Below are 72,089 nucleotides of genomic sequence, written 5' to 3' on the forward strand. Positions count from 1 at the left end.
AGGGGAACTGCCAGAGGATTGGAAAAGAGCTGATGTAGTTCCCATCTTCAAAAAAAGAAAAAAAAATAGATCCAGGAAACTACAGACCTATCAGCCTGACCTCAATACCAGGGAAGATTCTGGAAAAGATAATCAAACAACAAATCACTGAACACCTAGAAGCAAACCAAGTAATAACCAAAAGCCAACATAGGCTTGTCAAAAACAGATCATGCCAGACTAGTCTTATTGCATTCTTTGACAAAGTGACAAAATTAGTGGACCAGAGGAATGCTGTCGATATAATTTACTTGGACTTTAGTAAAGCATTCGATAAAGTAGACCTACTACTAGATAAAGTAGAAAAATGTGGGTTAGACAGCATCACCACCAGATGGATTCGTAACTGGCTGATCAACCACACTCAACGTGTAGTCCTCAATGGAACTGCATCTACATGGAGGGAAGTATGCAGTGGAGTACCCCAGGGCTCTGTTTTAGGCCCAGTACTCTTCAACATCTTCATCAATGACTTGGACAAGGGGATAGATGGGGAACTCATCAAATCTGCAGATGACACCAAGCTGTCAGGAATAGCCAACACTCCAGAAGATAGGTTCAAGATACAGAAGGATCTTGACAGACTTGAACATTGGGCACTATCTAACAAAATGAAATTCAACAGTGAAAAAAGCAAGGTTCTACATTTAGGGAAGATAAACAAAACACATAGGTACTGTATATGTGGTACCTTGCTCAATAGTAGTAACTGTGAGAGGGATCTTGGAGTCCTAGTGAACAGCCATTTAGATATGAGCCAGCAGTGTGCAGCAGCTGCCAAAAAAGCCAACACAGTTCTGGGCTGCATAAACAGAGGAATAGAATCAAGATCACGTGAAGTGTTAATACCACTTTATAATGCCCTGGTAAGGCCACACTTGGAATATTGCATTCAGTTTTGGTCGCCACGTTGTAAAAAAGATGTGGAGACTCTAGAAAGAGTGCAGAGAAAAGCAACAAAGATGATTAGGGGACTGGAGGCTAAAACATATGAAGAACGGTTGCAGGAACTGGGTATGTCTAGTTTGATGAAGAGAAGGACTAGGGGAGACATGATATCAGTGTTCCAATATCTCAGGGGTTGCCACAAAGAAGAAGGAGTCAAACTATTCTTCAAAGTACCTGAGGGTAGAACAAGAAGCAATGGGTGGAAACTAATCAAGGAGAGAAGCAATTTAGAACTAAGGAGAAATTTCCTGACAGTTAGAACAATTAATAAGTGGAACAACTTGCCTGCAGAAGTTGTGAATGCCCCAACACTGGAAATTTTTAAGAAGATGTTGGATAACCATTTGTCTGAAGTGGTGTAGGGTTTCCTGCCTGGGCAGGGGGTTGGACTAGAAGATCTCCAAGGTCCCTTCCAACTCTGTTATTCTATTCTATTCTATTCTATTCTATTCTATTCTATTCTATTCTATTCTATTCTATTCTATTCTATTCTATTCTATTCTCTGTCAGCTGTTTGTCTTCCCCTTTGGATTCAGACTCCAAAAGGGGAATGACACTATGTATGTATATATCCTGGGAGAACATACTTGAAAGGTCACTAACTGGAAAACCAGGAAGGAGACAATAGCAACCACTTCTAAACTATAAATGTGTCCACCCAGTCATCAGAACCTGAACTGAAAGTCTCAACATTTCAGCATAAAAGCATAGAAATGCCTCTAGTACAAGCTCATTCCCTAAAAAGAAGAAATGCATCAATAGCAACAAAAGTCACAAAAGGTAATTGACAAAAGACAAAAAGCTGTATGCATAAAAAATTAGAAAAATTATTGCAATTTAAAAATAAATATACCATATTTTTCATACTATAAGATGCACTTCCCACCCCAAAGTGGGTGGAAATGTTTGTGCGTCTTATAGAGCGAATATTGCGGTGAGGGGAGGGGTTGGTTCCCCGCTACCGGGGAACGCTGGAGCCTTTGCTGCCAAGCAGCTGATTGGTGGTTGGATCGGCCTCCCGGAAGATCGCCAATCAGCTGTTCTAGCCATTCGCTGCCATTCGCCATTTGCCACTGATTGCCACTGCCACATGGTGATCGGCGGAGGCAGCGAATGGCAGTGGCAGCGATCGGTGGCGATAGGAGGCGGTGATCCCTGCCGCCTAGAACAGCTGATCAGCGGTATTCCAGGGGGCCAATCCAACTGCCAATCAGCTGCTCAGCAGCGAAGGCTCCAGTGTTCCCACCGGCGGCAGCACCTCAGCTCAGTTGACAAGTGGTGGGTGCAATGGAGTGGAGCCCTGACGAGCCACGTGCTGGGACTGCGATAATGTGCTGAAATTGACCAGGCTGTTTGCTGTTTGCTGAAAGGACACTAGCCAGATGAATACCAGGTGAATGGTGGGAGGCAGAGGCAGATTTTTTTTTTCTTGTTTTCCTCCTCTAAAATGTCTTATAGTCCAGAGCATCTTAAAGTGTGAAAAATATGGTAATCTCTCTTACACTGTAAGGAGTCTGTGATCAATGCTTGCTCTGTCCGCTGACCAAACATGAACTGCTACTAAGCAACCTCAGGGCCTATGTACTTCTTTCTCAGGATTTCATATGAGGATGCTACAAAACAAAAGATGTAGCCAAACTAAGCAAGCATGGTTGGTATTGTTGCTGCTACTTAAGAGTCTCACTACCATCCTCACCCACCCAATACTTTGAACTTTGAGGTGGAGGAATGAACCCCATGAATATAAAACAACTAGTGTACCAGAAGTTGACCTCTCTATTGTTTCCCTCACTTTTTCATCATGAATTCTGCGAGATTCTACTCCAGAGAGGAATAAATGCATTTACTGTAGCTTATTGGTGTTATAACAAAGCTCCTTAGTGATGATGCAATGTCAGAAAAAAAGCTTTTTCGGTTATTTATTTATCTTTTTTATTATTTGTTTGTTTGTTTATTTATTTATTTTTACTTGTCTAATTTATATAGCCAACTATCTCACCAAAAGCAACTCTAGGCAGCATACAGAAAACTAAAAACAATGAATAAATATGTAAAACCATTGTCCCACTAGTTATGGAAACTAGTTGAGTGCTCCAAGTACTCACTTTGCTTTGGTGGTACAAATATGAGGGCAGAGGGCAGATAGGGAAAAATACTCCTTAAAAATCTGTAGTTCTCATGCATGATATTAATGTCTTTAGCCATTTAAAATTCTATCATGACCCTTCCATCTGATGAAATAAAATCTAGAACTGTTCCTGTAAATCACCAGAGAAGAATCACTTATATCTGTATTGTTATGATAATGAAATCCAGCTTTTGAGTCCTTGTTATTGTAATTCATTGATGAGGGAATCAGAGCAAGCAATAGAAAGAGGGGAATAACTCATTTCAGCTGATCTATCTCTATTGACAGATTTGGATAGTTTGTTTATTTTTGTTCTCTATACAGAGAACATCATTTGTTGCTGTTGCATTTATTTATTTATCTGATGAAAAGATGTTATCAATCATTCTTCCTCCCTAAGGAATGTTGCAGGAGCAGCCCAACATGTTAGGGTTATGCTCCGAACAGAAGCCATTTATCATTCAGTGACAAGCTAACTGCCTGAAAGATACTCTGTCGTGGAAAAGGGGAGAGCCCACTCTCATTTGGGGTGAGCCCATTCTCATTTGTCGAATCATCTGGAATAACTCTGTATAGAAGAGATCTGACTGTAAAACTACTGGTGGCTTATTGGTGGCCAAGGTTGACACTCTCATGGCAATACAGGAAAAGAATCCAGATTGGAATGTTATTCTTTTCTAAATGTTGCGGAGCAACCCAAATGGCCTGTGGCTTCATGAAGTTCTTGCCAATAGACCTTATATTAACATATATGAAGAGAACAATCTTGCTAAAAGGACAGAATTTACAATGCAGCAGCAATCCATGGCACATGGGCAGAAAAGATCTGAGGCAATTTGGAAGGGACTGTAGGAAGTAGCTGCTAAATGATTAGCAACATCAGGCAGAACTCTAGTTTAGCTTCAGCAATGCTCTCTCTAGCTGTTTGCCTATTTCTGGCCTAGCTAGCCACTGTGAAAGGTTTTGGGAAATCTATAAACTCTGCCATAAACAAACACAGAAAATGAGCAATTTGAAAAACAAATACAATTTCCAAAATGAAATTTACTTCCCTCGACCTGCTGAACTTTGAGAAACAGACTATATGGCCAGACTGGAATAAATTTGTCTATTTATAATATGTTGCTATTTTTATTTATTTATTGGGGAAAAATTTAAGCCTGAACTATGAAGAGATTTTTGTTTACAATTGTACATTGCTGAATCACTGCTGCCTTTACCATATATTATTTTTAACTGCTAATTTTAAGCAGGTTTTCCTTACCTGCTGTTCTCCTGATGAATTAGATGGCAAATACTATTTTTCCACATAATTTGGATTGTAACAGAAGTTACTCTTGAGAAACCTATGTGCTGGTCAAGAAGCAACAGTGAGAACTGGACATGGAACCATAGTTTGGTTCAAAATTGGAAAAGGAGTCCGGCAAGTCTGTATACTGTCGCCCTACCTATTTAACTTATATGCAGAACACATCATGAGAAAGGCGGGGCTAGATGAATCAAAAATTGGAATTAAGGTTGCCGGGAGAAATATCAACAACCTCAGATATGCAGATGATACCACTCTAATGGCAGAAAGTGAAGAGGAACTAAAGAGTCTCTTGATGAGGGTGAAGGAGAGTGCAAAAGTTGGCTTGAAACTCAACATTAAGAAAATTAAGATCATGGCATCTGGACCTCTCAATTCCTGGCAAATAGATAGAGAAGAAATGGAGGTAGTGACAGATTTTATTTTCCTGGGCTCCATGATCACCACAGATGGGGACTGCAGCCAAGAAATTAAAAGACGCTTGCTCCTGGGGAGGAAAGCTATGGCAAATCTAGATAGCTTACTAAAAAGCAGAGACATCACTCTGCCAACAAAAGTGTGTATAGTCAAGGCTATGGTTTTCCCAGTTGCAATGTATGGCTCTGAAAGCTGGACCATAAGAAAGGCTGAGCGCCAAAGAATTGAGGCCTTTGAACATGGTGCTGGAGAAGACTCCTGCGAGAAGACACCTTGGACTGCAAGGTGAACAAACCAGTCAGTCCTAGAGGAGATCAGCCCTGACTGCTCTTTAGAAGGCCAGATCCTGAAGATGAAACTCAAATACTTTGGCCACCTAATGATAAGGAAGGACTCACTGGAGAAGAGCCTAATGCTGGGAAAGATTGAGGCCAAAAGAAGAAGGGGATGACAGAGAACAAGATGGCTGGAGGGAGTCACTGAAGCAGTAGGCGTGAGCTTAAATGGACTCTAAAGGATGGTAGAGGACAGGAAGGCCTGGAGGAACGTTGTCCATGGGGTCGCAATGAGTTGGACACAACTTCGCAAGTAACAATAACAAGCAGAAGTTAAGGCCCAGTATACAGTATCTGGAGGATACAAAATTGAAAAGCTATTTTTGGATAGGACAGAGATTACTAATAAAACTACCATATCTATAGCTGAAATAAGCTCTGTGGATACTGAGGTTAGATATATTAGAATTGATTCAAAGACTATATCAAGGGAGAAAATCATGAAAACTGGTTTATCAAAGCTATTGCCACTGAGCTAGGGGAAAAATCTCAATCATAGCTAAGAAGTCATGCCTTCCTTGATTGATTAGCTGGCCAGTGCTGAAAATAAGAATCTGGACTGAATACATATGATCTGTTTATTTCAGAACGAATACTTACTTCTGTTTGCTAATGATTTTCTCTCATTAACATTCCACTAATCAGAATATAATGTCAGTTTAGTATGTTTATTTATTTATTTATTAATCAAATTTCTATACCGCCCTACTCCTGAAGGACTCAGGGCGGTGAACAGCCAAGATAAAATACAGATAATACAAATATTAAAAATCCCTTAAAATTATTAAATATTTTGGCCGAAACACAGATTAAAACACCCAATTTATAAAATCACGAATTAAAAAAATTTAAAAGAGGGGAGTTAGGCCAGGCCAGCTTGCTGAAATAGAAAAGTTTTGAGAGCACGGCGAAACGTGCGCAGGTCCGGGATCCTCCGTATCTCTGGGGGGAGCTCGTTCCAGATGGTAGGTGCCCCCACAGAGAAGGCTCTCCCCCTGGGGGCCGCCAGTCGACACTGTTTGGCCGACGACACCCTGAGGAGCCCCTCTCTATGGGAGCGTACTGGTCGGTGAGAGGCTATTGGTATCAGAAGGCGGTCTCGTAAATACCCCGGTCCGATGCCATGGAGCGCACCTAAGGTGGTAACCAAAACCTTGAAGAGCACCCGGAAGACCAACGGGAGCCAGTGCAGCTCGCGCAGGAGGGGGGTCACATGGGAGCGCCACGTCGCTCCCATAACCACCCACGTGGCCGCATTCTGGACCAGCTGGAGCCTCCGGGTGCTCCTCAAGGGGAGCCCCATGTAGAGAGCATTGCAGTAGTCCAAGCGGGAAGTAACGAGAGCATGAGTGACCGTATTTAACGAGTCCCGATCCAGAAAGAGACGCAACTGGTGAATCAGGAGGACCTGATAAAAAGTCCCCCTGGCCACGGCCGTCATGTGCTCTTCTAAAGACAGCCGTGAGTCCAGGAGGACACCCAAGTTGCGAACCCTCTCCATGGGGGCCAATGACTCGCCCCCCCAATAGTCAGTGATGGCACCAACTGACTATATCAGGATGTCGGAAACCACAGCCACTCGGTCTTGGATGGGTTGAGCCTGAGTCTGTTTCTCCCCATCCAGATCCGCACGGCCTCCAGGCACCGGGACATCACTCCAAGGGCATCATTGGGGTGGTCCGGGGTGGAGATGTACAGCTGAGTATCATCAGCGTACTGATGGTACTTCACCCCGAAACCACGGATGATCTCACCCAGCGGCTTCACATAAATGTTGAACAGAAGGGGCGAGAGGACCCATCCTTGTGGCACCCCACATACAAGGGGCCTCGGGGTCGACCTCTGCCCCCCTGTCAACACAGACTGCGACCGGTCAGAGAGAAAGGAGGAGAACCACCGTAGGACGGTGCCCCCCACCCCTAACTCCTCTAGCCGGTGCAGTATGATACCATGGTCGATGGTATCAAAAGCTGCTGAGAGGTCTAATAGGACCAGGACAGAGGAACAACCCCTGTCCCGAGCCCTCCAGAGATCATCAACCAATGCGACCAATGCCGTTTCCGTGCTGTACCCAGGCTTGAAACCCGACTGGAATGGATCCAGATACGACGATTCATCCAGGTACTGGGGGAGCTGTCGCGCTACCACACTCTCAACAACCTTCGCAACGAAGCGAAGGTTGGAGACTGGACAATAATTTGCCAACACTGCCGGGTCCAGGGAAGGCTTCTTGAGGAGAGGCCTCACCACCGCCTCTTTCAAGGTGGCAGGAAAGACACCCTCACTCAAGGAAGCATTTATAATCCCCTGGAGCCAGCCTCGTGTAACCTCCCGAGAGGCCAGCACCAACCAGGAGGGACACGGGTCCAGTAAACATGTGGCTGCGCTCAGTCTGCCCAGTATCCTGTCCACGTCTTCGGGTGTCACAGAATCAAACTCTTCCCAGATAATACTACAAGACCTGCTTCTGTCCTCCCCACTGAGTCTACCCAGTCAGAATCCAGGTGTTCCCAAATCTGAGCGATGTTGTCATACAGTTACTGTACAAAATCCTTGGCTCTACTCTCCAAGGGGTCCTCCCGCGCTTCCTGGTGGAGCAGGGAGCGGGTCACCCTAAACAGGGCGACCAGGCGATTATCTGATGACGCAATAAGAGTGGCAAAATAGTTATACTTCGCCACTTTTATCACCACCAGGTAGGTCTTAATATGAGACCTTACCAGTGTTCGGTCAGATTCAGAATGGCTGGCCCTCCAACCACTCTCCAGGTGTCTTTTCTGGTGCTTCATCTCCCTCAGCTCCTCGGTGAACCAAGGAGCCAGGCGAGATCGACGCCGGGTCAGAGGCCGCAAAGGCACGACCCGACCCAAAGCTCCAGCGGCCGCTCTATCCCATGTGGCCACCAGCTCCTCAGTCGAGCCGTGTGCCAGAGCCTCAGGAAATGGCCCAAGCTCCGTCTGGAACCTATCAGGATCCATCAGGCGCCTGGGGCAGTACCACATCAATGGTTCTGCCTCCCTGCGGCGGGGTGCGGCGGTTCGAAGGTCAAAGTGAAGGAGGGAGTGATCTGACCATGACAAGGGCTCGATCACTATATCCCCTATCTCAAGATCACTCAACCACTGAGCAGAGACAAAAACCAGGTCTAGCGTGTTTCCCCCCGTGTGAGTAGGGCCATGAACTAACTGGGTCAGGTCCATGGCCGTCATGGAAGCCATGAACTCCCGAGCCACCTCAGACATCTCACCGACGGATGGCAGGTTAAAATCCCCCATGACCATAAGCCTGGGGGTGTCAACCGCCACCGCGGCTATAACGTTGAGCAGCTCGGGCAGGGCTGCCGTCATGTGGCAGGGAGCCAGGTACGTAACCAGCACGCCCATCTGCACCCCATGACCCCACTTCACAAGGAGGGACTCACAACCAGCCGTCTGAGGAACAGTGACCTCCCTTGGACCAAGACCTTCTCTAATAACAACCGCCACCCCCCCCCCCGCCCCTCCCCTGTGTCTTTGGCTGATGGAATGCACGGAAACTGGGTGGGCACATCTCAATGAGGGGGACCCCCCCTCCTGGCCCAACCAGGTCTCCGTAATACCCGCCAGGTCCGCTCCCCCCTCCTGAACAAAATCATAAATGAGGGGGGCTTTATTTACCACGGACCAGCTGTTGCACAGCATCAGCCGAAGGCCCAGGGCCTGAGGGTCTGTGCAACCTGGGCAACGAGGGGAGCATTGGAGGCCGGAGCGCGCCACCGCTTGGAGCCAGCGGGCGCGCGCTCCCACAACCTGATGTGGCCCCCTGCTCCCGCCATATCTGCCCCTCCCACCCACAGTACTGATGTAATGTCCATCCATAACACAAGCTCTAACCCCCTCCTTGACCCCAGTTCCAGCATCTCTAGTGCCGTGCTCTTCAGCCGGCTCCGGCTTCTTCCCCAACAGGTTCTCCTCCAAACCCACCGAACCCACCCCCCTCCCAGAAACCTTTAAAACCTTATCTAAAAATTTCCCCAAAAAAACCCACAACCCCTTCCTCGCTGCATGCCACCTCTCGGGATTCCAAAATCCGTCATCAAGGTAGGCCCTCGATAGTGAGGAGTGCCAAACCTGCGAGAGGGGGGAGTCTCGCAGCGCAAGCAGGTCAGCAGCCGTAAACATCGCACAAAACAGAGATGGAGAGTCAACTGGTCAGGGCTTCACCAGATTGTCCAATAATACTGGGTCAAAGTAGATCTTCATATCAGAAGCTGGTTCACTGCCCTCTCACGACAGTGAAAGGGGCCAGTGACATCCCCCCACGTCTGGAGGATAATTATCCCAGTCACCCTCTCACAGTGACTGGGGCAGATGACACCGACAATAAAGTCACAATAGTCCATCCTTTCATCTGGCGGATGACAAACAGCCCCCTCAGCACCTGCCCACCGTTTTGCCCAGTTCTCCTCCAGTTTGGGGTCACATAAGAAGCCAGCAATTTGTAAAGTTATTAAAGACAATGATGATAATCCCACAGGCACAAGTTCTTCCCTGGGGCGAGAGAAGGGATAGCAGACAAAAAACCCAGTCCAAGTCCAAGGGTGGGTGGCCATCAAAGGCCAACACCCACCCATACCTGGGGGAAGAAGTGGGGGAGGAGAAGCCACCCGAGGTGACCAATAGAGCCCTGGTCAGCCTCCCGCCTCTCCTGCCCCAAATCTCCCCAAATCCCCAGTCTCAGCTCTGATGACAAAACAAACCCCGGATAACAGGGGTCAAGGCTCAAAAAAGAGCAGATGGTAATCCTGAGGGCAAGGCTGTCCATATTCCCCCATCCACCTGCTGCAAGCTCTTTCCTCAGCCGGATGATCCGTGGCTGCCATTGCCTTCCGCCGCCGCCGCCGCCACCACCGCCGTCGCCGGCTCGCAACCGGCACCCTGGGCTCCCCATGGCACCTCCAGGACCCCCGAAAAACATCCGGAGAGCGTCCCAGAGATCCCTGAGTGGTGAGGGGGTTGAAGGGCACCTCCAAGCCGCCGCTGCTGCACAGCAATGCCGACTGCTGCCAAACGCTCCGGCCTCCACTCCTCCTGGCGCTGACAAGCCAGAAACAGCTGTTTTTAGCAGGCCGCCGCCCCATCTCCCACGGCGGCTTCAAACAGCGAGTCCCGCCCTGCCCTGATATTCCGGAGGGCGAAAAAGCCCTCAGCAGGCAGGGCGGGCATTCCCCTCATTGGGACTGGAGCCGGAGATAGTTAAAGCGGCTCCCGAAGACCCCTGACACCAGCGACCTCTCCATCTCCTCAGTGGAGCTCAGCCGACCGCCGCCATCTTGGGACATGCCGGAAGTTGAAGCCAGATTATTGCAATACTGTTTCTTATTGTATGGTCCCAATTGTTCTCAAAATACATTGTGAAAAATGCAGCAGCATGTTGAATTGAACATACTACATCAGTTTTGAATCAGTATCACAAGATCAATTTGCTGGTTTTAACATACAACAGTTGTATACATCCTCATATCTGAAGAATCACCCTATACCTAGTTGGCCATCAGAATAATCCTTAAAGATTATACTTGAACTCACAATGTGGAATCAAGATGATTGATTACTGGCATTATCAGATGTTTTGCTCTCCATTCATACTTGATGTAGTATCTTACATTTATCTGGACCAGAAAGAGACAAAGTCTCTTAGACTATGTCTCTTAGACTTAGACTTAGTCCATAGTCTCCAGACTATGTGGATTATCATTCCCACAATTTGCTTCTGATTAGACTGAAGGGAGTTGTCCAAACAATCTGGAGAGCACCAACTGCCTTGTCTAGCTTTCACATTCCCTACAAACCGTAGCAACCAAAGTAGGTTTCTGGAACTGCTAGGAACAAAAGGAAATGTTTTTTATTGTTCACATATCATCTACTACTACAAATATATGTACATATTCATCACACTGTTCCTCTTTGTAGTAAGCAAAATAGTTGAAAGCACAAAAAATGTAAGATGACAACATTAAAAGCTTGAGATATAAAAATGAAAAGAAACAAAGTTAATCTAGTTTACACTAACGCCATCCACTTAACTTGCTCATACCTTTCTATTCATAGAAATCCTTATTTTCACTTCGCTCATATAGTTTCATACATTGTCTTTTCTTCTGACTGATTTTTCTATGAAGACATTTTTTTCCTTAGTTCTAGGTTGGTTCACTCCTTGATAAATTTCCATCCAATGCTTCTTGTCCTTCTTCAGGTGTTTTGGTGAATAGGTTGACCCCTCTTTTTTGTGGCAGCCCTTTAGATATTGGAAGACTACTATTGTTGTGGCCCGCCAGCAGCCAACGGAGCTGGCAGCAGATTCAGACAGTGAGGAGGTTGGGGAGGAACATGGGCCAGTCCTGGAGTCTGGGGAAGTCCTGGAGTCTGGGGAAGGAGGACCAGGGCTGTATGCCAGTTACCAGTTGCCTTTGGAGTCAGACATCAGTGAGGCAGACGAACAGCTGGAGCCTGGTCCCAGTGTGCGCATGCACAGAGTTGCCAGACAAAGGGAACAGCTAAAGAACATGGTTCAACTTTGGAGTAAGGCCACAGGTGGACGATGAATGGCCCCTCCCAGAGGGAATAAAAGAGGAGTGAAAGGGGAGTGGAATTTGTAGGAGACAATTAGTTCACTTAATTGGTTCGTGACTCTCAAAGATTTCTTGCCAAGTTTTGAAGATATCGGCCTGGCAGCTCTCCAAGCCAGATAAGGTCTGTGACTGTAAATTCTCCCTTGAAAGACTTTGCTGGATGTGAATGAGAGGAAATCACAGTAAAGTAATAAAAAGGGATTTTTCTCAGGACAAGGAGCTGCTTCATGCTCTTGGGAAGCCTAGGTCAGAACAGCTATCATGTCACCCCTAGTCCTTCTTTTCATTAGACTAGAGTAGATATACCCAATTCCTGCAACCATTCTTCACATGTTTGTCCCTAATCATGTTTGTTGATTTTCTCTGCATTCTTTCTAGAGTGTCAACACCTTTTTTATATCATGATGATCAGAGGTAGTATTCAGCCGGTTCGGACCGATTTGGGCGAACCAGTAGCAGAAATTTTGAGTAGTTTGGAGAACCGGCAAATACCACCTCTCGCTGGCCCTTCCCCCACCCGCCTGGTCATCCGGTTGCCACTCGCCTCCACCCGTTCACTGCTCGCCCCACCTGCCCACTCACCCTGCCCGCTTGTCCCTCCCCACCCAGTCACTCACCTCCTCAGCATAGCACACTGTGTGACTCCTTGTGTTGACCACACAGTCTCTGCTTGGTGGCTTGCCTGCCTTCTGATGTGGTGCCTGTGGCCCAACTGAGTGACCCTGATCTGCCTGCCTGGGTAAGTAAGCCTGTGAGTTGTGCTAGCCCCCCCCCCCCATGGTCCCCAGCCTCCAGCTTGCCTGGCTTGCTTTGCTGCTGTGGGTTCATGCAGGCCATGGCACTTGTGGCCTAGCAAACTTCCCCCCACCCACCCACGGTCCCCAGCCTCCAGCTTACTTGCTTTGTCACCACGGCTCCACATGGGCCTGGACGCTCGCAGCCCAGCAAGCTGTCCCCCACCATCCCCAGAGCTTGCCTGGCTGGCTTCGCCACCACAGCTCCATCCCATGCAGTGCTGTGGCCTAGCTAACTGCCCCCCCCCCCACACTAATTCATATATTCCTGTTTTTTGAACTGAGGAATAAATTTCAGAAAAATAATTCAGTATTGCTCTGTGAATGTACCTATGAAATTCATTCTTCTTGATCTAACTTCTTAGAAGATTTTGTACTATATCTTTTTTGTTTGTCCCCAATCACCTGCTCTCTTAAAAATTTACCACACTAGTGAGGTCATTCTAGTTGCAAAGCAAATGCTAAAGCATGCATTCATAAAGAAAAAAATGATGTGAATCCTAGGGCTGCTTCAAGCAGCTGCTGAAATAAAATCCCACCTGGCTAGAATGCTGAAAAAAACTTCAGTACATTTTTAAGATGAAAAGTCTAAAAAGCTTAGGTGACTAAACATGGCTTCCCCTGGCTTCTCTCTCTCTGCTATAGAGAAAGCATTCCATTAGGGACTATTGGTCCAGGTAAGACCTGGGCTAATGTAAGGTAGTGTTAGTTAGGAACTATTTTTGTGGCAATACTGGTACAAAGTAACAAACTCCCTTGGTTTGGTAATTGTAGTTCCATTTTAAGTGTTTATTTTTCAATTATTAATTAATTGTACTTATGAAAATATCAGCCAGACTTCCGGCGGTGACGTAGGGTCGTGGTGGCATGGGAAAAGAAGTGCTCTGTTCCCAGTGCCGAATCTCTAAGTTTTTGGTGCCCTTTTGGGCGAAGATCGGTCCTGGAGGGATTGGCAGTAAGGAGGGGAATCTTCGGAGGAGGTGAAGAGAGGTGCGATCTCCCACCACACCAAGAAGGACCCTCATTCCGAGCTTAGAAGAAGCCAGCCGGTGTGGCTGACTCAGAGGCCCGATGCCCTGAGAGAGACCAACGGGAAGCAGAAGAGTGAGTACGGTGCAAAGATCGGTGGTGTGAGCAGATTGAGAACAATTTAAACTATCTTTATTTCAGTGGAAACCGAAGGGGAGAAGGTGATTTTCGGAGGGGCAGCGGGCAAGAGAAAAACTCAGAACTTAAATGGGCGGCAAACGACGAGGAGAGTAAAATTGAAGAGGACGAACTTTAGACCAGACGTAAAAATTAAAGAACTGAAACGCTAATATATTAAAAAATAGAACGTCAAGAGAGGTTTATTTGAATAGCTGGATCGAGAAAGGAATTGGACACTATATTCATCCGCTTTTTAGCTGCCCCAACGGAAAGAAAGAGGTGGTTTGGCAAAGTAAGAAAGGCTTACGTGCGACTGTGCAGATTGCAGATCGCCATATTGAATCACTCAACGGGAGGGAAAAAAAGACTATAGTGAAGATATATCAGAAACTTCTATAAAAATATAAAATAATTTGGACATATAGAACTCTTGATAATATATTATTATTCCTTTTTTCCCTCTTCTTTTGGACATAATCATACACCTATTGGAACTTGTTAGTTTTTTTATATTTATACCCATTCATTTTGTAGTAAATTATTAATTGAAACATTATAGAAATATCAACAATACATATTCTATATAGAACTTATAAATAACCTATAAATATCCTTTAGAATATCCTTTAGAATTATTTATAATTGCTAAATTTCATATATATAATTAATTATTGCAATTATTACTAACTGTTTTATAATTGAGTATTGGCTATTTAAGTGCTTATTTTGTCATTTTAAGTTTAGTATTTATATAGTAGTAATTAAGTATTTAAGGTTAATGGACTATTTAATTGATTGACTGAATAATAGATAGATTGACTGATTAATTGATTAATAGGTAGGAGTGTTGATTTTGGAGAAACTGTAAAGGTACTAATGAATTGAATTTATGAAAGGGAAAATTGGAAATTAAGTTAGGAGCCCAATATAGTTGGAGGATAAAAAAAAAAAAAGGAAGGAAAGTAGAGAAAGAAAAAAGCTATATAGAATTTGGATGGTGATTTGGGAGAAGGTAGATAAGATATTGGTGGAACAATACAAAATACTTAAGGAGATGACTAGTACCACCACAACGACGCTGAAATCAGGGAAGAAAACCGCATCAATACTAGCTGGACCATCGGCCTCCCCAGTGACACAGAGGACCTTAGAGGGAATGTTTTCATTAGAGAAGCAGCCAACTGTATTAAGTATGCCAACAATGCAGGCCACACTCATGACAATACAAGAGACCATGGTTAAAATGCAGGAGTGCATGACCAGGAACCATGAAGAAACCAGGAAGGACATGGACGAGGTCAAGAGAGAGGTAAAAAGTGATATCCAGAAGATAGATGAAAAGATGGATTCGATACAGGAAATTATAACAAAAAACGACCAAAGGATAATAGCCATAGAAAAGAAAACAGAACTGACTGAAGAAAAATTGGAATCTTTAGATTTAAAAATGATGGGACTAAATAAAGAATTAGAAAACACTGTGGTGCAATTAGAGATGGATATTGATATCGTCAATATATAAAAATCAAAAGGCAAGCATATTAGTAAATGGAGACCCAACAAAAATTTTTGGAATAAATAAAGGAGTAAGGCAGGGCTGCCCATTGTCGCCCTTACTTTTTATTATGACTCTAGAAAACTTGCTAATTAGAATTAGGTCAAATAAAGAAATAAAAGGATTAAAAGTAAAAAAAGAAGAATACAAGATCCAAGTCTTTGCGGACAACCTTGTCTTCTTCATAGAAGACCCAATAAAAATAACACCCAAATTAATAAAAGAAATTGAGAAATTTGGAAATGTAGCGGGTCTAAAAATTAATAAGGAAAAGACCAAAATGATAACGAAAAATATAATAGCAAAACATGTAGAGAAATTAGCAAAAGACTCAGGATTACAGGTAGTCAAAAAAGTGAAATACCTAGGGATAAATTTGACAGCCAGAAGTACAATGATAAAAGAGAATAACTATGGACCTTTGGTCCAAAAAATAAAAGAAGATTTGGAAAAATGGGGGAAATTAAAATTGTCATTGTTGGGGAGAATCGCAGCAATAAAATCAAATATACTGCCAAGACTCCTTTATTTATTCCAAACAATCCCAATAAAATTAGATAATAAATTCTTTAGCAATTTGGACAAAATAATTATAAAATTTGTGTGGGAGGGGAAAAAATCAAGAATTAAATTAAGTATATTACAAGATGACAAAACTAGAGGCGGATTTGGACTCCCGGCATGGGAAAAATATTATAAACCCTCAAGCTTAACATGGATCAGAGAATGGGTAACCCTGGAAAATCAAAGATTATTAAATTTAGAAGGTCACGATTTAATGAAGGGATGGCATGCCTTTTTATGGAGTCCTAGAAATAAAACATACGAACATTTTAATAACCATATTATTAGGAAATCATTAATTGACATATGGCAAGAGATAAAAAGCAAACATTATATGAAAGTTCCCAGCTGGTTATCAATGATAGAAGCAATAACACACCCCAATATATTAGCAAAACAAAAACTGTTAAGATACAGAGAAATATTAGATTCACAAGGAGTATTGAAAACAAGGGAAGAACTCAATGAACAAGGAATATTAATAGACTGGTGGCCCTATTCACAAATAAAAATAAGATACAGAAAAGATCAAGAGGAGGGAGGAAAAGATCCAAAACCAAACAGATTAGACAAATCATTAGAATACAAAGAAGGAAAACTAATTTCAAAAATCTACAAATATTTACTAGAATTCGACTTGGCAGAAGAACTGGTTAAAGGACAGATGATAGCATGGGCAAAGAACATCGGGCACAACATACAGTTAGAAGAATGGGAAAGGGTATGGGAAAACATTTACAGTATGACAAAATCGGTAGCATATAAGGAGAATCATTATAAGATGTGGTACAGATGGTATCTGGCTCCTTCGAGATTAGCGAAAATGTACCTGAATGTAAATCCTATTTGTTGGAAATGTAAACAAGCCCAGGGTACTTTTTTCCATGCTTGGCAGCTTTGCCCAGAAATAAAGAAATATTGGAAAAAAATAAAAACATGGATAGTAGAAATAATAGACCAAGAAATTGAATTAGAACCAGAAGTTTTCTTATTAAGCATGATAAAAGGGAACATTAGAAAAGACATAAAATATTTAACACTACATATAATTATGGCGGCCAGACTGGCATTAGCCAGTCTGTTTGTGGAAAACAGATTGTTTGCCAACAGATCAGGAAGTAATTCAAAAAATTTATACATGCACAGAAATGGATAAATTAACTCTAGAATTAAAAGACAAGGAAGACTCAAAATATTTTATAGTATGGAATAGATGGTATAAGTGGATAAACCAAAGGAAAAAAGGGTAAAGATAAGATTAGGGGAAATTAAACTAATAAAGAATGCACCGTCAGATAGAATAGGTAAATAAGTCACTGTTTGTATATATGTGTATATATAATCACATGTATTTAGTTTGTTTGTGTAATTGTATATTGATTATGTAATTTTATGATTGAGAAAATTTGTATATTTTCTCTTTTTTAATATTTTTAAATTTAATAAAGTTTGTTTTTTAAAATTAAAAAAAAATCACCCATTCTTTACATCTTTTGCATGTCATTCTTACAGGCTGTTATTCTTAAATCCACTTTCAGATCAGTCTCAGTCTTGTCTGGTGAAACTTGTTCCTCTTCCATAACATCTTTTAAACACTAACTATCTATAGCCGTGATGGCGAACCTAAGGCACGCGTGCCACAGGTAACACGCGGAGCCATATCTTCAGGCATGCAAGCTGTTGCCCTAGCTCAACTCCAGCATGCATGTGCGCATCAGCCAACTGATTTTCGGCTGGCCCCACTCATGCCTCCCCTCCCAAGAGTCCCCACGCGGCCCGTTTTGGATGCCAGGTAAGTACAGAATTCATGCGGAGGCTCTGGGAGGACATTTTTGGCCTCTGGAGGGCCTCCGGGAGGGTGAGGGAAGCTGTTTTCACCCTCCCTAGCCTCCAGGAAACCTTCTGGAACCTGGGGAGGGTGAAAAATGGAAGTTGGGAAACAGGCCGTTTCCAGCCTCTGGAGTGCCTTTTGGGGTTGGGGAAGACCGTTTTCACCCTCCGGAGGCTTCAGGTAGGCCTGCTAGGCCCAAAATGGGGCATGGGGGGGTCATGCGTGCATGCATGGGGAGCACTGGGGGGGTCATAGGCGCATATGTGGGGGCAGGGCAGGCATTGAATTATGGGTGTGGGCACCTGCATGCACAACCCCCCATGCGACCCCCCCCCACTTTTGGCACATGATAGCAAAAAGGTTAGCCATCAATGATCTATAGTGTCAGACATTAAGAGTGACTAAATATTACTGATCTCTGCTCCTTGCCAGCTTTCCTTGCTTGCCAGGCTTCACCACTCACTTAATTTTTGGCAAGTTGATCTGTCCAGGGACTGTGTGACCCCTCTCCTCCCACCCATGCTCTGACAGCGAGAGCAGATGGAACAGAAGTTGCCTTCAGAAGTTGTGGGAGGTTCATCACTGGAGGCTTTCAAGAAGAGACTGGACTACCCTTTGTCAGAAATGGTGCAGGGTCTCCTGCTTAGGCAGGGTGGGAATTGGACTACATGACCTACAAAACAGACCTGTTAATCTGGTAAAATAAGGAAAGGGAGGAATGAGCCCAGTAGTAGACCGAGAGTTGGAAGGGATCCTGGAGGTGTTTCAGTTCAACCTCCTGCTCAGGCAGGAAACCCTATACCATTTCAGACAATTTATATTTGTACATTACAAATTGTTCACAGCAATGTATGAAAAAACTGTACATTATTGGGTGAAACCTGTAGTCCTCAACTTTCAATCACAATTGAGTCCAACACACAATAATGTTTTATTTCTTTTGCAGTACTAGCAGCCTTTAACAGGATGAAAAGGCAACAGAGTTTAACTGCTTTTTTCAGCAAGAAAACAAGATCGGAACCAGATACAACAGAATTGGCTATCCAAGTTCCAAAACCACCACAAGCACCACTACAAGCACCACCACTTGAACTTGGAGAAAGCAGCAAGTCAATTATTGGTGACTCCGAAATTGAAAGTAATCTTCCTGACTGATGGACATTGCAACAGTTAAATTTTAAAGAGAAATATGAGGGACTAGTAATTTTCAACAAAAAGTTAGGTTGCAAGTACTGTGCAAAACATGACTTCGCAAAAGAGAAAGGTGTTCATGTGTTCAAAGAATGGAAACATTTCCAGATTGAGGCAGCAGGAAAAAATAAAGAAGTACAACAAGCATCTCTAAGAAAAAAATGAAAGAACATTTTTCATCAAAATCTCATATCATTTGCACAGAGAACTTAAAACAAGGGGGGCAGGATGCTATAACAAAAGGAATAGATAAGATGTCTGAAAAATATTTAGGTACCACTTGTAGAATATTCAATACAGTTTATAGCTTGTCAAAAGGATGTAAACCATTTTCAGATATAGAATATGCGATAGAAATTGCAAACTAAAAATGGACTAGATATGGGAATAGAATTGCATTCATGGTCAACTGCAGTGAAAATAGTTGATTTCATTGCAAAAGAAATTAAAACCAAATTGTTTACTAAAATTATTGAAAATAATCTGAAAATATGTTTGATTATTGACGAAGCCTCAATCCTATCATGCAAACCAGTTGTGATACTTTTCTTAAAAGTTGAGGATTCAGTTAACTCACCAACAATTTTTGTTGAGCTTATTGAATTGGAAAAACAAGATGCAGAGACATATGTTCTTCAGTTTAAATAATGCTGGGTTTGCTAAGAACTACCTAGAACAAAAATTTAATAGCATTTTGCTCTGATGGTGCCAACGTTATGCTTGGGAGAAAATTTGGAGTGAGCACTAGAATAGCAAAAGAGTTTCCAAATATCATAATATGGCACTGCTTAAACCATCACCTCCAACTTGTTTTAGATGACTCCATAAAGGAAATTAAGTAACTAAATCATTTAAAAACATTTATTGACAAGATATACACTATTTTTCATAAATCCAGTAAGAGCCAAATGGAATTTACCAAAATATCCAAACAACTTGAAATTGAAATCATAAAGATTGGTAGAGCTTTGGGACAAAGATGGGCTGCCTGTAGTTTAAGGTCAACTCTAGCTATGTGGTGTGCTTATTGAACACTACATCAGTCTTTTCATGCAAATGAGAAATACTCAGGTATGGCTGCCTGCTTGAAAATATATATTTTATAACTGATTTGGCATTGATGATCAATATGCTAAATGAAATTTCTCTTCTTTCAAATGCACTGCAAGCAAGAAATGCAGACATCATAAAGGCTGAAAAACTTGTGATAAGATCAATTAAAGCATTTGAAATGCTTAGAAAGGGAAAGGGCCCATATGGAAAAAAAGTTGATGGATTAATTACTTCAGAAACCTTCAAAAATATAAAATTTGTACAAAATGATCGATTTGTTGGACTTCCTCGGGAAAGACTTTTAGAAAGGATCATAACAAATTTGAAGAAAAGATTAATGGATTGTGCACATTTAAAAACAGGTAGCCAATTGCAAGACACTAATAAATTACAATTTCTCAATTTTGGGGAGCCATGTTACTGGAATATTGAATAAGTAGTAGTTCCATGGACAGCAGCTGAAGAACAATTGCTTGAATTTAGCGACATTTTTAATTACTAAATTAATATCAACAATTATAGAGATTTTGTAGAAAATGTTTTAAAAGATTCCAAGAAATATGCAATTCCTGACAGTATTAAGAAAACTAAAGATATTATCAGAACAATTGCTGTAAGTTCAGCAGAAGCGGAAAGGGATTTTTCAAAAATGAACATTATATGTTCAGAGAAGAGAACTCGCCTAACTGTTTCCAACATAACCAACCTAATGACCATTAGTGTAATTGGCCTACCTCTAAAAGAATGGGACCCAATTTCTACAGTCAAAAAATGGTTGAGAGCACATCACACAGCCAATGATGCTCGGGTAAAAGTGAAGAAAAATGCAAGTGAGGATGCCGCCAATGAAACATCAATTTGGAAATACCTGAAAGGTGAATAACACTTTTATTGTTCTTATGTAAATATTTGTGTATCTCCTTTATTGTTTTGTGTACTTCTTTTATTTATTTTTTTATTAGAAGTTTTTTTATTTTTCAAAATATAAACATTCCATCTTTCCTTAAACAGTGTGTTGTCTGGGTACAAATAACTGTGCAACAACCTTCAGCATTTACAACCTCATTCACATTAATATTAATTCTCTAATCTTAAAATTATAGTACATGAAACAGTTGAACATTATAAGCCTATTCATTTTTCCTCTTAATATGTCTTCTAGTAAAAATACATTAATGATAACATTAAGAATAATTATCCTCAACATCATAATACTAACAATTATATCTTATTTATACCTCTATCTTAACATATTTTCTATTCTTTAATCTTCTCCTTTTATTTCCAATTTCCCTTTTTATCCTCTAACCATTGAAAAAATACTTCCCATATCATATAATATTCAGTTTGTTCTTTCTCCTCAATTGCTAGTGTTAATCTACTCATATCTGCACATTCTAATATTTTCCTAATCACCTTCTCATCAATAGGAATCTCTTCACTTTTCCAATGTTGTGCAAATACAATTCTAGCTGCAGTTAGAACATGGACAATTAAACAAGTATTCTCTTTATTATAACTTTCAGGTAAAATCCCCAGCAAAAATATTTCTGGTTTTAGCTCAATGCGTTGTTTTATCATCTTTTCCAACCATATCTTTATTTTTGTCCAATATTTTTTTGCTTCTACACATGTCTACCACATATGATAGTAAGATCCAGGTATCTGGTGGCACTTCCAACATTTAGTTGACTTATCTTTAAACATCTTTGTCAACCTTGCCAGTACAAGGTGCCATCTATAAAACATCTTATACAAGTTTTCTTTATATGCAGTCAACATCATTAATTTATAATTCCTATCCCACAGTTTCTGCCACATATCTAATTCTATCGTGTAACCAAAATTTTTCACCCATTCTATCATTGTCTCCTTTACTTGTTCCTCTTCCAACTTTATACCCAGTAAATAGCTATACAATTTCTTTATCAATCTTTCTTCTGTTCCTATTAATATTTTATCTAATTCTGTTAGTTCTTTATAAAAACCATGTAATTTAGTATCTTTCTCATAACTATAATGTATCTGCACTTGTGAGTACCATGTTATATCGATCCCTTGCTCACTCATTTCTTGTTTAGTTTTGAGTTCTCCCTTTTCATTCAAGATATCTTTATATCTAACAATATTTCCCATATTAATAACATTTGGATGAATCAACTTAGGTATTTTATTTTCTTTACAATCTGAATATCTATTCTCTTCATTAACTCTTTTTTCTGCTTATATGTAAGATTTTTAACTAGGATCTTAGTTTTCTCTCTATTTATTTTGAGACCTGCCACATCTTCATATTCTTCTTTTTTCTTAATTAATCTAGGCCCTGTTTGTTGTGGATCTTCCAAAATAAAAACTAAGTCATCTGCAAAGACCTGTAATTTATACTGTTCCTTTTTAATTTCCATGCCTTTTATCGCTATATCTTGTCTAATATTTCTATTTAATACTTCCAACGTCAATATAAATAATAGTGGAGACAAGGGACATCCTTGTCTTGTACCTTTCTTAATGCTAACCTTCTCAGTCATATCTCCATTTACCATCAGTTTTGCAGTTTGTTTATAATATATCGCTTTAATCATATTAACAAATATCTCCCCAAAATCCATCTCTTTTAGCTGTGCTAGCATAAATTGCCAGTTCACATTATCGGATGCTTTCTGTGCATCTAGGAAGATCAACGCCATTTGCTTCTCTGGATGTGCTTCGTAATACTCCAATATGTTTAAGATTACTCTCATATTGTCTTTAATTTGTCTCTTGGGTTAAAAGCCATTTTGGTCTGGATGTATAAATTGATTTTAAAATCATTTTAGTCTTTCTGCAATTATTGAAGCAAATATTTTATAATCCGCATTCAGCAAAGATATCGGTCTATAATTTTTTTTATCTGTTGTAGATCTGCATCTTCTTTTGGTAAAGAGTGATATATGCTTCCATCCATGAATTTGGTACCTTTGCCTCTAACAAAAGTTGTTGAATACTTTCAACATTGGAATACTTAAAGTACCTTTGCAAGCCATAATATAATTCTGCTGGTAGTCCATTCGGACCTGGTGTCTTCCCATTCTTTTGTTTCTTGATTGCTTCTGTTAATTCCATTATTGATATATGTTCATCTAACATTGCTTTCACTGTTTCGGGTATTTTAGGTAGTTCCACTTTTTCTAGGTATTGTTTTATTTTATCTTCTGAAATTAACTCTTGATCATATAAATTCTTATAGTAATTTTGAATCACTTTCTTTTTATCATCATTTTGATGGTGAATATTATCTTCATTGTCCACTAGTTTATGTATCAATTTCTTTTCTTTTTCTTTTTTCAATTTGTACGCCAGCTATCTTCCTGGTTTATTTGCATTCTCAAAGAAGTTTTGTTTGACACTTTTAATTTTCCATGCTAGTTCTTCTTTATCTATTAAGTTCAATTTATGCTTCGTTAAGTCCATTTGGTTCATTATATTCTTTTTTTGTGGGTCTTTTTGTAATTCTGTCTCTAATCTCTTGTATTCTTCTTCTAATGTCCTTTGATTTTGTCTCTTTTTTAATTCTGTTTTCCTCGGTATGTTATAGTTAATCTTCTAATATATGCCTTAGCTGTATCCAGTGGTGGGATTCAATTTTTTTAACAACTGGTTCTGTGGGTGTAGCTTAGTTGGGGGTGTGTGGCTTGGTGGTCATGTGACTGGGTGGGTATGGCTAGCTGATCATGCGACTGGGTAGGCGTGGCTAGCTGATCATGTGACTGGGTGGGCGTGCCTATGTGCATAGGGACTACTCAGAGGGCTGAAAAAAGTCATTTATGACTGATCCTCGCACTTTTGACCGGTCCTCGCACTTATGACCATCCTCACATTTATGCCCATTGTGGCATTCTTAACAACCGTGTCAATCATTTCACCGCTACTTCTCTTCACCACTGTGACAAGATAGGGCGCAAAACGTAAAATGTGAGGACAGTCATAAGTTCAAGGACTGGTCAAAAGTGCGAGGACTGATCAAAAATAACTTTTTCAGCCCTCTGAGTAGTCCATATGCACATAGGGACTACTCAGAGGGCTGAAAAAAGTGATTTCTGACAGGTCCTCGCACTTTTGACCGATCATCATTTATGCCATCATTTATCTTCTAGTCCACAGATCTACAACCTTGGCAACTTTAAGCCTGGGCCTGGTGGTTCAGCAGACTGATAACATTGTGATTAACACCAGCTGTCTGCAATTACTGTAAGTTCGAATCTCACCAGGCTCAAGGTTGACTCAGCCTTCCATCCTTTCTAAGATAGGTAAATTGAGGACCCAGTTTGTGGGGGCAATAAGCTGACTTTGTATAAATATACAAAAGGATGAAGGCTATTGCTTAATGCATTGTAAGCCACCCTGAGTCTCGGAGAAGGGCGGCATATAAATCAAATTATCAAATTAAATAAATAAAATTAAAAAAAAAAAAGCCTGGCAGACTTCATCTCCCAGAATTCCCCAGCCAGCTATGCTGGCTAGAGAATTGTGGGAGTTGAAGTTCACAAGTCTTAAAGCTGCCAAGTTTGAAGACCTCTGAGCTAGGGATTTGGGGCCAGCCTTTTGGGGAGGGGGTCCCATTCGGAGGGACCCTCTGCCTCTCAGGAAGCATCAGGCCCAGGCAGAGAAAGTTGCCAAGGTTGGAGATCTCTGGACTAGAAGACCTCCAAAGGTCCCTTCCAACTCTGTAATTCTGGTATTGGCAAGCAAGCACAGTTAAGCTACTTAAATCCTCCAGAGCAGGGGTCCCCAACCTTTTGGACCTCAGGGACCACCAAGTTCATAATTTTAAATTTTGCGGCCACTAATATAAATCCAGCGCGCCGCTTGCTGAAGCACCTGGACTCCCAATGACGGGATAGGGTTCTTCAGGCACTCTCCCCCCTCTTTCTCTCTCTCCCCCCCTCCCCCCCTCTCTCATTCTCTCTTTCTCTCCCCCCTCTTTCTCTTTCCCCCACTCTTTCTCTCTCCCCCCTCTTTCTCTCTCTCCCACTCTTTCTCTCTCCCCCACTCTTTCTCTCTCTTTCTCTCTCCCCCTCTCTTTCTCTCTCCCCCTTTCTCTCTCCCCCCTCTCTCTCCCACTCTTTCCCTCTCATTCTCTCTTTTTCTATCCTCCTCTTTCTCTCTCCCCTCTCTCTCTCCCACTCTTTCCCTCTCATTCTTTCTCTCTCCCCCTCTTTCTCTCCCTCTCTCCCCCACTCTCTCTCTCTCATTCTCTCTTTCTCTCCCCCTCTTTCTCTCTCCCCCACTCTTTCTCTCTTTTTCTCTCCCCCCTCTCTTTCTTCTCTCTCCCCCTTTCTCCCTTTCCCCCCTCTCTATCCCACTCTTTCCCTCTCATTCTTTCTCTCTCCCCCTCTTTCTCTCCCTCTCTCCCCCACTCTCTCTTATTCTCTCTTTCTCTCCCCCTCTTTCTCTCTCTCTCCCCCACTCTCTCTCTCATTCTTTCTCTCCCCTTCTCTCTCTCCCCTACTCTCTCTCTCATTCTCTCTTTCTCTCCCCCTTCTCTGTCTCCCCCACTCTTTCTCTCTCTTTCTCTCTCCCCCTTTCTCTTTCTCTCCCCCTTTCTCACATTCTCTTTCTCTCCCCCCTTATCTCTCTCCCCCACTCTTTCTCTTTCTCTCTCTCTCCCCCACTCTCCCCCACTTTCTCCCTCTCATTCTCTTGCAGGGGGCCGATCTGGTGTCTGCAATGGAGAGCAAAATCCAGCTTCTTCTCTCTGCTGTAAGTGCAGCATCAGGATTCTGCCTTGGTATATTTGCGGCGCAAGGCAGCCCTCGTTTCCTGCCGACTCGGAGCGGTAAACAGCGTCTGGTTTGGGGAGTAGCCGGATTTTGCTCTCCATTATCTCTCGGCAGGAGGAGGAGCGCTCCCTGAAGTGGTGCGGGAAACTTTGGTTGGGCTTCTCGAGAGACGAGAGCAATGGAGAGCAAAATCTGGCTGCTCCCCAAACCAGACGCTGTTTACCACTCCGAGTCCCAAGCAGCAGGAGATGAGGGCTGCCTTGTGCTGCAAATATACCAAGGTGGAATCCTGATGCCACACTTACAGCGGAGAGAAGAAGCCAGATTTTGCTCTCCATTGCAGACACCAGATCGAATTGCACCACCTGCAAAAATGCAAAAATTTCCAAATGTAGCCCTGCCCTCTAACAGCCCTCCTGATGTTCAACTGTTGTCTCTCAAGGAGAATACTTACTTGGCCATCTTCATGCTTGAAAGGATTCTACAGTGTAACAGCAGATGTCTCCCACCTTGGCAGCTTTAAGACTTGTGGACTTCAACTCCCAGAATTCTCCACAATTCCCCAGAATGGGCTAGGCGGGAGTTGAAGTCCACAGGTTGTAAAAGAGCCACAATTGCCCAGCCCTGGGCTAGGGTAGGCTGACGCCGCACGGGTGGGAGGTGGGGCAGGGCGAGGGGTGGGCGAGCCAGCAATTTAACAAACGGTTTGGTGTGCTGCGAGGCCAATAAATTGCAAAAAAATACCAAACCATTTAAATTACTGGCTCACCCGCCCCTCACCCCGCCCCCACTATTTATTGGCAAGGGGCAGGGTGAGCCAGCAATTTAACAAACAGTTCAGCCAAACCACCTAGAACCGGCAGAATCCCACCACTGGCTGTATCCCATACATTTTGTAATGATGTTTCTTCTTTTCTGTTTTCTTTAAAGAAAAAGTCTAGTTCTCTTTCCATAAATTGAATAAATTCAATTCAATAAATTCAATAAATAAATTTTATTTTAATATTTCTTGGTTCATATCTATTCTTGACCAAGACATGTGTCTATTTGAATAAAATGAGTATTGATTTTCCTTGGGATGTATCTCTCGCCATGCATCTTGAATAATTAGTTCTTCTGCCATTTTAAAAAAAGCCTCAGGAAGTGTCTTCCTTGTTTTTTTTAATTTGTCTTTCTAGTTTTATAGTTTATTTCCGCATCCACAATTGCGTTAAAGTCTCCCAAAATACATATATTTTTATACTCCAATTCTGTTATTTTTTTATGAAGTTTTCCATAAAAGTCCTCTTGATTAGTATTTGATGTATATATTGCTACCAAAAATATCTGTTTATTCTTCATTGTTATTTCTACCATCAAAATTCTCCCTTCCTCATTTGTAAAAGTTTGTTTAGCATTTATTGTTTCTTTTACATAAAGGGTTATTCCCCTCTTATTTTGTTGTGGTAAAGAAGAATATAGCTTCCCAATTTTAAGATATTCCAATACTTTCATATATTGTTTTTTAATGTGAACTTCTTGTAAACAAATTATGTCTAATTTTATTTTTTCTAATTTATTAAAGGTCCTTTTCCTTTTTATTGCTGAATTCAGTCCATTTATATTAATTGACATTAATTTAATTTCTTCTTCCACATTTACTTATAGATGGGTTTTGTCGTTCTAGTGATTCTTATCTCTCTTGGTTTCTTTGTCTTTGCCCCCTCTCTTACAGCTATTTCCTCCCGATCTCTTTCATCTTCTTTTTGCTGCATATCCCTCTCTCCTGTACCTTCTTCTCGTCATTTGACTTTTTTTTTTTCACTTATTCTCATTTCCTCCTGTGGCCCAAAACATCGTTCGTAAAATTGTTCTGCTTTTTCTATAGAATCCAATCTATGTCTTTGCTCCATCCAAGTCACAATATTCCCTCCAGAATCAGCTATCTGGAGTTCACTCCATTCTTCATTAGGTGCCTTGTCAGGAATTGATATTCTTTCCTTATTTCTCTTAATCTCCTCAGAATCTGTTTTAGTACTATTTCCTTCCCTTTATATTTTATAGGCTCATCTCTCGCTCTTTGTAGAATCTCTGCTTTTATTGCTTTTTTTGTAAATCTCACATGGACCCCTCTAGGAAGTCTGTGTCTCGCCACATATCTAGTGTTAACTTTAAATATTTCATCAATATTTGCCAAAAATATTTCTTTGTCCATCTGTAAGGCATCTGCCAGCAACTCTGCCATTATCTGTGGTAGATTTTCTCCTTTTTCTTCCTCCATATTCTGAAACCGCAGATAATAATCATCCCTATCCATTTCTAGTGATATTATTATTCTTTCTTAATTTTTGTCTGCTAGTGTAAGTCTATTATCAACTTCATCCAATTTTTTTCCCGCTTGTTCCACTTTTTCTTCTACTTGCTGCATGTGTTGCTCATTACTTGCCATCATTTGTTGAACATTCTCTAATTTGTCCTCCACTTTCTCTAATTTGTCCTCTACTTTCCCTATTTCATCATGCAGTGCTTGGATCAACCCTTTTAATTCTACCTGCATTGCATTCGCCTTCTCTTGTTGTAACAAAGCATCTAAGGTCCTCTGCCCCGATGGGCTCAAAGCTGCCAATGATGACACTGAAGATGGTGCCGACAGTGTTTTCCTCATTTTGGGTTGTTTTAGTATTTGTAATCCACAAGGAGAAGAAAGTGTGATTATCTGCTATAATCCAAACAAAAATGAAAATAGTTTATAATCCAAAAAATTTCACAAAATTGTGGATTCACAGCTCCCGGCTTACACTTTCTTCTTCTGCCAGTAGATGGCACTGTGGCTCTTCTAGTCTCTCTTTCTCCTTTGTTTTCTCTTTTGTACAGTATATTCCTGTTTAATTTTCATAGAAATAAAATAATATCAAAAAAAGCAAAAAAGCAAATCTGTATATCAAAATATTGTAGTCTTCAAAACTTCTGTACTGTCCAGTAATATATTGGAGGTGACCAGTCCAGCTTTTAATTACAAAATAGAAGTTTCTAAAAAGTTCTTCAGCTTAACTTCCTGTTCCAAGATGGCTCTAAGGTTCTCATCACTGCTTTCCAGGAGAGATGGAGAAGAAAAAACAATTCCACCTCCTGTTTTAGGTCTCACTTTCTCCAGGGGGGCTCTTCTCTCTGTTAATGTTAAAAATTCAAAGTTGGAAAAACTCTCACCCAGCTTGATCATACTGACAGTCAAATCTCTGATGCTTCCTTCCTGTGGCTGTCCGAGCTTCGGTCTGGCATGCAATGGCCGTCTTTTCCTCTCTGTCTGGTTTGAGAGCCTTCTCTGGATTAATCAGGGAGTTTGTGGGCTCCCTGAGATCAGCAGACTGTGCTCCCTTCATTCATCTCCCCTTCAAGGCAATTTCAGGTCCAAATGAACCTCCCAGTGGCTTGGATTTCAGCGCTGTCCCCGGAGTCCCAAGGGACACATCTCGCCACAAGGTCATCCATGACCTCCTCCTTTTATTCTTATTTAAGTATTAAATTACCGAGGGAGTCATCTTGTTGCAGCTGCCACTGTATAAGACCTGCTGACACTGGCCACCGTGAGAGGGTGACCGGGTCATTGCCTTCTGGGACAGCTGCCTAAGACTCCTCTCCACTGTCGTGGGAGGGCAGTGGAGTCCGGTCTGACCCCCGGCCGAAATGGTGGACTCTCTCCCCTGGACTTTTTCTTTAAACCATCATTAAGAATCCTTGGCCTCTTTCCATCTTCCCCAGACAGACTTTTGGAACCTTAAGATGTATTCATCCTCTGATCTCTTCGCACTGCGAGACTCCCCCCTCTCGCGGGCCTGGCCCTCCATGTTATTGAGGGCCTATCTTGATGACAGGTCTTGGAACCCCGAGAGATGACATGCAGCGAAGAGGGGGTTGAGGGGTTTTCTACGTAAATTTTTAATGAAATTTTTAAGGGGTGGGAATAATGATTTTTTAAGGTGAACCGGGAGGAAGACCAAGGGGTTTGGGGGGACGAACCGACTAGGGTCAGAGCCAAGCCCGGCACAGGGGGATGGTTTGGAGGGTGCAGGTCGAGGGATTGGGGAGGGGCTGGAGGACTATCCGGAGGAGGAATTTTCCATCAGCACGGTGAATGGGAGGGGCAGATATGGCGGGAGCAGGGGACCATATCATGTGTCGGGGCTTACACTTGCTGTCTGAGAGCAATTGCTTGCCCCGGTCCCCAAGGCTCCGCTCGGACACTAGGTGGCTTAGATACTCAGGATATGGGCCTTCGGCTGATGCTGTTCAATGCCAGGTCCATGGTAAATAAGGCCCCCCTCATTCACGATCTTATACAAGAGGGAGGAGCGGACCTGGCGGGTATTACGGAAATCTGGTTGGGCCCGGAGGGCGGTGTCCCTCTGGTCGAAATGTGCCCACCAGGCTTCAGAGCATTCCATCAGCCGAGGGCCCAGGGGAGGGGAGGGGGTGGCGGTTATTATTAACGAGGATCTGGGTCCGAGGGAGACCACTGTGCCTCAGATAGCCGGATGTAAGTCCCTCCTTGTGAGGTGGGGTCATGGGGTTCAGATGGGCTTGTTGCTTACGTACCTGGCTCCCTGCCATGTGGCAACAGCCCTACCTGAGCTACTCGACGTGATAGCCACGGTGGCAGTAGATACACCCAGGCTTTTAGTCATGGGTGATTTCAACTTGCCATCCATTGGTGAAACGTCTGAGGTGGCTCGGGAGTTCATGGCTTCCATGATGGCCATGGACCTGACCCAGTTAGTTCATGGCCCAACTCACAGGGGAGGTCACACTCTGGACCTGATTTTTGTCTCTGGCCAGTGGTTGAGTGGTCTTGTTATTGGGGATATAGACATGGAACCCTTGTCATGGACAGACCACTCACTCCTTCGCCTGGATCTTCGAACCGCTGCCCCCCGCTGCAGGGAGGCGGATCCAATTAGATGGATCTGCCCCAGGTGCCTGATGGATCCTGAGAGGTTCCAGATGGAGCTTAGGCCATTTCCTGAGGATCTAGCACATGACTTGGCCAAGGACCTGGTAGCTGCCTGGGATCGGGCGGCTGGTGGGGCCTTGGACCGAGTCGTGCCTTTGCGGCCTCTGACCCGGTGCCGATCCCGAGCGGCTCCTTGGTTCACTGAGGAGCTAAGGGAAATGAAGCACCAGAAAAGATGCCTGGAGAGCGGTTGGAGGGCCAGTCTTGCTGAATCTGATTGAACACTGGTAAGGTCGTATATTAAGGCCTACCTAGTGGCGATAAAGACAGCAAAGTTTAATTACTTTTCCGCCTCTATTGCATCATCAGGGAATCGTCTGGCCGCCCTGTTTAGGGTGACCCGCTCCCTGCTCCATCCGGGAGTGCGGGAGGATCCCTTGGAAGGCAGGGCGGAGGATTTTGGACAATACCTGTATGACAAAATCGCTCAGATCCGGGGGGATTTGGACTCTGACTGGGTAGATCAGGGCAGGGTGACAAGGAATAGTCTTGAGAATGTTATCTGGGAGGAGTTTGACGCTGTGGCTCCCGATGATGTGGACAGGATTTTGGGGAGACTAAGTGCAGCCACATGTTTACTGGACCCGTGTCCCTCCTGGTTGGTACTGGCTTCCCGGGAGGTTACACGAGGCTGGCTCCAGGGTGTTATCAATGCTTTGCTGAGTGAGGGCCACTTCCCCGCTGCCTTGAAAGAGGCGGTGGTGAGGCCTCTCCTCAAGAAGCCGTCCCTGGATCCGGCAATATTGGCCAACTACCGTCCTGTCTCCAATCTTCGCTTCATGGTGAAGGTTGTTGAGAGTGTGGTCGCGCGACAGTTCCCACAATTCCTGGAGGAAACATCTTATCTAGATCTGTTCCAGTCGGGTTTCAGGTCTGGGCACAGCACGGAAATGGCATTGGTCATATTGGTTGATGATCTCTGGAGGGCTCGGGACAGGGGTTGCTCCTCTGTTCTGGTCCTGTTAGATCTCTCAGCAGCTTTTGATACCATCGACCATGGTATCATGCTGCACCGGCTGGAAGAGTTGGGGGTGGGAGGCACCATGTTGCGGTGGTTCTCCTCCTTTCTCTCCGACCGGTCGCAGTTGGTGTTGGCAGGGGGGCAGAGGTCGACCTTGAGGCCTCTCATCTGTGGAGTGCCGCAGGGATCGGTCCTCTCGCCCCTTCTGTTCAACATTTATGTGAAGCCGCTGCGCAAGATCATCCGTAGCTTCGGGGTGAGATACCACCAGTACGCTGATGACACCCAGCTGTACATCTCCACCCCAGGCCACCCCAATGATGCCCTTGAAGTGATGTCCCAGTGCCTGGAGGCTGTGCGGATCTGGATGGGGAGGAACAGGCTCAAGCTCAACCCTTCCAAGACTGAGTGGCTGTGGCTCCCAGCATCCCGATATAGTCAGTTGACTCCATCACTGACTATCAGGGGCGAGTCTTTGGCCCCCACAGAAAGGGCTCACAATCTGGGAGTCCTCCTGGATATGCAGCTGTCCTTGGAGGAACATCTGACAGGTGTAACCAGGGGGACCTTTTGTTAGGTTCGCCTGATTTGCCAGTTGCGGCCCTTTCTTGATCGGGATTCCCTGTGCACAGTCACTCATGCCCTTGTCACCTCTCGCCTTGACTACTGCAACGCTCTCTACATTGGGGTTCCCCTTGAAGAGCACCTGGAGGCTCCAACTGGTCCAGAATGCAGCAACGCGGGTAGTGACAGGAGCAGCACGGCACGCCCATGTAACACCGCTCCTGCGCGAGCTGTGGTCTTCCGGGTGCACTTCAAGGTGTTGGTTATCACCTTTAAAGCGCTCCATGGCATCGGGCCTAGCTATCTTTGAGACCACCTGCTGCTACCGACGACCTCCCATCGTCCCGTGCGCTCCCACAGAGAGGGCCTCCTCAGGGTGCCATCAGCCAATCAATGTAGGCTGGTGACCCCCAGGGGGAGGGCCTTCTCTGTGGGGGCACCTACCCTCTGGAATCAGTTGCCCCCAGAGATAAGGAGAATCCAAGACCTTAGTGCCTTCCGCCGTGCCCTTAAAACCCACTTTTTCCAGCAAACCGGGCTGGCTTAAGAAGAAATTTTAAATGTTTTAATTGGTTTGTATTTTTAATTTTGGGCCAAATTTATATATATATTAATTGTTTTTTAATATTTGTATTTCATGTTTTTTAATTCTGGCTGTATACCGCCCTGAGTCCTCAGGGAGAAGGGCGGTATATAAATTTATAAATAAATAAATAAATAAATAAATAAATAAATAAATAAATAAATAAATAAATAAATAAATAAATAAATAAATAAATAAAATGCACAAAATAATAAACTACCTTTTGGTATATCTTCCTTTTGTAGGTCATGACGGCAAAGAAATGACTTGGCCATGCACGCCCAGTCACATGACCACCCAGACATGCCCACCCAGTCACATGGCCACTAAGCCCCGCCCACAGAACCAATAGTAAAAAATTTTGAATCCAACCACTGATTGGTGATCAAAACTGGAGTGATATTCCAATTATTTTACCAAGCATTATAAAGTTGTACTAATTCAATATATTTATTGAATTATGCATATATATATGCATAATTCAAACCTATGCACATTATAATGCAGTATCTTTAAATCAATATACATGTTGCTCTCAACGTAAAATCACAATTAAGCCCCAAATTATGGTCATAAGTCATGCTAGTTGTTAAGCAGTTATCACATTACCATACCCGATTTTACAATCTTTTTTTGTGGTGGTGGTTAAGTAAATGTGGCAGGCATTAAACAAACCCATTGTTCACAATGAACATTTTTTGATGGAAAAAGTAACCAACCCAGCATAAAGCAGCTCTGAACTTCCAAAATATGTTCATTTCCATATTGTCAGGGTTCCAAGTAACACCCCTAATGAAAGAAGACTCTGAGGCTAGAAGTTCCTCAAAGTTCCATTTTATTAGAGATGTCATATTGGCACATCTGGGAAAACCTGAAAGCTTCCAGGTTTTCCCCACCCAAAAGAAAGCCAAGTCCCTTCCCCTGCACCCACATGTCCATCACATGGTCCATGATGCCTCCCAGTCACGCCACTCCAGGTGCAGTCTGAATGTCCTTGACTCCCAGAGAAAATAATGTTGTTATGGCTAGATAGCTCTACAACTCCATGCAATCCCCCTCCCAGTTTCCCACAGCACTAAGTGTGGCAACCCTGAAGATCCAAAAAAAAAGATGCCCTCCAGGGCTGACTCATATATTCTTCTAATCACAATTCTTTAATTTTTAAAATAAGACCTATCCTGAAAATAAGACCTAGCATGTTTTTATATGTGTGCCCAATATATGCCCTACTCCAAAATAAGCCCTACTTAAGAGCCTGCCATTCCCTCTGGTTGCTTGCGGTGCCCTGGCCATGAGGTAAGGCAGGATGGTGGGCCCTACACCAGTTTACCTCAAGGCCCCTGCAGCTAGGCCATTTACACCCTTACACCTGCCTCATGGCGGCAGCACCAGTAGCCATGTGCAGCAGGAGCCCACGTGGCCGCCGGCCCACTTCTTCTGGTTGCTCGCAGCCACAATGGAGCAGGAGGGTGAGCAGCATGCTGGTGCTACAGCTCCGAGCAAGACAGGTGTCAGGGCATGAATGGCCTGACTGCTGGGGCTCTGAGGTAAGTCAGTGCGGGGCGCATGGGGCAGCTCTACCTCCTGCCTTGCGGTGGCAGCATTGGCACACTGCATGGCCTCCTGTCCCACCACAAGCAAGCAAAAGAAGTGGGCCTCCTATACATGGGAAAAAATAAGACACCACCCCTCAAAAAAATAAGTCCTAGTGCTTATTTTGGGGCCCAAAAGAAAATAAGATCCTGTCTTATTTTCAGGAAATCACGGGTGGTTGCTATTTCTTACTTTATTTTATTGCTCTGCATAAGACTGCTTTTCCTGAAAAGTGTGATGGGTATGTATATATGGTTAAGACTCTAAAATTCCTTAAAATGGCAACCTTGAGATATTTCATTTCATTCTTAATTTGAATAACTAGAGGGCAACTTGTATCCAGCCTGTTATTTTAATTCCAACAAATGCCTTGGAAATTAAGACTTTTCTGCTTTTTCTTGTCTCAGGTGGAAAATTGCTGCTTGAACTATAGGTAGTCCTTGACTTGCAATAGTTCATTTAGTGACCGTTCAAAATTACAACAGCACTGAAAAATGTGACTTACGACCATTTTTTCACAGTTATGATCTTTGCAGCCTCCCCATGATCTTGTACGCAAAATTCAGATACTTGGCAACTAGTTCATATTTATGACCATTATGTGTCCCAAGGTCCTATGATCACCTTTTGTGACCTTCTGATAAGCAAAGACAATGGGGAAGCCAGATTCACTCAACAACCATGTTACTAATTTATCAACTGTAGTGATTCGCTTAACAACTGTGGCTAAAAAGGTCATAAAATGGGGCAAAACTCACTTATTTAATGTCTCACTTAACAACAGAAATTTTGGGCTCAATTGTGGTCACAGTCAAGGACTACCTGTATATCGATTCAAGATGATAATATATTTGATTGTTTTATGGTTTCATTCATTTTGTATATTTTTAATTGGGTTCATCATGGGTGTCTGACTTATGTTCTCTCTATATATATTGTAAAAATCTTGGTAGCCCTTTTATAAACTTGCGTGTATAGAATGGAGTATACTCTTGAGTGGGGCTGACCAAAGCAGAGTAAAGTGGGGTAATTACTTCTCACTATATGGACTCTGTGCTTCTCTTGATGCTCTTCAAGATGCCACTGACTTTCTTTGCAGCTGCATTACACCATTGGGACATGTTAAGTTTGTGATCCATTGTTGAAATAAAAAATATATGTGTATATTTATACACATATACATATGTATATGTGTATGCTATGTGCAGGTCATACTTCCTGGCTGAACAACTGCATTTATTATTAATGTAACAGTAATTTGTATATACAATTTATATTTATTTATTTATTTATTGGTTCAATTTATATGCCGCCCTTTTCCGGAGACTCAGGGCGGCTTACAATGTGTTAAGCAATAGCCTTCATACTTTTGTATATACCTGTTTAGTAGGGCTTTGCCCCCCCCCAAGCGGTGTTCTTTTTTATACAAAGTCAGCTTATTGCCCCCACAAACTGGGTCCTCATTTTACCTACCTCGAAAGGATGGAAGGCTGAGTCAACCTTGAGCCTGGTGAGATTTGAACTTGCAGTATTTGCAGGCAGCTGGTGTTACTTAACAGTGCTTTAGTCTGCTGTGCTACCAAGGCTCTTATAACCCACATTTTTCATATTAAAAATCATGTATGGATACAAGTTCACTTATGCATATAAGATTAACTGAAACCTTCTTTTCCAGAAAGGCCTGAAGCTTTCGTATTTCATCTTTCAATGTTTGTCCTGTGGCAGTGATGGTTAACCTTTTTGGTACCGAGTGCCCAAAGCACATGCGTGCAAATGTATGCGTGCGTGCCCAAACCCCCAAAATGCAATGCGAGCAATCCCGAGCATGCGCCCTGCCCCCACACATGCACGTGCATCCCCGTGCATGTGTCTCCCTGTACATGCACCCTGCACCCCCCACACACACACCCCATTTTGGACCTGGAAAGCCTCCTGCACCAACCTGCACCCCCCCACACATGCGCCCTGCCCCTTGCATGCATGCATCTATCCCCGCATGCACCTCACCCCCTATGCATGCATGCACGCATCCCCGCATGCACCCCATGCCCACCTTCACCCCATGGCTGAAGAGGTTGCAGGAAAAAATGCTTTTAAAAACCTCTGACGATCCCAGCTGAGCCGCGAGATCATCAGAGGCTTTTTTTTTTTTACTTTTAAAAGCATTTTTTCGGCTGAAGAGGTTGTAGAAAAAATGCTTTTAAAAGTTAAAAAAAAAGCCTCTGATGATAACGCGGCTCAGCTGGGCATGGGGGGAAGGGATTTTTGCTACTGGTTCTCCGAACCACCCGCTGCCATCACTATCGGATCAGGCAATCCGGTCCGAACTGGGAGCATTTCACCCCTGCCTTACTGTTTCTTCCTCTGATCCGCCCCCCCACATCAAACCCAGGAGTTCTGATAGTAAAATCTTACAGTAAAATAATATCTTGATTTTTTTAAAAAAACAAATTTTCCTCCAGAAATTACACAGGCTGTTGTAATCCGATGCACCTCAAATTTATTTCAAGGTCATTTGAAATAAACACCCTAGAATAAGAATGTGATCATGAAATGTACTTCAGCAGATTAACAATACTTTCACTTCAATAGAGGTAAGCTACAGGACATTCAATACACCTTCAGCAGAAGGTAGCCTACTTCAGGCAGCAATAGACATTGCCTCTAGTGAGCAATTGGCATTGGGTTTTCATCCATTTTCTGAATTTAGCTGGAAAGAAGTGGGACCACTGGTCCAGTTTCTTTCATATACTTCCAGAAGAATTATGGATAAAAACTCTATATTAATAAAATCAATCACTGAAGAATACAGTAAAGAATAACATTAACTAAGATGCACGTATAAAATCTCTGTGTCCATTAATCTGGACTTCTAAAAGAATCTAAAAGGCCCTTTTGTATTTTTCAGTTGGTGATATTGATTATTCTTGAAATCAGGTGTCCTTTTTTTTTTTTTTGTATAAGTCGTCATTACATTTGGAATTAGTACAGTTTCTATTTGTGAGATATTATCCATAGTTTAACTATCCTTGTAGATTTTATATTTTCATTTTACAGCAATTTTGAAATTGCTGCAACAGAGGATAGTTTAACCCACACAATGGTATTGTCAATGTTAAGGCCTCAATCACTATAGACATTCAATAAAGAATGGGAAAAGAAGGAGAGGAGAGCCGGTGGGGGTGAGTAGAGCTCCCCGAAAGTCCTCTGGAATAACTCCAGAGGCTTGGAGGGTGAGAGCTCCCCAGTCAGCCCACCAAGAAGCTCCGAATCTGGGACAACTCTGTTCAAAGAGAGGTAGAAGCTGCAACCAATCCTGCTGTCAAAAGTGAGTTTGATTGATTACAAGCGCAGGCAGAGCGTAAACAGGAGAACAAGCTTTAAATTAACAGTGCTTAACTCCGGACTTACAATGTTTCAAATTGAATTTCTTTGAGCTGAAGGCTGAAGATGGTGCCTTTGTTGGTATGAAAGTGAAAGTCAGAAACAAAAGTGTTTATTGAGAACTTTCTGTGAGAGTGGATTAAGCTGCTGGGAATAGAGAGCTTGTGGAGAAAAGACTATTTTGCTTGATACATTAGAGACTATAATGTACAAGCTCTTGAAAATTGTTTAAGGGACTCTGTGGCTTTGAAGGGGAAAAAGATCCTTTAAAAAAAAGAAAAAAAGATGGCTTCTAAACAAGTTAAATCAGGAGTTGCTAAAGGAGGAGGAGGTTCTCCAATTGTGTCAGTGGTGACACAGAAAGCACAACTTCCAGTTGATTCACAGAGTCAGGAGGCTGCTCTTAATGATCTCAAAGAATTTATGAAAGAAGCCATGAATAATCAAGCTGCAGCAATGAATAACTTAACAGTAATCTTGGAAGGGAAATTAAAGAAAGTTGAGGAGGATATAAAGTCAATTAAAGAAGTTGTTGCAATAAAGCATGATGAAATAAGAGATGATATTGTTTTTGCAGTATCAGGACTGTCAAAACTTGTTATTCAGGTGGAAGAGAGAGTGGAAGAAATCAATGAAGCCAACTTGAATTTGGAAAGCAAAATGGGAGATATTATGACTAAAACAGAGAGGATGGATGATGAATTGGTAATGTTACAATACAGATCTATGGAATTTGCCTTGAGATTGAGAGGCCTGAAAGAAAATAGTAAGGAAAATCTAAAGGACATTTGTGCTGAAGCTATTGCAGAGATAATTAAAGAAAGACCAGAAGATGTGGCAAGTCGAATTGATAAAATCTACAGGGTTAACTCCTGGCTGGCAAAACAAAGACAGCTGCCAAGAGATGTGGTGATTTATTTTACAACCAGGAGGATTAGAAATGACATCTTACAAGCTTCTTACAAGAATAAGGTTCAAGTGGCTGGGCAAGAAGTGGTGGTTTTGAAAGAGATCCCCCCAAAAATGTTAAGAAGCAGAAAGGATTTTGGCTTTCTGGTAAATGAACTGAGAAATCAACAAGTGCCTTACAAATGGGATGTTCCAACTGGGTTAATAGTGACTTATAGTGAAGAAAGATAGCGGTTAAACACAGTTTAGAAGGCAAAAGATTTTTATGTTAATGTTCTAAAGACTGGATACCCACCCTCACCAGGACGGGTGGGGGTAGAAAGAAAATGGTGATGTTACAACAAGAAAAAGATGGAAAGCAGACACAAACTTATGCTGAAGTTGCAGCTGGAGGAATCACCATGGAAGAAGATTTGGATCTTCGGGGCTTACCCCCAACTCTGGAACCATCTCAGAAGGGAGAGCCAAGAGAACAACGACTGACCTGAGCAACTTATAAATGTGAACAACAATTAAAAGTTCAACAACCTCAAGATTTACCTCAAGAAGTTCAAAAAACAGAAGCAGTGGGGGGGGCTAGGCCAAAGAGTAAGGTGGAGGAGGATGTTCAGCTGATGCTCATGCGGCTTCAAAAGGCTAAAGATGGCAACTAAATTCTTATCTTGGAATGTCAATGATTTTTGCGAGCTTCGGCGACGGCGGTGATTTTCTAAAAGACCGCCAGCCCCGCCACCTGTAGAGCCGCCCCGCGAACGAGGAGCGGCTCGAAAACTCCGAAATCTTGAAGATTGCAGGAGCAGAGACAGCAGGGTACAGGTTGAGCCCCTGTAACCCCCCCAGGGAATCGCTTCTGGGGGTGAAAACAGGAGCGGCTCCCTTCCAACCTGCGGAGACTCCGGGCGGCGTGGGACGATTCTGCCTTCAGCAGAACAAGCCGATAGCAGCAAACTTTTAAAGTGAGAGGAACTAATTCTAACAAATAGCGGAAATATCAACTTGAATCCAGAAACCTGAAAATTGCAAGTATTAGTGCTTTATTGACTTTTTAAATCAAAGAGAAAGTGAGCGAGTGAAAGTGATTTGAAAAAATATGGCGTCCAGCACTTGAGTTAACGAGCTAGTGAAAGTGATTTGCGAAGCCTCTCTGCTTTGCTACAAAGTTGAAAAGTTGCTACAAAGTTGTTCTACCTAAAGGAAAAAATTTTTCTTGCTAAAATTTGACTTTGCTTTACTTCAGTTTTACTTGATTAAATCTGGGGGACTTTTTTAGAAGCTTCTGTGGAAGAGGGAAAGGAAAAAGAACTTCCCTCTTTAGAAAAACTAGCTTACGTGGCACGATGGCTTCAAAGAAGCAGGAAGGGAAGGCATCAGGGGGGGGATCCCCCACACACAAACATCAAACGCAACTTCCCCCTGCTCAACAGCTACAAACTCAGAAAAAAGAACTTGATGTGGGAGATTTAAAAGAATTTATTTCTAAAACTTTGGATGAAAAATTTCAAGAATCTCAACAGGAAATAGATCATAAACTTCAAAAATCACATGAGGAATTTTTGCAGGAAATTAATGAAGTTAAAGATATGGTGAAACAGAATCAAAATATGGTGACCAAAAAAATATCAGAAGTGGCGTCTGGCCTGGCAAATTTTATTGGGAAAGTTGATTTTAAAGTTGAAGAACTCAAATTAGAAGTTAATGTTAGGATGAAAGATAATGACTATAAAATTGAAGAAGCTGACAATAAAATGCAGAGAATTGAAGATGAGATTGTCATGATACAATTCCGGGCGATGGAATTTGCCATACGGCTTCGGGGAATTCGAGAGGAGGAGAGACAGGACTTGAGACAAGTTTGCTCTGAAGCCCTGGCTAAGATTTTACAAGTTAATCCTGATTTGGTATTTCATAAAATAGATAAAATTTACAGAGTGAACTCTTGGGTGGCCAGACAAAGACAACTGCCTAGAGATGTGGTCATATACTTTACTGAGAGAGAAATTAGAAATGAAATCCTCCAAAAATCTTTTCACACCTCTGTACAAGTGGGGGGCTCACGACTTGTAATTTTTAAAGAATTACCTCCTAAAATGCTGAAAGCTAGAAAAGAATTTGGTTTTCTTGTTAAGGAATTGAAAGATTTACAGATACCCTTCCGGTGGGATGCACCAGCTGGGATAATTTTTAGATATAAGGGAGAAGGATATCGATTGAATACCGTGGAGAAGGCACAACATTTTTATAGTACTATTCTTAAGGAAAGAACACCATCTCCACGTACATCTACAGTTTTGGAGATTAAGGAGAGTGAAGAGAGGCAATTGGAAGAACAGTCTAAGCAGGAATTAGAAAATGTGCAAGGTGCAGAAGGAGGTTTTCTGAGTGAGCCCTTGCTGGATTCTTCTCCAATTTTGGATTTGATTCAGTTGACTGAAGTTAAAGATCAACGTATAACTAGAGCTCAATCCAAGCTACTTAAACAAAAGCAACAACAACAACAGGAAAGACAAGACAAGAAGGCAGCTAAGAGTACCCCACAAGAGAGTGGAGCTATGGGAGGAGCAAGATCGAAGCTCTTGGATGAACTTCAAATATTTTGCTCTGCGCTCCAGAAACAGGCTGATGACCCTTAAGTGTCTATCTTGGAATGTTAATGGGTTGAATTCAGCACAGAAAAGGAAGAAACTATTTACATATTTGAAACAATTTAATAATGATATAATATGTTTACAAGAAACGCATATTACAATTCAAGATCAGAAATATTTGATAAATTCAAAATTAGGAGTACATTATATATCTTCAACTTCGCAGAAAAAGAATGGTGTGGTTATTTATGTAAATAAAAAATTAACAGCAAAAGTTATAGAAGTAGATCAAGATGGTAGGTTTGTAGCAATTGAATTGCTCACTGCAAATGGTCAAATTCTTTTGATTGGAATTTATGCTCCCAACCAACAACAGGATTATTTTTACAAGATGTTACATACTAAAATATTGCAATGGGACTATAGATCTATTTTATTTATGGGAGATTGGAATGGAGTAATTGATTCTAAATTAGACAAAAAGAGCTTGGCAAAGTCTAGAATTAGACTACCGCAGACCTTTTTTGATATGAAAGAAGATATGGAACTAAAAGATGTTTGGAGAATACATAATCCAAATGAATTGGATTACACTTTCTTTTCCGATAGACATAGATCTTTTTCTAGGATTGATTTTATCCTGTTGTCAAATGATCTACTTGTTAAGACAAAAAGAACAAAGATTTTTCCAAGAACTTTGACTGACCATAGCCCTGTATGGATAGAAATTGAGATGGATAAGGTTGAGAGACGTTCTTGGAGATTAAATGAGAACTTGTTTAGATATGAAAAAAATACAATAGAACTTAAAAAGCATTTGAAAGAATTTTTTGAAATAAATTTGAATAAAGGTACCCCAATTGAAATTGTTTGGGACGCTAGTAAAGCTTATATGAGAGGGGTACTTATCTACATGAATTCTAAACATAGACTGTTCCGACAAAAGAAAAGATTTGAGTTGGAAATGGAAATAAAGAATAAAGAACAGTTACTTATTAAAAACCCAACAGATGAAAGAATACGAAGTGCTATAAAACTTTTGAAAGACCAATTTCAAATGCTTATGGCGGAACAAGTTGCAACAAGTTTACAATACGCGAAGCATAATACATTTTGCAATGCTAATAAACCGGGCAGATGGTTGGCTTACACACTGAGGAAAAAACAAAGTATACGGACTATTGATAGTATTGACATTGGAGGGAAAGAAATTTTTCAACAAAAATTAATTAAAGAAGCTTTTGTGGATTATTATACTAAATTATATGCCAAAGAAGAGGTGCAGAATGGACTTATAGAAAAATATTTAAAGGATAAGAGAGTTACAAAAATTACTGATCAACAAAAAGAAAGAATGAATTATCCTATAACAGAGGAGGAGATAATAGCAGCAATTAAGCAGCTAAAAACAGCCAAAGCTCCTGGCACGGATGGTTTGACTGCAGTGTATTACAAAACTTTACAAGCTGAAATGGTGGGACAACTTAGAGATTTATTTTGCAATATTCAACAAGGGGGTAAAATACCCCCATCTTGGACAACTGCTTATATATCTTTGATACCAAAGGAACAAGTTGGTCCTAAAAAACCAGAGAACTACAGACCAATATCTCTTTTGAACACAGATTATAAAATTTATGCGAAGGTATTAGCCAACAGGTTGATGCCAGTAATTCAAAAAGTGATTCATGAGGACCAAGCGGGATTTATTGAGGGCAGATACATGAAGGACAATGTAAGGCAAGTAATAGACTTATTGGAATATCTTGATAAGAATAAACAGATTTCTGCAGTGCTGGTTTTTTTGGATGCGGAGAAGGCCTTTGATAGAGTGGATTGGAACTTTCTACTAAAGACTTTAAAAAAGATGGGCTTTGGGGACCAATTTATACAGGCGATTTCAGCAATTTATCAAGAGCAAAAAGCACAGATTATTATTAATGGAAGTTTGACGACAGAGTTTAAAATTGAAAAAGGAACAAGACAGGGATGTCCGTTGTCCCCACTTTTATTTATTTTAACATTGGAAGTCTTGCTAAATACAATACGGGACTCAAAAATTTTGAAAGGTATAGTGATAAGGCAAGAGGATTATAGAATAAAGGCATTTGCAGATGATCTGGTTGTTACCCTATCACAACCAATGGAATCAACAATCCTGATGAACGACATTATACAAGACTATGGTAGAGTTTCAGGTTTTAAACTGAACTCAAAAAAGACTAAAATGATAGTTAAGAATATGACACAAGATCGTAAACATGAGCTTGAAAGGAGGGCAGGTTTTGAAATTGTACCTAAGGTAAAATATCTTGGAGTTCAGGTTGCAGAATCAAATATGAAATTGTTTCAAAATAATTATGAGGTGTTGTGGCGAGAGGTTCAGAAAGACATGGAGACTTGGAAAAAGCTGCAACTGTCTTTACTTGGAAGAATAGCAGCAGTTAAGATGAATATTTTGCCAAGATTTCTGTTTTTGTTTCAAATGATTCCGGTGCTTAAAAGTGATAAACAACTGAAAGTCTGGCAGTCTGGTGTGAATAAGTTTGTCTGGAACGAGAAAAAGCCGAGAGTGAAATTGAAAATTATGCAAGATGTTCCGGAAAGAGGAGGCCTTAAACTCCCAAACCTACAGTTATATTATGATGCAGCAGCTTTAACTTTAACAAGTGATTGGTTTGGAAATAAAAAGGCTGGAATATTGAATGCAGAAAGTTTTGATCTTGAATTTGGATGGCATGCTTACTTATTTTATGATGATAAAGTTGATAAAGTATTTAAAAGTCATATACTCAGAGATTCTTTGATGAGAGTTTGGAAGAAGCACCGACTCAAATGGGATTATAAAATACCGCTATGGCTGGATCTTGGTCATACCTTGTGGAATACAAATATAATGTCACTCGGGGGGTTTTTATACAAAGAGGTTCTTTTTACAGATGCGGGCAGATGGCAGCTGAAGACATTGCAGACACTGTTGGACGAAGGGATTAATTTAACCTGGTTACAATATAATCAATTACAAATGAGATGGAAAGAGGACCAAAAAACTGGTATTATACTGCATGAGGAAGAATTAGTTAGACATATAAGAGAGAAAGGTCCAATGCATATTAAAAGGCTTTATAATGTTTTGTTAGAAAGGGACTCAGAAACTGAATTAGTTAAAGATTGTATGATTAAGTGGGCACAAAATTTTGAAGAACCAGTGATGTTGGAAACATGGGAAAAAATTTGGGTTCAGAATGTTAAGTTCACACAGTCGCAGAATTTGAGGGAAAATTTTTATAAAATGTTTTATAGATGGCATTTGGATCCTAAAAAGTTGTCATGTATGTACCCTAATGTTCAGCCAAAATGTTGGAGATGCGAATGTTTGGATGCTACGTATTATCATGTATGGTGGACCTGTAGGAAAGTTAAGGCTTTTTGGATAAAAATTTGGTGGGTCATGCAGAATGTTTTGAAGAAAAAAATTCAATTTTCTCCACAATTGTTTTTATTGGGTATAGTTAAGGGTTTTACACGGGGTGAAATAAAACTAATATTGTATATGATAACAGCAGCAAGATTGTTGATAGGTAAATATTGGAAGAATGAAGCTTTGCCTACTATCGAGGAATGGACTTTGAAGATGGCCAGTTTTGCAGAGATGGCGAAGATTTCAGCGTATTTAAAAGATTGTTCACAAGAGACTTATGAATGGGAATGGAAAAGGTGGATAGAATATGTTCAGAACAAATACCAAACTAGAAAGTATCAAATAGCTTTTATTTGAAAATAATGTATTAGAAATATTTTAATGTAAAGAGACAAAGAGGAAAAATTATATAGGGGGAGGGATGGGTTCAGGTTTACATATTAGTGTTATTAGTTATGAGTATGTAATAGGGAAGTCTGGGGGGGGAGGGTTAGGGAGGGTTAGGGAGGATGGGAAGTTTGGGGAGGGAGGTGGGGGGGTGAAAAAAGGGGTGAAAATGTAATTGTAAAACTTTTGCAATAAAAAAAAAAAAGGAATGTCAATGATTTAAATTCACCACAAAAAAGAAAGTATTTCATTGTTTGAAACAATTTAACAATGATGTTATTTGGTTGCAAGAAACACATATTAGACTATTAGATCAAAAATATTTGATAAATTCAAGATTAGGTACACACTTTGTGGCATCAGCACCAGAGAAGAAAAATGGGTTAGACATATATGTAAAGAAAGGACTATCAGCTAATTTAATTGAGGCAGATGTTCAAGGAAGATATATTGCAATTGAATTATTAACACAGACTGGAAAAATGTTTTTAATTGGAATATATGCCCCTAATCAGCAACAAGACAAGTTCTATAAATTTTTACACACTAAAATAATACAATGGGACTATAAATCTTTTATATTAATGGATGATTGGAATGGAGTAATAGATACACAGAAAGATAAAAGAAGTTTATCAAAGATCTCAACCCGTGCAAAATTACCTAAATCCTTTTTTGATATGATGGAAGACATAGAACTGAGAGATATTTGGAGAGAACACAATGTGGAGGAGAGAGACTTTACATTTTTTTCTGATAGACATCAATCCTTCTCCAGGATTGATTTTATACTAACTACAAATGATTTTATTTCTAGGGTGAAGAAGACGAAGATATGTCCAAGAACTCTAACTGATCATAGTCCGGTTTGGGTGGAAATGGAACAGGAGAGGGGAGAAAGGAGGTCTTGGAGGCTAAATGAAAATTTATTTAGATATGAAGAAAATGTGAATGAGCTTAAAAAACAAATGAAAGAATTTTTTTGCTATTAATATGCATAAGGGTACTTCTATGGAAATGGTTTGGGATGCTAGTAAGGCTTATATGAGGGGAACTTTAATACATATGAATAATAAACATAGATTGAAACAACAAAAGAAATGGAAAGAGATAGAGGAAGAAATAAAAAAGAAAGAACAATTACTTATACTTAATCCAGGAGATAAGAAAGCAAAAGAAACAATAAATATACTACGAGAGCAATTTAATATGTTAATGGCTGATCAAGTGGCAACTAGTTTACAATATGCTAAACACAATACATTTTGTAATGCCAATAAACCAGGCAGGTGATTGGCCTATGTGTTGAGGAAAAAACAGAAATCACGAGTTATTGGTAAGATAGAATACAGAGGTAAGGAAGTTTGCCAACAGAATATGATCAGAAAGGCTTTTTTAGAATTTTATACAACGTTATATGCTAGTGATTCAATACAAGGCATAGATATAGATAGATACTTAAAGGAAGAGAATATTCCTGAACTAACGTTAGAGCAGAGGGAAGGATTGAATCAGCCAATAACTTCTGAGGAGATTATTGCAGCAATTAAGCAGTTAAAAATAGGGAAAGCTCCGGGAACAGATGGATTAACAGCTGTTTATTACAAGAATTTACAGTTTGAAATGGTAGAACCGCTTAGAGCATTATTTTGTAAAATTCAATTAGGGGGAAGAGTTCCACCCTCTTGGAGAACAGCTTTTGTTTCACTGATCCTGAAGGAAGATCAAAACTGTACCAAACCTGAAAATTTTAGGCCAATATCACTTTTGAACACTGACTATAAAGCTTTTGCCAAGATATTAGCGAATAGATTAATGCCAGTTATGCAACAAACAATTCATAATGATCAATCAGGTTTTATAAAAGGGAGGCAAATGAAATATAATGTTAGACAAATTGTAAATTTATTGGAATATTTGGAAAAAAACAACCAGGTCTCTGCAGCGTTTATATTTTTGGATGCAGAGAAAGCATTTGATCGATTGAATTGGCAATTTTTGTTTAAGATAATAGAGAAAATGCATTTTGGAGAGTATTTTATATAATCAATTAGAGCAATATATCAGAAACAAACAGCACAAATAATAGTTAATGGAGGCTTAACAGATGTTTTTAAAATTGAGAAAGGTACAAGGCAGGGCTGTCCTTTGTCTCCATTGTTGTTTATTTTAACTTTAGAAGTTTTGTTGAATAAGATATGTGACTCTGATAAAATAAAAGGAATTATAATTAGACAGCAAGATTATAGATTAAGAGCATTTGGAGATGACCTGGTTGTTACTTTATCTCAACCTATAGAAGTGGCTCCACATATATTGGACATAATAGGTCAATATGGTAAGGTATCTGGATTTAAAGTAAATCAACACAAGACAAAGATGATAACTAAAAATATGTCCATATCTCAAAGAGAAGATTTAGGGAGAATAACAGGGTTTGAAATAGTTAAAAAGGTTAAGTATTTAGGACCTTTATTTGGGGCGGGAAGAAACCAAGAGTGAAACTGAAAATTATACAGGATGCACGTGAGAGAGGAGGTCTTAAAATGCCTAATTTAAGATTGTACTATGAAGCGGCTGTTTTATCACAAATTAGCGATTGGTTTAATTTAACTGAAGAGAGAATGTTATATGAAAAAAAAGTGGATAAAGTGTTTAAGGGTCATATACTTAGAAATGCGTTGTTGAGGGTTTGGAAAAAGTATCAATATAAGTTAAATTATAAGATACCCATATGGGCAAATCCTAGACATGCAATAGAAAATATAAGTATAGAACAAAAAACAGAGGTGATTACTTATAAAGAGCTTTCTTTTTATGGAAAGGGGTAAACTGCAACTGAAATCTTTAGATGTATTAAAAGAAGAAAGGATAATTTATACTTGGTTTCAGTATGGTCAGCTTCAAGCTAGATGGAGGGAAGATCAGAAAATTGGTGTCATGCAAAATGAGGAAAACTTGGTAACAAAACTTTCAGGAACCAGTGATGATGGACACATGGGAAAAGATTTGGGTTAGAAATGTTAAATTTATGCAAGCACAAAATTTGAGAGAGAACTTTTATAAAATGTTTTATAGATGGCATTTAGATCCTAAAAAATTATCATGTATGTACCCGAATTTGCAAGCTAAATGTTGGAGATGTGAATGTGATGATGCAATCTATTATCATATATGGTGGACCTGCAAGAAAATCAAGGCATTTTGGATAAAAATTTGGTGGGTGATGCAGAACATTTTGAAAAGAAGGTTGAAATTTACTCCTCAATTGTTTCTACTGGGTATAACGACGGATTGTACAGTATTAGAGACTAAATTGATCTTGAACTTAATATCAGCAGCTAGGCTGTTGGTAGCGCAATATTGGAAGAAGGACTCTTTGCCTACTATCGAAGAGTGGATATTGAAAGTAACGAACTTAGCAGAAATGGCGAAAATCTCAGTGTATTTGAAGGACTATACACAAGAAAGATACGTATCGGAATGGAGAAGATGGATTGATTACATTCAAAATAAGTATCAGACAAGAAAATATCAAATAGCTTATGAATGAATGTTAAGTATTAGAAGTATTATGTTATCTATAGTGGAGTTAAGGTTTCAGGGGGGAATTTAGTAGTCTAAGGATAGATAGGTTAATTTAGCTTATGATTGTTAATTGAAATACCTTGTATTTTGCTCTGGGAAGTCGGGAGGGGGGAGGGTGGGATGAGGGGAGGGAAAGGGGGGGGGAAATCTTTTTCTTCTGTAAAACTTTCCAATAAAAAAAAAGAATAAAAAGAAACACACACTGGAAAAGATCTCACATAGCCAAAATAGCGTCCACTTGGCACCTTCTCTTCTGGTTAACTGACTGAATCTTAAGAGGCAACATTCCTTGAAGACTTGAATGCTTTGAAGCAATCCTTGTGCTGAGAAGTATGAAAGAAGTGGGATACCTTCCTAGGTTGCAGATTTTTTTTTTCTTTGCAGAAAGGGTTTTCAAAAAATATGAAGGCACAGATTGAAGGACGGGGGAAAAAGAATGGAAGACCTATCTCAGAAGATATTTTTTGCAAGGTAGAAGCTGCACATCCTCTACCATCCCAAAGCATCAGGTAATTGTCTATCTGCAAAATTTTTCTTTTTTCTTTTTTTTTATTGAAAAGTTTTTTTAAAAAAAAAAATTTACAAACAATTTTCCCACCCTTCCTCCCCCCTATTTGAACCTATTTGAAACTTTTTAGTCCCATATTTATTTTGAATATAGTCAATCCATCTTCTCCATTTCAATATATATCTTTCATTTGAGTGATCCTTCAAATATGCTGAAATTTTAGCCATCTCCGCTAAATTCACTACTTTTAGTATCCATTCTTCAATAGTAGGTAGATCTTTCTTCTTCCAGTGCTGCGCCACCAAAAGTCTGGCTGCGGTTATTAAATTCAAAATCAAATTAGTCTCTATAACCGTACAATCTGTAATTATACCCAATAAAAACAACTGTGGGATAAACTTTATCTTCTTTTTAAGAATATTTTGCATAATCCACCATATTTTTATCCAAAATGCCTTGATTTTTTTACATGTCCACCATATATGATAATACGTGGCATCATCACACTTACATCTCCAACACTTGGATTGTAAACCTGGTTACATACAAACTAACTTTTTAGGATCTAGATGCCATCTATAAAACATTTTATAAAAATTTTCTCTCTATGGCCTTGCGTATATTTTACTTTTCTAACCCATATTTTTTCCCACGTTTCCATCATTATTGGTTCCTCAATATTTTGTGCCCATTTTATCATACAGTCTTTGACTAACTCCATTTCTGAATCTATCTCTATCAATACATTATACAACCTTTTTATGTGCATTTGACCTTGGTCTCTAATTTGTTTTACCAAGTTTTCCTCATTTTGCAAGATACCAATTTTCTGATCCTCTTTCCATCTGGCTTGCAGCTGTCCATACTGAAACCAAGTTTGAATTATCCTTTCTTCTTTTAATACATTCAAAGATTTTAACTGCAATGTGCCTCTTTCCATAATAAGAAGCTCTTTGTAAGTAACCACATCTTGTTTTTGTTCTACACTTATATTCTCTAACACATGTCTGGGTATTGCCCATATAGGTATTTTATTGTTTAGTTTATATTGATACTTTTTCCAGACACGTAATAATGCATTCCTTAATATATGACTTTTAAAATTCCTATCCACCTTTTTATCATATAATAAATATACATGCCAGCCATATACCAAATCATATCCCTCTATATTCAATATTCTCTCTTCTTTTGAGTTAGTCCAATCACTAATTGCTGAAAGGACAGCTGCCTCATAATACAATCTTAAATTGGACATTTTGAGACCTCCTCTCTCACGTATATCTTGCATTATTTTTTGCTTTATTCTCAGTCTCTTTCCTGCCCAAACAAAGTTACTGATACCCTTCTGCCATTCCTTCAAATTTGTATCTTTTTTAAGTATTGGTATCATTTGAAAAAGAAATAAAAACTTTGGTAAAACATTCATTTTTACTGCTGCTATTCTTCCCAACAAAGACAGTTGTAGTTTTTTCCAGTTTTCCATCTCTTTCTGTATTTTTTGCCACAATGGTTCGTAATTATACTTGTATAATTTTACATCTGAAGTCACAATATAAACCCCTAAATATTTAACCTTCTTTACTACTTCAAATCCTGTTACTCTTTCTAGTTCTTCTTTTTGATTTATAGTCATATTTTTAGTTATTATCTTTGTTTTCCCTGCATTTATTTTAAATCCAGATACTTCTCCATATTGATTAATTATATCCAATAAACCTATAACCGATTGCACTGGTTGGGTTAAAGTAAAAACCAAGTCATCTGCAAATGCTCGTAATCTATAATCATAATGCCTAATTTTAATCCCCTTTATTTTATCTGAATCACGTAGTTTATTCAGCAAAAATTCCAAAGTCAAAATAAACAGTAATGGAGACAAAGGACATCCTTGTCTAAACTACCATTAATTATTATTTGTGCTGTTTGTTTCTGGTATATTGCCTTAATGGATTGTGTAAAATACTCTCCAAACTTTTCTATTATTTTCAATAAAAAATTCCAATTCAATCGATCAAATGCCTTCTCCGCATCCAAAAATATAAGCGCCGCAGGGACTTGGTTGTTCTTCCCCAAATATTCCAATATGTTAACTATTTGCCTTACATTACTTTTCATTTGTCTCCCATTTATAAAACCAGTTTGATCATTATGAATCATTTGTTGCATAACTAGCATTAACCTATTTGCTAATATTTTAGCAAAAATCTTGTAATCAGTATTTAAAAGCGATATAGGCCTATAGTTCTTTGGCTGACTATAGTCTTGATCCTCTTTTGAAATCAAAGAAATGAATGCTGTTCTCCAAGATGAGGGTACATCTCCTCCAGATTGTATTTTAATAAATAATTCCTTAAGTGGTTCCACCATTTCTAACTGCAAATTTTTATAATAAACAGCTCTCAATCCATCTGTTCCAGGAGCTTTACCCACTTTCAACTGTTTAATTGCTAAGACAATTTCTTCCGAGGTTATCGGTTGATTCAAACCTTCCCTTTGCTCTTCTGTAACTATAGAAATATTCTCCTTCTGTAGATATCTATCTATATCTATACCTTGAATTTTATCACTAGCATACAACCTTGTGTAAAATTCTAAAAATGCTTTTTTAATCATGTTTTGCTGATACACCTCTTTACCTTTATATTCTATTTTCTCTATAGTACGTAACTTTTGTTTTTTCCTTAACAAATATGCTAACCATCTACCTGGTTTGTTAGCATTACAGAAAGTATTATGTTTAGCATATTGCAGACTAGTTGCAGCCTGATCTGCCATCAATGTATTAAATTGCCCTCACAATAAATTAATTGCTTCTTTTGTTTTCTTATCTACTGGGTTCAATGTTAATACTTGCTCTTTCTTTTTTATTTCCTCTTCTAAATCAATCCATTTTTTTCCTGTCTACATCTATGTTTATTATTCAAATATATTAAAATACCTCTCATATATGCTTTGCTTGCATCCCATACCACTTCCATAGATGTACCTTTATATATATTCATAATAAAAAATTCTTTCAAAATTTTTTTACATTCTTTCACATTTTCCTCATATCTAAACAAATTTTCATTTAGCCTCCAGGACCTTCTGGGTCCCTTTTCATGTTCCAGTTCCATCCAAACTGGGCTATGATCTGTTAATGTTCTTGGACATATCTTCGTCTTCTTCACCCTAGAAAAAAAAATCATTAGTAATTAATATAAAGTCAATCCTAGAAAGGGATTGGTGTCTATCAGAAAAAAAAGTAAAGTCTTTTTCTTCAACATTCCGTTCTCGCCAGATATCTCTCAACTCCATATCTTCCATCATATCAAAGAAAAATTTAGACAATCTAGCACGCATTTGAATATTTTGCGAAGGTCCTTTTTTGTCTTTTTTAGTATCCAAAACTCCATTCCAATCACCCAATAATATACACGATTTGTAATCCCATTGTATTAGTTTGGTATGTAAAAACTTGTAAAATTTTTCTTGTTGTTGGTTAGGTGCATATACTCCAATTAAAAGTATTTTTCCCCCTCTATTAAAATTTCAATTGCTATATATCTTCCTTGATCATCTGCTTCAATTAGTCTAGCTATTAAGTCTTTTTTTAAGTATATAACTATGCCATTTTTCTTTTCTGGTGCAGATGCTACAAAATGTGTTCCCAATCTTGCGTTTATCAAATATTTTTGATCTTTCATTCTAATATGTGTCTCTTGCAAACAAATTACTTCATTTTTGTACTGTTTCAAATAATGAAATATTTTCCTCCTCTTTTGCGGTGAATTTAAACCATTGACATTCCAAGTTAAAAATCTAGTTGCCATTCTTGGCACCTTGAAGCTTTTGGAGCATCAGCTGAAAATCTTCCTGCATTTTCCTCTTTGGCCTTGCTCTTCCCACTGCTTCTGTTTTTGTGATTTCTTGAGTTTTCGTCTGAATTTGCTGCATCTTTAATTCTTCTCTGCACTTAGTTGCTGCTCGGGTCTGTCTCTGATCCTTTGGTTCCTCTATTTTGTCCAATAACACCGGAGCTTGAACAGTGCCCGAGAGTTGTATTAAGCCTTCTTGAGTAATCAAAACCCCTCCTTGGGCCTGTGCCTGCATTTCTTCTTTCTCCTCCCTTCTTGCCTCCTCTGCTTCCTTTCTTCTTCTAGCTTCTGGGGACGGTGGGCATTCAACCTTTAATACATTTGTGTAAAAGACTCTTGCCTTCCAAACTGTATTGAGATGATATCTTTCTCCTGAGTAATTCACCACTAATCCAACTGGAACCTCCCATCTGTACTGTATCTGGTGATTTCTAAGTTCTTCCACCAAAAAAGCATAGTCCTTTCTGGTTCTCAGCATTTTGGGAGAAATTTCTTTCAATATTAAAACCTCCTGCCCTACCAAGTTTATTTTTGTAGGAAGCTTGTAAAAATTCATTTCGTATCCTCCTTGTTGTAAAGTAGATTACAATATCTCTTGGTAAATGTTTCTGTCTGGCAACCCATGAGTTAACACAATAAATTTTGTCAATTTACCATTCAAGATCTGCCTTTTGTTCTCCAGTTATCTGTGCAAAGGCTTCTGCAAAGATCTCTCACAAATTCTCTTGATTATTTTCTCTCAGGCCTCTTACTCTCAGGGCAAACTCCATCGCCCTATATTGTATCATTGTCACTTCTAAGTCTGCCCTCTCCATCTTTGTCTGGACCTCGCCCATTTTATTTTCCAAATCCACATTGGATTAATTTCTTCCACTCTTTCATCCAGCCCTTCAATATGGCTTGCCAGACCCTGAAATGCCAAAACAATATCTTCTCTGATTTCCTTATTTCAAATTTGAATTACCTCTTTAATTTCTGCCATCTCTTCAGCCACATCCTGCATTTTTTCTTCAAAGACAGAAGTAATTTTTTCCTCTAAAACAGAGGCTTGTGTCTTTAAAGCTTCCTGCAAAGTTTCCAGTGTTAATATTTGTGGTTCCATTGGAGCTGACAAAGATTGCAACTTAGATAGTTGGGCTGATGATCCCCCAGCACTTTTAGCCGCAACAATTTTTATTTGCCTTGAAGCCATTTTCTAATTTTCAATTTTAATTTTAAACTTTTGCAACAGCCAAAACAATAAGTCCACTAAATCAAGTTAATTTCCAGTCCTCAGTAAATTTTTTGATTCATCTAAAGTCAATCTTAAATCTTCATTCTTTTAAAGTAAAATCCAAGAATTTTAAACAGGGGCTGTCAGCACTAGATGATACTTTGCTCTTAACTTTCACTTCCACGCCACATTAAAGCTCCAGCGCCTTTCCTTTCTCTTTCTTCCCTTAATAATCCAGAAGGATGTATATAATACACATTCAGAGTTAAAGTTTGGTACTTGCAATTATGATCACTCCTGCCTTTGCTCTGCCTGCTTTTGTATCCAATATTTTGAAAGATTGTTGCAGGGATGGTCGTGGCGTCTTGTTCTGCTTAAAGCAGAAGCGTCCCGGATCTTGAGCTCTGTCGGGCTTCCAGGGAGCTCTCACCGTTCAAGCCCCAGAATTACTCCTGAGGCTCTTGGGGAGCTCTACCCATGCCCGGCTGCTCTCTTTCCCCCCTTTTCCCGAGGGGAAAATTTCCAAGCCACTAGACAACTGATTTTCGCTGTTCTAGCAGCTTTAACACGATAGCGGGGCTAGCGCTCCAAAGGGAGCGACTGCCAACGCCTACAGTGCCACCGGAAGTCCCTATCTGCAAAATTTTTCCAGGATTCCTTGGCAAATACTTACTCTCAATGATTTAATCCTTTCACTCAAGGGCTGTTTTAGTAAAAGTATCTCCCTTTGTTTGATTGAGAAAGCCTTGTAAATAAACCAGTTCAGCTTGCCTGACATCCTGACTCACACAAGGACAACAGAGGAAGAAAGCACTCCTATATCTTTAATTTTGGTTTCACCAATTCACTTACCTTCTCTTCGAAATATTAGAAGTGGAAATAAGGTCAACCTTGGTCACGAACAAATAGGATGCAGTCCTAAGAGATGGCATAAGGCAAGCGTGCTAGTTGTTATTTCCCATCTTTTCTGCAGACATTAAAGGCATTTACATGGATCTCTCTTGTTCTCCATTTTATCGCCATAGCATCCCTATAAGGCAACTCAGGCTTAAAATAAATAACTGGTTCAGAGTCACTAAGTAGGTTTCCATGATTGAGCATGGATTTGAATTTGGATCTCTGTTTTAACTACACCACGTACCCGGGGTGGGTTCTAAAATTTTTTACTACTGGTTCTGTGGGTGTGGCTTATTTTGTGGGGATGGTTTGGAGGTGATGTGACTGGGTGGGCGTGGCTAGCTGGTCATGTGACCGGGTGGCCATGGCTATGTGTATAGGGACTATTCAGAGGGCTGGAAAAAATCATTTCTGACAGGTCCTCGCACTTTTGACTGGTCCTCACACTTATGACCATCCTCACATTTATGCCCGTGCAGCATTCTTAACAACCATGTCACTCATTTCACAACTGCTTCTCTTCATCATGGTGATAAGATAGGGCAAAAAACGTAAAATGTGAGGACAGTCGTAAGTTCGAGGACAGGTCAAAAGTGCGAGGACCTGTCAAAAATAACTTTTTCAGCCCTCTGAGTAGTCCATATGCACAAAAGGACTACCCAGAGGGCTGAAAAAAATGATTTCTGACAGGTCATCGCACTTTTGACCAGTCTTCGCACTTATGACTGGTCATCATTTAGGCCCATTGTAGCATTCTTAACAACTGTGTCACTCATTTCACAACTGCTTCTCTTCACCATGGTGACAAGATAGGGCAAAAACGTAAAATGTGAGGACAGTCGTAAGTTCGAGGACTGGTCAAAAGTGCGAGGACCAGTCAAAAATAACTTTTTCAGCCCTCTGAGTAGTCCATATGCACAAAAGGACTGAAAAAAGTGATTTCTGACAGGTCCTCACACTTTTGACCGGTCATCATTTATGCCCATTGTAGCATTCTTAACAACCGTGTCACTCATTTCACAACCATGGTGACAAGATAGGGCAGGGAAATTAGAGTAGGAGTGAGGGTAAGAGAGAGAGGAAGAGAGGAGGAGATGGAGAAAGGAAGAGGAAGTAGGGAGGAGAAGAAGAGGGGGGGAAGAGAAAGTAAGAAGGAAAGAAAAGAGAGAGGTGGTAGGTTTGAGGAGAAAGATTGCTGTACAATAAAAAAGATGAAAGGGAAGAAAGGCAACCCCAAACAAATATAAAGATATTAAGATAAAGAATGAATTGTTAAACTTTAAAGAATAAAGGAGCACAAATATGAATAAATAGCAATAATTAGAAACACACATACATACATACAATGTATTTTCTTTGAACAGAGTATTTGGCCGGTTCACAAATTTAAACAGTGTTTAGTCATTTCAATTAAATTTACAATTTCTATATTTCCTTTCTGCCATATTTATTCCTCATCTATTTTTTTTAAAAAACCAATATTACCCTTCATCCTCATCTCTAATCTTAATCAAATTCAATTTTTCCGTTCTATTCTATATTATACCCCTTCCCATTGTCATCTATTTTTATATCCATCCTCACATTGGTTAATTATGTAATATTACAGTTGTTTAATACAAAGTCAACATTTTAATATAAATCAATTAGTTATATAACTATCTTTTTTGTATATTAATCAATATGAACATGAATATTCCAATTATTTCCATGCAATCATTACAAATCAATTAATTATATTTACCAATAATAATAAACCAAATAATTTCCCCCATATATTCCTCCAAACCACAACTTAACCATTTCTTCTTTCAACACAATATACAATTAATAGTATCTCAATTATTACAATTCCCTAGTTAAATAGAGGTTTTTTTCTTTTGTGTTTTAAAATCTTGAACTCTCCTCTTTTGCCCTAAATTTCCCATTGTTTGCACCTACCTTTTTTGGTGAGGAAAAAGAAATCTCTCTGCCTCATTTTGTCACGTTGCAGCAAAGAACCTGCTTTACTTTCAGTTTCGTTTTTTCAGCATAGTTAGGGGGGAAAGAAATCTGCTCCAGCACTCTTTGCAGCTAGCAACAGACAGAGCCCTGGGCAAAACAGCTGAGAGCAAATCAGCTGAGTTGGGAGGCCAATCTAATCAACTTGTGCTAATTAACCTATGCTGAAGCTGAAAGGGGCTGTTTTTTCTATTTTTGCAGGCACCGGTCTACTCATTTGTTTTCTTTTAACATTGATCAGCTGTAGGGCGGCCCTTTGAAGCCCCACGGCAAGAGTTTAAACAGTTTTTTTTCCCTCTAGCCATCAGCTGGGACTCAGGAGGCAGCATAGATTGGGAGTAGGCGGGGTAAGCAACCGGCGACCGGGCTGGAACTGGTTTGGGGGCATGGCCAGCCAATCTTGTTAACAGTTCTCTGAACTATTAATTTTTTTTTACTACCGGTTCTTGAGAACTGGTGTGAACCGGGAGTAACCCACCACTGCACATACCACCTTACACACTAAGGCATAAAGATAACTTCATTTCTCCTTCTTACAATATTTTAAAATTATTTTGCTACCATTAGCCAGCAATGCAGAATCAATTCAGGGACATTTTACCTCAATTCCTTGTTCTGAGAAAGATATAATATGAGCAAAAGTCCTTGAAGAACTGTACTTGGCCAAATAATTATTTGCCATTCTATCAAAACAGAATGGTATCAGCAGATATTCTCCAGGGCCATCTTAAGCTTAGTTTCTTATTATCCAGAGCAGCAAATATCACAGGAAAACAAAAAGCAACTATAGTGCAAAAGGGGGGCTCAGGGGTTTGGGGGAAAATGGGAGGCTGGTTGGAAGACACCATAACTGATAGTAGCAAGATTTGTTGTCTGAACAGATGACTCAGCAAGGTTTATAGTAAGACCAGTGATAAGGTCCTGAACTCAAATGTACCATAAGCAAAAGGTGTCAAATGATGAGAGAATGACTATATATCTAAGCCAAAAATATATACTGCACACTACCTATGTAAATTGTTCCATTGATGCTTTTAGAAGGCATTGGTTCCATTTTTTCAGTTCAATAACTGAGCAAGGAACTAATCAAAATGGGACTGAATTGAAAACATAATGTTTATATAGTAAGAAATATGTGTCACTAAGGAAATAACAAAAATACTCTCTACAAAACCAAGGTGCATAATGCAGAAATATACCCCCAGCTCTATTTCTCTTTGAAATAAGCATTTACGCATTACTATCAAACAAGAGAATGCATACCTTGTATACAGCTGCATCAAATCTACCTGTGTGTTCTTTTTCCATTCCTTGCAACAATCATAAAATTTGATTTTTCTTCACTCTCCTCTATGACCACAAGTCCTACCCCTACTGTCAATTTGGCACCGCTCTGTGACTATCTTCACTGAAGCACTTTGTCTTCCCACTAAGCCAGCCAGCACCTCCTCCAGCTGGTGAACAGCAAAGAGCAAAGGGCAAATGCCAGCTGCCATTCAGTCTCGCCCTCAGTCTTCCCTTGATGCAAAGGCAAAAAGAAACCAAACAAAAGCAGCAGCCTCTGTGCAGGGGAAGCAGTAAAGCCATCCCGCAGAGCAATCTGGGAGCTGAGGCAAGGGGACATAATGCCTTGGCTGCAGAAGAGAGGGGAAATCCCGAGGGCCACAAGTCACTAGAATAGGAAATTGCTACAGTTTAAAGAAATGTTATAAAGCTGTTTCACAGTAGTTCCTCTGGGGCAAGACCTGAGTCAGCTCAGTACAGATTCCCAAGATTCTTTGCATCAGGGGGACTCTCAGATTGGCACACTGACTATTTGTAAAAGAGGATGTAATACTGAGTTGCCTTATCCCAAGCATTTTTGTCTGCTTATGCACCAAGGGAGTAGATGGCACTTCCCAGCAATGGATTCGTCATACTACAGTTTGGGTTCTCCAAAGACAGTGGTGGGATTCAGCCAGTTCGCACCACTTTGGGAGAACCGGTTGTTAACTTTCTGAGCAGTTTGGTGAACTGGTTGTTGGAAGAAATCATTAGGGCAGAGAACCGATTGTTAAATTATTTGAATCCCACCACTGTCCAAAGATATATGGTTTTTTTAAAAAAATTATATGAAATCATGACAATTAAATCTAATGAGATTTTAAAGACCTCACATAGAAGAACTTGCATGAATCCATGTCAAACATGGCCAAAAGTTTACGAGATTGCCAAGATGTTCAGAACTGAACTGGGAGCACCTAGAAATAAAAGAATTTGCAAACAAAAAGAATTTAAAGAAATGCTAGAAAAAGAATTAGATTTGTTCTTTAAAATAAACAAGAAAGAGGATACCTCTATTCAGAATACATGGGACACGGCAAAAGCGTATATAAGGGGCTTGACCATAGCATATACAGGAAAAAAGAACAAAGAAAGAAAACAACAGCTAAATAAATTCCAGGAAGATTTAAAAAATATAGAACATAAACTCCAACAATACCCCCAGAATAAAAAGATAAAGGAAGAGTGGAAAGCAATAAAACATAATTTAAATTTGATGAACCAAAAAGAACTAGCACAGAAAATAAAAATGGCCAAGCAGAATTATTTTGAATTTGCAAATAAAACAGGAAGATGGCTGGCCTATAGATTGAAAAAAGTCAGAGATAAAAGAATGATATACCAACTTAGAGATTCAAATGGGGAAATCCATTATAGTAGGAAAGAGAAAAATGAAATCATCCAGACATTCTATGCCAATTTATACAAGCAAGAAGAAGTAGAAGTAGAAAAGATAAAACAATACATACAAAGATTGGATATGCCTCACATCACAGACGAACAAAGAGAAATGTTAAATAGACTGATAACTATGTTGGAATTGGATACAGCACTGAAAAAACTAAAAAATAACAAAACTCCGGGACCTGATGGACTACCAGGTGGATTATATAAGACAGTGCAAGAAACAATAGGAGAGATCATGCTGGAAGTATATAACGAGGCCTTAGAGAAGGCAAAAATCCCACAAACCTGGACGGAAGCAATAATTACCATCATACCTAAAGAGGATACTGACCTCCAATTAATCCAGAATTACAGACCGATATCTTTACTAAACACAGATTACAAAGTGTTCGTCATAATTATAGCGGAAAGACTTAAAAAAGTATTGAACAACAACATTCATTTGGACCAAAATGGATTCCTACCGGGCCGCCAAATTAAGAACAATATGAGAGTGATAATAAAGGCACTTGAATATTATGAAGCCCACCTGGAGAAACAATCTGCGCTGGTTTTCCTTGATGCCCAAAAAGCATTCGACAATTTAAATTGGAAATTCCTAAAAGAACAGTTAAAGAGTATGCAATTTGGACCAAATCTGGAAAATATTATAGGAGAAATCTACACAAAACAAACAGCAAAGGTAATTTTGAATGATGATATGACAGACCAATTTGACATAACAAAAGGGATCAGACAAGGCTGTCCACTTTCCCCTTTACTGTATATCCTATTGTTGTTTCGATGAAGAAAGACGCATAGGCAGGATGATGATTCACGGGAAGGCCCCTTGGGTGGAAGGCACCTTGATCAAGGCACCTCGGTGTGAGGTACCTTGGGGAAGGCACCCTGACTCCATCCAGAAGGCTTCCTTTTATTGTCATTTTACAACTATCATGGCAAAACACTAATCAATGTTTACGGATGCTGATTGGCTAAAGAAAGCTCGTGAAGTCCACATGGATCCCTCGTGTTACCCTCATGTTGTTTCCTGTGACAAACCATGCTACGTGCTGAGTTGCATATCTTGATATAGGGTCTCTTGCCAGACATCCTGTCTTTACATTTCTGTCTTTACATCTCTGATAAGATTAGGACTATGTGCTGTTGTTGTTTACTCAGTGCGGTTTGCCGACAACTGAGGTCACACCATCCCCACATATCCTCCTTTTTTATTTTATTTTTTATTTTTTAATATTTTGCAAGCATACATAATTTCAGATTTGGAGGGCCGAATTCTTGGATGAAATATCGCTAATAACCCAGGCAAACATTGTATGCCACAGCAACAACAAATTAAAGCAATAATTACTATTATAACGATGGATACTATTTGTCGCACCCATCCAAAATCTGGGAGCCAAGACCATAACCATTCCCATGGGGATTGTGGAACAGTGAAGCCAATTGGATTATCTGCAGTCATGTTTTCCATGTGCTCAATTGTAGCTGAAATATTTGCTTTATAATCATATAGCATATATACAACAATGTGAATGAATCAATGCACATACGCCACCCTTAGCTGCTAGAATAATATCTAAAGCATAACTAAATAGGATAATTAACATTTTCATTTTGTAGCATTCCAAGGATCCAAAGATGTTGATTCCATCAGGTTTCATGAAAAGAATAGCATGTATTAAAAGTCCTTCTCTTGCATGTGTGGGAACATGCATGTAGATCCAGCAATGTGTCCTGTTTACTAATCAAGAGACATTTTGCACATCCCATATATAGGAATTTTGATCCCAAAGTCCTTGTTCTGGAATTCCATGTTGCAAAGTCACTGTAGCCATGCAAGGAGGGAAAATATACATAAGAATAATACACATTATAATGGTTACAGAATTAGTATTTAAACAAGCAAAAGCTGCTACTAAAAAGTTCTCTGGTGTTTGCAGTATGTCTTTTTCCTGTAGCAATTTTGTAGATTGAGTAGAAAGAGCTTTAATCTGTCCCCAGGTCACTTGATGAGCCTGGCGAGGTGCTCGATCCCGATCCTGCTGAGAGTTCTGCAGGCTGAGTGAAAAGTTTAGGATTGGGTTCTTCAGTCCTTGGTGCCACGCCATCCTTCCACGGTTTCACACACCTAGCAGGGATCCACACCTGGACCTGTAGGCGTAAGCACAGCAGCATATCCCCTTCCCCATGTCAATAAGGGAACAGGTCCATGCCATTCAGGATTAGGCAATAATCTATACATTACCTGTAGCTGGGGATGACTTATTCTACTTCCAAAATGATCATCTACTGGAGTTGATAAATTTGTAATATTAAGATGATTCAGAGTAAACAGAACTTTATTTAACCATTCCTGTTTACCAGGGAGACCTATAGGAATTCCCCCTGTTTGTTTTTGTTTTATCCAAAACAGACTTTAATGTAAAATTTTTGCTCCACTTATGGCTTGTCCTGTAGAGTTAAAAATATGCCAAAAAGATGTTTAATTTGCCATGTGTCACAAAATTCAGCAAAGGAGCAACTACAAAATGCAAGACCATTGTCTGTTTCTAATGTAGAAGGTAGGCCCATGACAGCAAATGTTCAAATATAATGATTAACAACATGTTTAGTAGCTTCTCCTTTCTGAGGAGTAGCCCATATAAAATAAGAAAAAGGAGCCAAAGTTGTTTGCTTTAAGCCCTCTTGGATTCACCCCAATGGAAGGAGATGGGGTGATTTGAGAACATTGGGGACATTGTTGTATGATTGCTCTAGCATGATCTAAAGAATGTGAAATTGTTTTGCTAAAGCCTTGGCATTTCGATGAAACATAGAATTATTTTCCCATGGAGTAACAGATAAAACATGCTTCTTCGTTGTCTGCAACAGCATTTCCTTCTGATAACATACCTGGGAAAGACTGATGACTCCTAATATGTGCAATATAAATTTAATTCTTTCTAATTTGCAAAACTTGCTGTAATGTCAAAAAGAGGGACAGAAGATCCTTATTCAAAGATAGTGTAACATATGCACTAGGGAGATTAAAAATCAGTTACTGAGAGTCAGAGATCAGATTAAAAAAAACTGTTTGAAAAAAAATGTGAAAAGCTAAAATAACAACAGACAATTCTGAGCTTTGAGAAGAAACTTTCCAGATGTCCTCATGAGGATCTTTATAAGCAATCACTCCTCTCGTTCCTCCCCCATCAGAAAAGCAAAGAGCTTGTGATAGTGGAGAAGGAAAACAATATATGAATAAGAAAAGAGGGAATCATTAAGCAAATAAACCTAGGATCTGTAGACAGATGATATGAAATACAACCTACATAGTCAATTAAAGCACACTGAAGAAATAAATTATTCTGAAAATAAAATGAAAGTCAGATTTTATGATAGAAAGAAAGATATTTTTCTTTGACAAGCTCAAGTATGCCCCAAGGTTATAATTTCAGCAGTAGCTTAGATAAAAATGTTAGAAGGAAAAAGAAGCCTTTCTCTTTAAGGATTGCTAGAAAGGCAAAAGAAGCCTTTCCCTTTAAGGATTGCTGAAAGGCAGAGCTTTCCCTTCTTGAATTTAAAACTCCCGGCTGGGAGATTGCTTCAAAATGATTGGAGGTCAGCTGCTTGAGATTGCAACATCAAATCTCTCCCCCACAGATTGACATGAATGAGGAAAATAACAGGCTTTAATTGAGCTGTGCGTTTGCCATCAAGAGCTGTTACCGTAAGCCATTTGGTGCTGCGTCAAGCTGCTTAAGATTAGAATCAGTTTATTGTTTATAGGAAGGCAGACAAGAAATAAATGCAAACACAGTGTTTCGAGGCTAGCCTGTTTAAACTGTAAGAGTAACCCTTTTTTATATCCTAAAATGTCTTTTGATTTTCTATGTGAACCTTTAAAGTCTTTTGAAATTCTTAATAAATAATTGTTTTATAGTCTACTCTCTGTTTTTCCTAACCCTTTGTAGTTGTTCAATCCCTATAATTATTTAGCTTGCTATTTCTGTGTTTTTCTCCTTTCCTCATGTGTTAAAAATTCTAGTTACTTTGACTTGATTTCTTTTCCTTCTTGGGTGTTTGCTTTTCTTTCCTGTGTCCCATATCTGCTTAAATGTCACTGGCCCCTGTAATTTTTTCCTTCCTTTGTTGTGGAAAATAAGATGGCTTCAGCTTCTTAATGGCCCATTGATAAAAGTTGTGACTGAAACTCTGCCTAAGTTTCTGCTTTTCTCATATCTTTCAACAAGGGTAAACATTTTTTTTATTTTTCTAATGGTAATGAGGCAAATAAAACCATTCAATACAATATACTTTTTGCTGTTCTAAAACTCCCAACATTTTTATGTAGTTTACTAGGAGGAAATATTAAGAAATAACTGACAATCTCTATGAGAGATTCAATCCACAAATTAAATACTCAAGATGTTATTAATTTTCTCAACTGTAGCAAATACTACAGATGAAACTATAATTAAATCTCCTGGCTTTTTTCTTTTTGTCAATAATTCAAATAATGAATTAAGTAAATGAGTAGGTAACAAAAATATGAGCCAATCCAATTAATAATACCCAGCAATTGTTACAAATTTACTAAAAAAAATAACCTTTGGTAACTTTAAATGAGGAAAACCGGAGCAGAAAAAAATCTGCAACAGTTTATGTCCTTAAATACAGATAAGGAACGTGCAGTTGTATTCTGATGCAATTTACAATCCATAGACACATAAATCATTTTATATTTCAGAAAGCCAATTAAGTTATATTTTTAAGCTTAATTAAAATATCATCCATACAATGATATACCAAATAAAATTTAGCAATCGATCAAGGTAAGATAAGACCCACTAAAACCAGAGCCTCCAAAGTAAATTTAAATTCCACAGACTCCTGAGTGATTAAATCAAGCCCAGCATTATCTGCTGTGACTCTGGAACTGCAGATAAGAGACAGGAGGCAGAGACATGACTATAGGAAAAACACTCTTTTTAGCTCTGTCCCAAACAACATACTGTATTGATGTTAAAATCATTAGAAAAACTTGCTTCCAATCTTCAGGAAACAAAATATATTCATGGTTTATTCCTTGCACCATCCCAGTATTATAGGTGAAACACAAACCTGTTTCTGTGATACCTTTCCTCAGCTCTCTCAAAACTTTATATGACAAAGGATTCCACTGATATTGATCTTGTCCCTGGGGATTAACCGTCTGTATGACAAGAAAAGCTTGGAGACTCTCTGCAATTTCTACCCTAGTGAGAGTTCCTTTTTGTTGCTCTTCCTGAAACCCTGCTCTGACAGCTGAAAAAAATCTCCTGTAAAGGAGGAACCAATAAGGGAGCTGTTGGGGAACTAATTTCTACTGGCTGTGTAGCCAGCAAAGTTAGCTGAAAATGAGAGGGAGGGAGAGCAGACCCCTGATCAGAAGACAGAGAGAGAGATGGAGACGGTGTCTTGAGTTTATAAATCCCCATAACCTCTACTGCTTCCTTACATTTTTGCCACAGTAACAAATGCTTTATTTCTGCTCGTGGCAGTGAGTCTAACTCACTTAACTTAATTCCTGCCATTCCATTATCTCTAAGTATTGTCTGCAGCTTTTTTGCATGAAGCCTCTGCTGAGCTGAGAGTTCCCCCCCCCCATACTCACGAATTTTTGGGAGCGAAGTTCGCTGAGGTGCACCTGGGCTCGTCCGGCCGAGTAAGCATAGGAGGAATCATGTCGGGGTCATCAGATGTTGTTTCGATGAAGAAAGACACGTAGGCAGGATGATGGTTCACGGAAAGGCCCCTCGGGTGGAAGGCACCTTGATCAAGGCACCTCGGTGTGAGGTACCTTGGGGAAGGCACTCCGACTCCATCCAGAAGGCTTCCTTTTATTGTCATTTTACAACTATCATGGCAAAACATTAATCAATGTTTACGGATGCTGATTGGCTAAAGAAAGCTCGTGAAGTCCACATGGATCCCTCGTGTTACCCTCATGTTGTTTCCTGTGACAAACCATGCTACGTGCTGAGTTGCATATCTTGATATAGGGTCTCTTGCCAGACATCCTGTCTTTACATTTCTGTCTTTACATCTCTGATAAGATTAGGACTATGTGCTGTTGTTGTTTACTCAGTGCGGTTTGCCGACAACTGAGGTCACACCATCCCCACATCCTATCTTTGGAGATCTTGTTAAAAAAAAATAGGGAGGACCAAGAAATTAAAGGACTAAAAGTGAGACGAGAAGAATACAAGACCCAGGCCTTTGCTGATGATCTTGTACTTATAGCAGAAGAACCACTAGAAGTAGTACCAAAACTCCTTAAGAAAATAGAAGATTACGGAGAGGTGGCTGGTTTAAAGATAAATGGAAATAAATCAAAATTACTAGTTAAAAATCTGACAAAAACTCAGGAGATAGAATTGGAGAATAGTATACAAATTCAAGTGACTAATAAAATTAAATATTTAGGTATTTGGCTGTCACCAAGAACCTCCTCTATAAAAGAAAATAATTATGACAAACTAATAACACAGATAAAAAAAGACCTGGACAATTGGAAAAATTTACAAATCTCATTTATGGGAAGAATCTCCACTATCAAAATGAATGCACTACCAAAACTGTTGTACCTGTTCCAGGTTGCACAAATTAAATTAGAAAAAAACTTTTTTATGAGCTTAAACAAGATCATTTCTAAATTTATATGGCAGGGGAAACCTCCACGAATAAAATTAAAATTACTCCAGGACTCCAAGGAAAAGGAGGAACAGCACTCCCAGATTGGGAACTTTATTACCAAGCGGCAGGACTAGTATGGGTTAAAGATTGGATGGAGTTGAATAACAGCAGAATATTATCTATTGAAGGCCATGACTTACAAACGGGCTGGCGTTCCTTTTTATGGGATGAAAAGTACAAGTCACATACCTATTTTAAAAGACATACACTTAGAAATGCTTTATTACTAACTTGGTTAAAAATTAAAAAACAACAATATACAAAAATCCCGATTTGGTTTTCACCTTCAGAAGCCCTAAAACACCCAAACCTTACAGAACCCCAAAATATAATTAGATATAATTACCTAATTGACCATCAAGGAAAACTGAAATCCAAACAACAATTGGAAACAGAGTTAAATAGAGAAATCGATTGGTGGACCTTCTCACAGATACAATCAAAACATAAGGTATACATAAAAACGCATGAAATATGTAAAGAAAAACAGGACCTAGATAAAATTATATTAGATTCTGGAGAGAAATTAATTAGTAAAATTTACAAATTTCTGTTGAGATATAAGATGGAGGAGGAAATAGTTAAAAATACGATGATTAAATGGATGCAAAACTTTAAATATTCAATAGAATTGGAGAGATGGGAAGAATTCTGGCAAATGAACACAAAAACAACATTGGCGGTGGCATACAAGGAGAACCAGCTAAAGATGTTTTACAGGTGGCATATGTCACCTACAAGACTGGCCAAAATAAACCCGAAAAACAGTTCGGTGTGCTGGAAATGCAAGAATCCACAAGGCACCTTTTACTACCTATGGTGGACATGCCCGGCGGCAAAGAAATTTTGGTCCAATATTAAGAAATGGCTAGAACAAATCACCAAACTACAAATAGATAAGAAACCTGAAACCTTTCTGTTAGGAATTTTCATAAAAACCTACCCCAAAGAAATAAAATACTTGTTAATACATATTTTAACGGCAGCAAGGATAATATATGTCAAAAATTGGAAACTGGAAAAAAACCCAACAGAAGAAGAAATAATAGATAAAATTACACAATGTGCTGAAATGGACAGGCTGACAAAAGAGCTAAAGGAAAAAGAAGACACTGAATTTTATAAAGTCTGGAATAAATTGTATCAATGGCATATGGCTACTATGGAAGAAATATAACTAGAAGTCAGATAGAATAGAAGTACAAGTGTGCATATAAATACTTTCTTATGGGCGAACAAACCTACAGAGAGAAATTTAGAAAGCGAAGGTATAATCTAAACATATAATATACAGATTATTAAAGCAGAAGTCTTAGAGAGCAGAAGAGAGGAGAGGGAAAAAAGGCAATAAGAAACAATTAAGTTAAGATTTAAGGGAATAAGTATAACTGTATTACTTGAAAGACCATTACGAAACAAACGTTTCAAATGATTGATTACTTATAATTGTTTATTGTATAATGTATTTTTATGTTTTTGTCATATGTGTTTTAATAAAGTTTATAAATTTAAAAAAAAATAAAAAAAAGAAAGAAAATGTTGCAAGAATCTAAAAATAATGAAAGTTTTGTATTACCAGATTGGGAGTTATATTACCAAGCATGTGTATTAACATGGGTGAAAAAATGGATAACTCTCAGACATAAAAGATTATTGTATTTAGAAGGTCACAATCTGCAACTAGGATGGCATGCTTTCTTATGGTATGGTAAAAATAAAATTCATAGATATTTCCAAAATCACTATGTAATAAATGCGCTATTTTTAGTATGGGAAAATATATATGAAAATACCAGGATGGTTTTCAACAATGGAAGCATTTGTTCACCCAAACCTAGTAAATTTTGAAAAAATTCTAACATATATATTTTAAATATGGAAGGGAAACTAAAAACCAAACAAGAACTACAAGAACAGGGTGTTGATTTATCATGGTGGCCACAAATGCAAATGCAATTGAGGTATGATAAAGATGCTAAGATATATGGCTTTTATAAAGAGCAAATAACATTTGACCAAATACTGTTAACAGTAGATAAAAAGTTAATTAAGAAACTATATAACTTTTTAGTAAGCCTAAAACTGGAAGACGAACAGGTGAAAGAGACAATGATAATATGGGCAAAATTTTTGGGATATACAGCAATATAGAAATAGATAACTGGTAAAAACTCTGGGAAAGAAGCTATAAATTGACGATGGCAACCACTTATAAAAAAAACTTGTATAAAATATTTTATAGGTAGCACTTACCACTGGCGAGGTTAGCAAAAATGTTTAAAAATATGTCTACCAAATGTTGGAAATGTAATAAAAAAACGGGCACACCTGTGGTGGACATGCCCTAAAGCAAAAAAAAAAAAAAAAAATTGAACAAAAATGCATACTTGGTTAAAAAAATGTTAAGACAACATATAGACTTTAAGTCAGAACTATTTTTGTTAGTTATAATACCCGAAAAATATGATAAAGAGAATGTATATTTGATATTGCATGTTTTAACAGCAAGTAATTTTCAAAAATTCTTCTAAAATTTAAGGCTAGGGCAGATCAGTGATCAGTGATATCCCAATGGCAAACCAATGCAAAATGTAGATTAGGTATAATGCTGGGACCCCAGAACCCAGCCATATCTTGCACAATGCACTTTCACATTGAATGTGCAATAGAGGCTATACTCTACAAATTAAAATACTAATAGTACAAAAAATGGCACTTTAAGTAATCAAAATCCAGGAAATGTTAATTTAACCAATTTGGGGAAATCAAGTGTCTGGTCTTTTGAGTATCTTTTCCACAAGTTAAATCAAGCAGAAATCCTGTAGGGAAGAAACAGCAAGTGGTCTTGTAATTAAAGATGATATCATAAAGTATAGGCATTAAAGTGGCACAACTAAAGTTGCAAGCAATTTTAATTCTACAATTTACTCATTTTGTCACAAAGCCTTTGCACCCAAACGATCATAATTTTAAAGCAGATGAATGTGTGCATATGTGCCATCTTCCATCAAGAATTTAAATTAGAAAAGTAATGTCTGAAAAAGGGGGTACTGCCAGTTTTATTATTTGCAACAATTAACACCACCCAGCAGCCTATGATTTAGCTGCAGGAGCTGAACTTTAAATCTTCAACATCATCATTGAAGAGGTTATTGGTTTGCCCCGACATCATTCCTAATTTGGGTAGGTACAGAAATGTCTATTTCTTATGAGCTGTTCTTCCCAAATTATGGAAAATAGCTGACACCAATTTCACAACCAGAATCTATTCATTGTTAATAAAAATATATCACCAACAGGACAACAAGAATGAGCAAAGCAATGTCAAAAACAATTACAAGGACAGCCGAAATTTCACTATATATTATAAATAATGTTAGCTCATTTAAAGACTGAGGTGAAGTATCTGAAAGAAATGATTCACACACAGCATCAGCCTCAATGAAGCATCTCTACAAAAACAGCCACATCTTTTGTAAACCTTGCATGGCTGCTTTAAAGTTGTGTCTGTTTGCTTAGCATGTGTGTACTTGGATAACCACTTCATTGGTACTGGAAAAGTCAGAAGAACTGAGAAAAAAAAATAACCATTTAGTTTAATAAAGAGAGGAACAGATAAACAGTCAAGAGCATTTATAAGAATTTTGAAAGTGTACAGGTAGTCCTCAACTTCAACAGTTCACTTAGTGACCAAAGTTACAATGGCACTAAAAAAAAGTGACTTATGATTGTATATGATTATAATTATGATTGTTAAGTCAAGGACTACCTGTAGTGCAGTGATGGGATTGAAATAATTTAACAACCGGTTCTTCCTAGTGACTGGCTGGGTGGGTGTGGCTGGGTGGATCATGTGACTAAGTGGGTATGGCCAACTTTACGCCACTCACACACAGTGGGTTGGGGAGGGAATCCAGGGGTCTGTGATGGGTGGGGTGGGTGGGAAGAAAGAAAGAAAGATCCAATCCCTGTGTGTGTGTGTGTGTGTGTGTGTGTGTGTGTGTGTGTGTGTGTGTGTGTGTGTTTGAGAGAGAGCACCTCCGCCAGCCCTGATATAACTCTTTGAGATTTAATCGGATCTCTTTCTTTCCCTCTCTCTCTCTCTCTCTCTCTCTCTCACACACACACACACACACACACACAAAGAGAGAGAGAGAGAGAGAGAGAGAGAGAGAGAGAGAGAGAGAGAGAGAGAGAGAGAGAGGTTGGCACTGATCTGCCTCTCTCTCCATCCCTTAGAAAGTCTGCCAGGCTGAGGGAAAGTGCATGTGCTACGGGGGAGGGCATGCTGAGGACACCCCTTGCTCACCCCTTTGCCTGGCTTCCCTGCTCCAACTACTTGTGCTCTCCCTCCCTAGTCTAGCTTGCCGCAGGCGGAAGCTCACAATTGCCCTTTCTAAGCCTGCTGTCGGTGAAGGTGGGCGCCGGTAAGGGCTGGCTTTTTGCCTAGGTTTGTCCAGCTGTCAGGAGAAAAACTGCTTCCTCCCCAGGTCCCTGTCCATTTCCCCCCCCCCCTCCCCAACAGCCAGGCAAACCTAGGCAAAAAGCCAGTGTTACAATCTGATGAGCGGTCACCCAGCAACGGGAGGCTTTCCTGATCGGCTGAGCTGATACCTCGGCCAGTGGGAGGTGTGAATGTTTTAAAGTGTTTTATTGGCCGCGTGAGCCCAGCTGCAATATAAATAGTGGCTGCGCGCAACCGATGCAAGGTTACGTATTTTTAACCCTTGTGTTGTTGCTGGAATAAACCATGTTGCTTAACTTGGTCTCTTATCCGCCGTTCTCAATTCAGAACACTGGCGACAAGGATGGGATGACTCTCACTGAGTACGGCCACGAGAGAAGAATTGTTCTGTTGTCGGCATTTCGGAAGGTAGCTACGTGAGGCAAACATTTTTTCTCTTCTCTCTCGTTCCTTGTGGGCCTGCAACTCTTTTCTAATGAGTAATCTGGCTATCTTTGTGCCTTTTGTGCCCAGCGCAGAAACTTGGGATGCTTATATTGAGTGTTTCGAGTGCTTTTTGCAGGCAAATGACTATACTGACTTTTCCAATGACCGGAAATGAGCCCATTTTCTCAACGCGTGTGGGCCGCAGATTTTTGCAACAGCACGGGCGCTTGTAGCGCCCCAACAGCTGTCCACCATTTCTTGGCCTACTTTGCTGGATAAATTGAAGGGCCATTATGCACCTATACCTTCCCGCATTTTTCACCGTTTCATGTTTCGACAATGGGTGCAAAAGGAAGGGGAGTCCATTAATGACTATCTCGCCACCCTTCGGACTGAGGCAATAAATTGTGAGTTTGAAAACCTTGATGACTCCCTCCTCGAGCAACTAGTTTGTGGCGTGCGTGATTTGTGGTTGCAGCGCCGCCTTTTGGCCAAATCTGTCATCAATTTGGAGACTGCTGTTGAGGAAGCGGCTGCGTTTGAGATGTCTGACTAGTCTGCGGCGTAAATTCGAAACTTCCCGCATGTTTTACCGGCCTCTCGTTGTGCAGCCATACAGCTAGGG

At 39.8% G+C, this 72,089-nt stretch overlaps 1 pseudogene; it reads left to right on the plus strand.

Moving 5' to 3' along the window:
• Nucleotides 1-2,077: 2,077 nt before the first annotated feature.
• LOC139316748 (E3 SUMO-protein ligase KIAA1586-like) lies at nt 2,078-20,806 on the plus strand (annotated as a pseudogene).
• Nucleotides 20,807-72,089: the final 51,283 nt, after the last annotated feature.

This window comes from Pituophis catenifer, unplaced genomic scaffold (assembly GCF_029215685.1).
Source record: "Pituophis catenifer annectens isolate HBS135680 unplaced genomic scaffold, rPitCat1.0.hap2 SCAF_4, whole genome shotgun sequence".
Classification (NCBI taxonomy): Eukaryota; Metazoa; Chordata; class Lepidosauria; order Squamata; family Colubridae; genus Pituophis; species Pituophis catenifer.